General features: G+C 44.7%; 1 protein-coding gene across 1 annotated transcript; it reads left to right on the plus strand.

The window, feature by feature from the left end:
• Positions 1–21,967: 21,967 nt before the first annotated feature.
• LOC149452870 (phospholipase A2 inhibitor and Ly6/PLAUR domain-containing protein-like) lies at positions 21,968–47,142 on the plus strand (the record flags this gene model as incomplete). Its single annotated transcript, XM_089688879.1, has 4 exons — positions 21,968–22,121; positions 36,611–36,763; positions 45,316–45,462; positions 46,937–47,142. Coding segments are annotated over 4 exons (582 nt in total), but the record flags the coding sequence as incomplete, so codon positions are not given.
• Between the last annotated feature and the right edge of the window lie 3,849 nt (positions 47,143–50,991).

Raw genomic sequence — 50,991 nt, forward strand, 5'->3', positions numbered from 1 at the left:
GGCGCTTCCACTTTTGGGATGGACATGCACAGGGTTTTTATGTATGCCAATGGCTCTAGTTCACATCAGTGTAGTCTGTTCCAGTGCAGTCAACATAAGTAGAACCTGTTGCTTTTTCTTCTGTGTGGAACATAGCAAAACACATGTAAATGCACCTGAATGCACATTATCCTGAGATTTTTCATATTTCTAAATAAATTAAAAAAAAACAGAAAAAAGGCACTGGAACGCATTGAAAATGCATCAGAAACATGTGTAATATGCAAAAACACATCTGGAATGAAGAAGTTGTGGTGTGAACCAGCCCTAAGTACCAGTTCACACCAAAACTGCACAGGAGGAACAGTACTGGTTTACACAGGAATCCGGCCTGTGTTCCTGTGCAATTGCTGTGGGATTCAGTGCGTTGTGATTTTCATGCACCAGTAGGCTAGGCTTGCTTGGCATATAGGAACTAGTACTGCTATAGGTAATTCTACACTAGGATATATGCTCCCATCAATTGTACAGAGATGACCATTTGATACAATTGGTTGATTTGTGTGATAACACAAGATACAATGTCTGGTATATTATCAGTACAGACAGTAAAAAAAGTCTCACACATGGGATATTGTTTTGAGGTATAATTCTAACTATGCCCATGCTGCATGTGAGAGACATTTTAATAAGTTGATGACTTATGACTTCAAAAGACTCACCATGCCTCTTAGAAAGAAAATAACTTGGGGTGTTTTCTTTCCAAAATGTTGTTGTAATTTCTTGGGTGTTTCCACTGTGCTGGTGCTCCAGGGCCTTCAATAATGTGGCAGGTAGTCAGTAATTTAGATGCGTAATTTATCCCCCTAGAACACTGAAGGTGCTCCTTGGATTTTGGGCCCCTCTGTGTGTATAGGCTGTGAAAGTCTCACATATGGTATTGCCACACTCAAAGAGTAGCAGAATGTGTTTTGTGGTGTAATTCTAGGTATGCCTATTATGTATTTTAGAAATACCTATTAATTGACAGCTTTGCGTACAAAAACAAAAAAAAATATTCATTTTCTCTCTACATTTTCCATAAAATTTGTGGCAAAAAAATGAATTCTTCAAAAGACTCCCCGTGCTTCTTAGAAAATACCTATGGGGTGTTTGCTAAAATGTGGTCATTTTGTGAGTGCTTATCCTGTCCTGGCACTTCAGGGACTCAAGAAATATGATTCAAAAACTAAAACTAGATGTGTATGTACAGTGAGGAACAGAAGTATTTGAACACCCTGCGATTTTGTAAGTTCTCCCACTTAGAAATTATGCAGGGGTCTGAAATTCACATTGTAGGTGCATTCCCACTCTGAGAGACAGAATTAAAAAAAAATTCAGGAAATCACATTGTATGATTTTTAAAGAATTTATTTGTCTTGCACTGCTGAACATAAGTATTTGAACACCTGAAAAAATCAGTGTTAATATTTGGTACAGAAGCCTTTGTTTGCAATTAGAGATGAGCGAAGAAATGAAAAATTCGATTCGACTGATTCGGCGAATTCGTGGACAATATTCGATTCGAGTCGAATAAATTCGCTGTGAATTTAACTTAAAAAAGGGTGTTTCTAGGCTTCAGAGAGACTTAATATTAGTGCAGAACACTGTACCTTTAATTTAAATGCCCTTGGAGTCTGCTGGGGAAGAGAAATAATACTGTCAGTCAGTATGACATGCAGATGAGTGCCGTCGATCTTAGAATCACCGCACACTTCACTCATTTGGGCAGTCACGGGGCCAAAACCAGAGTGTGGAGCCACAGTGTGGCGGTGGAGGCAGCAGCAATGGGAGGCCATACAGCACCCTATGACAAAAATGGAAACCACCAGCAGTGTGAGGAGACCTGAAAGTGGCACATGGCAGAGTGTGGCGATAGAGACAGCAGCAATGGGAGGCCGTACAGGGACCCATGACACACTCTGGACCTGGCAGCAGCATGAGGAGGCGGTACAGGGGCCCATGACAGATTACGGGCCTGGCAGCAGCATGAGGAGTCGGTACAGGGGCCCATGGCAGATTACGGGCCTGGCAGCAGCAATGGGAGGCCGTACAGGGACCCATGACACACTCTGGACCTGGCAGCAGCATGGGGAGGCGGTACAGGGGCCCATGACAGATTACGGGCCTGGCAGCAGCATGAGGAGTCGGTACGGGGGCCCATGACACACTCTGGACCTGGCAGCAGCATGAGGAGGCGGTACAGGGGCGCATGACAGATTACGAGCCTGGCAGCAGCAACTTGGACAGGAGGACGTTCAGCTTCTGCACCGTCGGGTGCGTGCTCGCAAACTGTTGTCTCTTGGAAACGGATTCCAAGAAAGACTGCTGACGGAATCCGTGAAGAGGAGTAGCAGGAGAAGGAGCATCTGAACGAGCGGAATATGCCAACAAGCGACAACAGTGGCCCATGACAGATTACGGGCCTGGCAGCAGCATGAGGAGTCGGTACGGGGGCCCATGGCAGATTACGGGCCTGGCAGCAGCTATGGGAGGCCCGTAATCTGCCAGCACCCTATGACAAAAAATGGAACCCACCAGCAGTGTGAGGAGACCTGAAAGTGGCACATGGCAGAGTGTGGCGATGGAGACAGCAGCAATGGGAGGCCGTACAGGGACCCATGAGAGACTCTGGACCTGGCAGCAGCATGAGGAGGCGGTATAGGGGCCCATGGCAGATTAGGGGCCTGGCAGCAGCTATGGGAGGCCCGTAATCTGCCAGCACCCTATGACAAAAAATGGAACACACCAGCAGTGTGAGGAGACCTGAAAGTGGCACATGGCAGAGTGTGGCGATGGAGGCAGCAGCAATGGGAGGCCGTACAGGGACCCATGAGAGACTCTGGACTTGGCAGCAGCATGAGGAGGCGGTATAGGGGCCCATGGCAGATTAGGGGCCTGGCAGCAGCTATGGGAGGCCCGTAATCTGCCAGCACCCTATGACAAAAAATGGAACACACCAGCAGTGTGAGGAGACCTGAAAGTGGCACATGTTTGGGGCATGATTCATGGCGGATTTAGTCAGTTGTGTCAGGAACTGGTGGTTTGAAATCCAGACTAATCCACGCCTGATTCATTTTCACAAACGTGAGTCTCTCCACACTTTGGGTGGACAGTCGTGTCCTCCGCGGAGTTGCAATACCTCCTGCCGCACTAAACACGCGCTCCGATGCCACGCTACTGGCCGGGCATGACAGCCTTTCAAGGGCAAATTCAGCTAGTTGGGGCCAAAGGTCAAGTTTCGTTGCCCAGTAGTCAAGGGGATTGTCTACCTCGGTTGGCAGGGTGCTGTCCAAGTAGGCCTAAGCCTGTTGTTTGAGGTCCTGCTCCAGGTCCACCTGATGCTGCTGCTGCTGCTGCGGCTGGTTAGTAGTTTCCTCACTGCGCTGGTGAAGAAAGCTACTCATCATCGACTGCAGACTGAGGCAGCCGCTGCTGGTGGAGCTGCCACTGCTCCTACCACCCCACCCCTCCCCTGCTGCCATGGCAGCGGAACACGAGCGCACAGGGCCCACAGTGTCTGAGGATGGACGTTGGCGCAGACAGGCAGAGACCAGCTGACTACATAGGTGTTTTTTATAGTACGTTATTTTGGCCTCCCTCTCAGCAGGTGTGAAAAAGGCCACCATTTTTGAACGGTAGCGAGGGTCCAACAAGGTGGACAGCCAAAAGTCATCCCTCTGTCTGATGGTTATTATTCGGCTGTCGCTACGCAAGCAACCGAGCATGCTATGGGCCATTTGTGCCAAGGAATGCGAGGGACTCCCTGCCTCCATCTCCACAGCATACTGCCACGGTGCGTCTAGGTCCTCTGTCTCCTCTTCCTCCTCCTCTACCAGATGCTCCTGCTCCTCCACTCCTGTCCGCTGAGTGGAAAAACCACCCATTTCACTCAATAATTCCTGAGCACCAATGTCCTCCTCTACCTCCTCCTCTTCTTCCAGTCCTGCCCCCACAGGGACCATGTGGCGTTGAGATCTGTGCGCCACGTCTACCGCACCCTGACCAGCCATTGTTAACAGCATTTGTTCCAGGACGTGCAACAGAGGAATGACGTCGTTCATCCCATAGTCCTGCCGACTCACGAATAGCGTGGCCTCCTCAAAGGGCCTGAGCAAGCGCAGGTGTCACGCATGAGCTGCCAATGGCTGACATCTAAGTTACACAGGGAGTACCTTTATCTGCTTTTAACATCAGGAAATCTGTGATGGCCTTTTGCTGTTCGTAAAGGCGGTCTAACATATGTAGGGTTGAATTCCACCTTGTTGCAACGTCACAGCATGAGGAGTCGGTATAGGGGCCCATGGCAGATTAGGGGCCTGGCAGCAGTTATGGGAGGCCCATAATCTGCCAGCACCCTATGACAAAAAATGGAACACACCAGCAGTGTGAGGAGACCTGAAAGTGGCACATGGCAGAGTGTGGCGATGGAGACAGCAGCAATGGGAGGCCGTACAGGGACCCATGAGAGACTCTGGACCTGGCAGCAGCATGAGGAGGCGGTATATAGGGGCCTACGGCAGATTAGGGGCCTGGCAGCAGCTATAGGAGGCCCGTAATCTGCCAGCACCCTATGTCAAAAAATTCAACACACCAGCAGTGTGTGAGGAGACCTGAAAGTGGCACATGGCAGAGTGTGGCGATGGAGACAGCAGCAATGGGAGGCCGTACAGGGACCCATGACAGACTCTGGACTTGGCAGCAGCATGAGGAGGCGGTATATAGGGGCTTATGGCAGATTAGGGGCCTGGCAGCAGCTATAGGAGGCCCGTAATCTGCCAGCACCCTATGTCAAAAAATTCAACACACCAGCAGTGTGAGGAGACCTGAAAGTGGCACATGGCAGAGTGTGGCGATGGAGACAGCAGCAATGGGAGGCCGTACAGGGACCCATGACAGACTCTGAACTTGGCAGCAGCATGAGGAGGCGGTATATAGGGGCCCATGGCAGATTAGGGGCCTGGCAGCAGCTATAGGAGGCCCGTAATCTGCCAGCACCCTATGTCAAAAAATTCAACACACCAGCAGTGTGAGGAGACCTGAAAGTGGCACATGGCAGAGTGTGGCGATGGAGACAGCAGCAATGGGAGGCCGTACAGGGACCCATGACAGACTCTGGACTTGGCAGCAGCATGAGGAGGCGGTATATAGGGGCCCATGGCAGATTAGGGGCCTGGCAGCAGCTATGGGAGGCCCGTAATCTGCCTGCACCCTATGTCAAAAAATTTAACACACCAGCAGTGTGAAGAGACCTGAAAGTGGCACATGGCAGCAGAGTGTGGCGATGGAGACAGCAGCAATGGGAGGCCGTACAGGGACCATGACAGACTCTGGACTTGGCAGCAGCATGAGGAGGCGGTATATAGGGGCCCATGGCAGATTAGGGGCCTGGCAGCAGCTATGTGAGGCCCGTAATCTGCCTGCACCCTATGTCAAAAAATTTAACACACCAGCAGTGTGAAGAGACCTGAAAGTGGCACATGGCAGCAGAGTGTGGCGATGGAGACAGCAGCAATGGGAGGCCGTACAGGGACCATGACAGACTCTGGACTTGGCAGCAGCATGAGGAGGCGGTATATAGGGGCCCATGGCAGATTAGGGGCCTGGCAGCAGCTATGTGAGGCCCGTAATCTGCCTGCACCCTATGTCAAAAAATTTAACACACCAGCAGTGTGAAGAGACCTGAAAGTGGCACATGGCAGCAGAGTGTGGCGATGGAGACAGCAGCAATGGGAGGCCGTACAGGGACCCATGAGAGACTCTAGACTTGGCAGCAGCATGAGGAGGCGGTATATAGGGGCCCATGGCAGATTAGGGGCCTGGCAGCAGCTATGTGAGGCCCGTAATCTGCCTGCACCCTATGTCAAAAAATTAAACACACCAGCAGTGTGAAGAGACCTGAAAGTGGCACATGGCAGCAGAGTGTGGCGATGGAGACAGCAGCAATGGGAGGCCGTACAGGGACCCATGAGAGACTCTAGACTTGGCAGCAGCATGAGGAGGCGGTATATAGGGGCCCATGGCAGATTAGGGGCCTGGCAGCAGCTATGTGAGGCCCGTAATCTGCCTGCACCCTATGTCAAAAAATTAAACACACCAGCAGTGTGAAGAGACCTGAAAGTGGCACATGGCAGCAGAGTGTGGCGATGGAGACAGCAGCAATGGGAGGCCGTACAGGGACCATGACAGACTCTGGACTTGGCAGCAGCATGAGGAGGCGGTATATAGGGGCCCATGGCAGATTAGGGGCCTGGCAGCAGCTATGTGAGGCCCGTAATCTGCCTGCACCCTATGTCAAAAAATTTAACACACCAGCAGTGTGAAGAGACCTGAAAGTGGCACATGGCAGCAGAGTGTGGCGATGGAGACAGCAGCAATGGGAGGCCGTACAGGGACCATGACAGACTCTGGACTTGGCAGCAGCATGAGGAGGCGGTATATAGGGGCCCATGGCAGATTAGGGGCCTGGCAGCAGCTATGGGAGGCCCGTAATCTGCCTGCACCCTATGTCAAAAAATTTAACACACCAGCAGTGTGAAGAGACCTGAAAGTGGCACATGGCAGCAGAGTGTGGCGATGGAGACAGCAGCAATGGGAGGCCGTACAGGGACCATGACAGACTCTGGACTTGGCAGCAGCATGAGGAGGCGGTATATAGGGGCCCATGGCAGATTAGGGGCCTGGCAGCAGCTATGTGAGGCCCGTAATCTGCCTGCACCCTATGTCAAAAAATTTAACACACCAGCAGTGTGAAGAGACCTGAAAGTGGCACATGGCAGCAGAGTGTGGCGATGGAGACAGCAGCAATGGGAGGCCGTACAGGGACCCATGAGAGACTCTAGACTTGGCAGCAGCATGAGGAGGCGGTATATAGGGGCCCATGGCAGATTAGGGGCCTGGCAGCAGCTATGTGAGGCCCGTAATCTGCCTGCACCCTATGTCAAAAAATTAAACACACCAGCAGTGTGAAGAGACCTGAAAGTGGCACATGGCAGCAGAGTGTGGCGATGGAGACAGCAGCAATGGGAGGCCGTACAGGGACCCATGAGAGACTCTAGACTTGGCAGCAGCATGAGGAGGCGGTATATAGGGGCCCATGGCAGATTAGGGGCCTGGCAGCAGCTATGTGAGGCCCGTAATCTGCCTGCACCCTATGTCAAAAAATTAAACACACCAGCAGTGTGAAGAGACCTGAAAGTGGCACATGGCAGCAGAGTGTGGCGATGGAGACAGCAGCAATGGGAGGCCGTACAGGGACCCATGAGAGACTCTAGACTTGGCAGCAGCATGAGGAGGCGGTATATAGGGGCCCATGGCAGATTAGGGGCCTGGCAGCAGCTATGTGAGGCCCGTAATCTGCCTGCACCCTATGTCAAAAAATTAAACACACCAGCAGTGTGAAGAGACCTGAAAGTGGCACATGGCAGCAGAGTGTGGCGATGGAGACAGCAGCAATGGGAGGCCGTACAGGGACCATGACAGACTCTGGACTTGGCAGCAGCATGAGGAGGCGGTATATAGGGGCCCATGGCAGATTAGGGGCCTGGCAGCAGCTATGGGAGGCCCGTAATCTGCCAGCACCCTATGTCAAAAAATTCAACACACCAGCAGTGTGTGAGGAGACCTGAAAGTGGCACATGGCAGAGTGTGGCGATGGAGAAAGCAGCAATGGGAGGCCGTACAGGGACCCATGAGAGACTCTGGACCTGGCAGCAGCATGAGGAGGCGGTATATAGGGGCCCATGGCAGATTAGGGGCCTGGCAGCAGCTATGTGAGGCCCGTAATCTGCCTGCACCCTATGTCAAAAAATTAAACACACCAGCAGTGTGAAGAGACCTGAAAGTGGCACATGGCAGCAGAGTGTGGCGATGGAGACAGCAGCAATGGGAGGCCGTACAGGGACCCATGAGAGACTCTAGACTTGGCAGCAGCATGAGGAGGCGGTATATAGGGGCCCATGGCAGATTAGGGGCCTGGCAGCAGCTATGTGAGGCCCGTAATCTGCCTGCACCCTATGTCAAAAAATTAAACACACCAGCAGTGTGAAGAGACCTGAAAGTGGCACATGGCAGCAGAGTGTGGCGATGGAGACAGCAGCAATGGGAGGCCGTACAGGGACCATGACAGACTCTGGACTTGGCAGCAGCATGAGGAGGCGGTATATAGGGGCCCATGGCAGATTAGGGGCCTGGCAGCAGCTATGTGAGGCCCGTAATCTGCCTGCACCCTATGTCAAAAAATTTAACACACCAGCAGTGTGAAGAGACCTGAAAGTGGCACATGGCAGCAGAGTGTGGCGATGGAGACAGCAGCAATGGGAGGCCGTACAGGGACCATGACAGACTCTGGACTTGGCAGCAGCATGAGGAGGCGGTATATAGGGGCCCATGGCAGATTAGGGGCCTGGCAGCAGCTATGGGAGGCCCGTAATCTGCCTGCACCCTATGTCAAAAAATTTAACACACCAGCAGTGTGAAGAGACCTGAAAGTGGCACATGGCAGCAGAGTGTGGCGATGGAGACAGCAGCAATGGGAGGCCGTACAGGGACCATGACAGACTCTGGACTTGGCAGCAGCATGAGGAGGCGGTATATAGGGGCCCATGGCAGATTAGGGGCCTGGCAGCAGCTATGTGAGGCCCGTAATCTGCCTGCACCCTATGTCAAAAAATTTAACACACCAGCAGTGTGAAGAGACCTGAAAGTGGCACATGGCAGCAGAGTGTGGCGATGGAGACAGCAGCAATGGGAGGCCGTACAGGGACCCATGAGAGACTCTAGACTTGGCAGCAGCATGAGGAGGCGGTATATAGGGGCCCATGGCAGATTAGGGGCCTGGCAGCAGCTATGTGAGGCCCGTAATCTGCCTGCACCCTATGTCAAAAAATTAAACACACCAGCAGTGTGAAGAGACCTGAAAGTGGCACATGGCAGCAGAGTGTGGCGATGGAGACAGCAGCAATGGGAGGCCGTACAGGGACCCATGAGAGACTCTAGACTTGGCAGCAGCATGAGGAGGCGGTATATAGGGGCCCATGGCAGATTAGGGGCCTGGCAGCAGCTATGTGAGGCCCGTAATCTGCCTGCACCCTATGTCAAAAAATTAAACACACCAGCAGTGTGAAGAGACCTGAAAGTGGCACATGGCAGCAGAGTGTGGCGATGGAGACAGCAGCAATGGGAGGCCGTACAGGGACCCATGAGAGACTCTAGACTTGGCAGCAGCATGAGGAGGCGGTATATAGGGGCCCATGGCAGATTAGGGGCCTGGCAGCAGCTATGTGAGGCCCGTAATCTGCCTGCACCCTATGTCAAAAAATTAAACACACCAGCAGTGTGAAGAGACCTGAAAGTGGCACATGGCAGCAGAGTGTGGCGATGGAGACAGCAGCAATGGGAGGCCGTACAGGGACCATGACAGACTCTGGACTTGGCAGCAGCATGAGGAGGCGGTATATAGGGGCCCATGGCAGATTAGGGGCCTGGCAGCAGCTATGGGAGGCCCGTAATCTGCCAGCACCCTATGTCAAAAAATTCAACACACCAGCAGTGTGTGAGGAGACCTGAAAGTGGCACATGGCAGAGTGTGGCGATGGAGAAAGCAGCAATGGGAGGCCGTACAGGGACCCATGAGAGACTCTGGACCTGGCAGCAGCATGAGGAGGCGGTATATAGGGGCCCATGGCAGATTAGGGGCCTGGCAGCAGCTATGTGAGGCCCGTAATCTGCCTGCACCCTATGTCAAAAAATTAAACACACCAGCAGTGTGAAGAGACCTGAAAGTGGCACATGGCAGCAGAGTGTGGCGATGGAGACAGCAGCAATGGGAGGCCGTACAGGGACCCATGAGAGACTCTAGACTTGGCAGCAGCATGAGGAGGCGGTATATAGGGGCCCATGGCAGATTAGGGGCCTGGCAGCAGCTATGTGAGGCCCGTAATCTGCCTGCACCCTATGTCAAAAAATTAAACACACCAGCAGTGTGAAGAGACCTGAAAGTGGCACATGGCAGCAGAGTGTGGCGATGGAGACAGCAGCAATGGGAGGCCGTACAGGGACCATGACAGACTCTGGACTTGGCAGCAGCATGAGGAGGCGGTATATAGGGGCCCATGGCAGATTAGGGGCCTGGCAGCAGCTATGTGAGGCCCGTAATCTGCCTGCACCCTATGTCAAAAAATTTAACACACCAGCAGTGTGAAGAGACCTGAAAGTGGCACATGGCAGCAGAGTGTGGCGATGGAGACAGCAGCAATGGGAGGCCGTACAGGGACCCATGAGAGACTCTAGACTTGGCAGCAGCATGAGGAGGCGGTATATAGGGGCCCATGGCAGATTAGGGGCCTGGCAGCAGCTATGTGAGGCCCGTAATCTGCCAGCACCCTATGTCAAAAAATTTAACACACCAGCAGTGTGAAGAGACCTGAAAGTGGCACATGGCATGAGAGACTCTGGACCTGGCAGCAGCAGGAGGAGGCGGTATAGGGGCCCATGGCTGATTAGGGGCCTGGCAGCAGCTATGTGAGGCCCGTTATCTTGCAGCACCCTATGTCAAAAAATTTAACACACCAGCAGTGTGAAGAGACCTGAAAGTGGCACATGGCAGCAGAGTGTGGCGATGGAGACAGCAGCAATGGGAGGCCGTACAGGGACCCATGAGAGACTCTGGACCTGGCAGCAGCAGGAGGAGGTGGTATATAGGGGCCCATGGCAGATTAGGGGCCTGGCAGCAGCTATGTGAGGCCCGTAATCTGCCTGCACCCTATGTCAAAAAATTAAACACACCAGCAGTGTGAAGAGACCTGAAAGTGGCACATGGCAGCAGAGTGTGGCGATGGAGACAGCAGCAATGGGAGGCCGTACAGGGACCATGACAGACTCTGGACTTGGCAGCAGCATGAGGAGGCGGTATATAGGGGCCCATGGCAGATTAGGGGCCTGGCAGCAGCTATGGGAGGCCCGTAATCTGCCAGCACCCTATGTCAAAAAATTCAACACACCAGCAGTGTGTGAGGAGACCTGAAAGTGGCACATGGCAGAGTGTGGCGATGGAGAAAGCAGCAATGGGAGGCCGTACAGGGACCCATGAGAGACTCTGGACCTGGCAGCAGCATGAGGAGGCGGTATATAGGGGCCCATGGCAGATTAGGGGCCTGGCAGCAGCTATGTGAGGCCCGTAATCTGCCTGCACCCTATGTCAAAAAATTAAACACACCAGCAGTGTGAAGAGACCTGAAAGTGGCACATGGCAGCAGAGTGTGGCGATGGAGACAGCAGCAATGGGAGGCCGTACAGGGACCATGACAGACTCTGGACTTGGCAGCAGCATGAGGAGGCGGTATATAGGGGCCCATGGCAGATTAGGGGCCTGGCAGCAGCTATGTGAGGCCCGTAATCTGCCTGCACCCTATGTCAAAAAATTTAACACACCAGCAGTGTGAAGAGACCTGAAAGTGGCACATGGCAGCAGAGTGTGGCGATGGAGACAGCAGCAATGGGAGGCCGTACAGGGACCCATGAGAGACTCTAGACTTGGCAGCAGCATGAGGAGGCGGTATATAGGGGCCCATGGCAGATTAGGGGCCTGGCAGCAGCTATGTGAGGCCCGTAATCTGCCTGCACCCTATGTCAAAAAATTAAACACACCAGCAGTGTGAAGAGACCTGAAAGTGGCACATGGCAGCAGAGTGTGGCGATGGAGACAGCAGCAATGGGAGGCCGTACAGGGACCATGACAGACTCTGGACTTGGCAGCAGCATGAGGAGGCGGTATATAGGGGCCCATGGCAGATTAGGGGCCTGGCAGCAGCTATGGGAGGCCCGTAATCTGCCAGCACCCTATGTCAAAAAATTTAACACACCAGCAGTGTGAAGAGACCTGAAAGTGGCACATGGCATGAGAGACTCTGGACCTGGCAGCAGCAGGAGGAGGCGGTATAGGGGCCCATGGCTGATTAGGGGCCTGGCAGCAGCTATGTGAGGCCCGTTATCTTGCAGCACCCTATGTCAAAAAATTTAACACACCAGCAGTGTGAAGAGACCTGAAAGTGGCACATGGCAGCAGAGTGTGGCGATGGAGACAGCAGCAATGGGAGGCCGTACAGGGACCCATGAGAGACTCTGGACCTGGCAGCAGCAGGAGGAGGTGGTATATAGGGGCCCATGGCAGATTAGGGGCCTGGCAGCAGCTATGTGAGGCCCGTAATCTGCCTGCACCCTATGTCAAAAAATTTAACACACCAGCAGTGTGAAGAGACCTGAAAGTGGCACATGGCAGCAGAGTGTGGCGATGGAGACAGCAGCAATGGGAGGCCGTACAGGGACCCATGAGAGACTCTGGACCTGGCAGCAGCAGGAGGAGGTGGTATATAGGGGCCTATGGCAGATTAGGGGCCTGGCAGCAGCTATAGGAGGCCCGTAATCTGCCAGCACCCTATGTCAAAAAATTCAACACACCAGCAGTGTGAGGAGACCTGAAAGTGGCACATGTTTGAGGCATGATTCATGGCGGATTTAGTCAGTTGTGTCAGGAACTGGTGGTTTGAAATCCAGACTAATCCACGCCTGATTCATTTTCACAAACGTGAGTCTCTCCACACTTTGGGTGGACAGTCGTGTCCTCCGCGGAGTTACAATACCTCCTGCCGCACTAAACACGCGCTCCGATGCCACGCTACTGGCCGGGCATGACAGCCTTTCAAGGGCAAATTCAGCTAGTTGGGGCCAAAGGTCAAGTTTCGTTGCCCAGTAGTCAAGGGGATTGTCTACCTCGGTTGGCAGGGTGCTGTCCAAGTAGGCCCAAGCCTGTTGTTTGAGCTCCTGCTCCAGGTCCACCTGATGCTGCTGCTGCTGCTGCGGCTGGTTAGTAGTTTCCTCACTGCGCTGGTGAAGAAAGCTACTCATCATCGACTGCAGACTGAGGCAGCCGCTGCTGGTGGAGCTGCCACTGCTCCTACCACCCCACCCCTCCCCTGCTGCCATGCCAGCGGAACGCGAGCGCACAGGGCCCACAGTGTCTGAGGATGGACGATGGCGCACAAAGGCAGAGACCAACTGACTACATAGGTGGTTTTTATAGTACGTAATTTTGGCCTCCCTCTCAGCAGGTGTGAAAAAGGCCACCATTTTGGACCGGTAGCGAGGGTCCAACAAGGTGGACAGCCAAAAGTCATCCCTCTGTCTGATGGTTATTATTCGGCTGTCGCTACGCAAGCAACCGAGCATGCTATGGGCCATTTGTGCCAAGGAATGCGAGGGACTCCCTGCCTCCATCTCCACAGCATACTGCCACGGTGCGTCTGGGTCCTCTGTCTCCTCCTCCTCCTCCTCTACCAGATGCTCCTGCTCCTCCACTCCTGTCCGCTGAGTGGAAAAACCACCCATTTCACTCAATAATTCCTGAGCACAAATGTCCTCCTCTACCTCCTCCTCTTCTTCCTGTCCTGCCCCCACAGGGGTCATGTGGCGTTGAGATCTGTGCGCCACGTCTACCGCACCCTGACCAGCCATTGTTAACAGCATTTGTTCCAGGACGTGCAACAGAGGAATGACGTCGTTCATCCCATAGTCCTGCCGACTCACGAATAGCGTGGCCTCCTCAAAGGGCCTGAGCAAGCGGCAGGTGTCACGCATGAGCTGCCAATGGCTGACATCTAAGTTACACAGGGGAGTACCTTTATCCGCTTGTAACATCAGGAAATCGGTGATGGCCTTTCGCTGCTCGTAAAGGCGGTCTAACATGTGTAGGGTTGAATTCCACCTTGTTGCAACGTCGCAGATCAGGCGATGCTGTGGAATTCCGTTCTGCCGCTGCAGCTCAATGAGGGTGTTCTTTGCGGTGTAGGAATGGCTGAAATGCATGCACAGTTTACGTGACATTTTAAGGATGTCTTGCAGTGGGATGGTGGATTTTAGGAACCGCTTGACAACCAGATTGAACACGTGAGCCATGCATGGCGCATGGCACAACCTTCCTTGACGCAGAGCAGACACCATGTTCTTTCCGTTGTCAGTCAACATGGTTCCGATTTTTAGTTTGCGCGGAGACAGCCATCTGTCGATTTCTCTGTTCATTACACTCAGCAGTTCCTCCCCTGTGTGACTACGTTCGCCAAGGCATACCAGGTGCAGCACAGCGTGACACCGTTGCGCCCTGCACATGTGATATGCCGGTCGGGTAATGGGACTTGGCACGGGGGTGGCGGCTGAGGACACGGCGGAAAAAGAGGTGGTAGAGGCGGACATGCTTGCTGGACCAAGGACGTGCAAACGTGGAGGCAAAAGCGTCGTGACCTGTCCAAGTTGCTGGTGCGGCTGTGCCGGCACCACGTTCACCCAGTGGGCCGTAAATGACATGTACTGTCCCTGACCGTAGTTACAGCTCCACACGTCGGCGCTGCCGTGCACTTTGGCAGAGACCGACATGCTCAAAGACTGGCCCACCATCTCTTCTACATGTGAATGCAGGGCTGGCACTGCCTTTTGGGCAAAGAAATGACGGCTTGGCACTCTCCACCGCGGCGCGGCACAAGCCATCATTTCTCGGAAAGGTGCTGAGTCCACCAGTTGGAAAGGGAGGGACTGCAGCACCAGCAACTTGGACAGGAGGACGTTCAGCTTTTGCACCGTCGGGTGCGTGCTCGCAAACTGTTGTCTCTTGGATACGGATTCCAAGAAAGACTGTTGACGGAATCCGAGAAGAGGAGTAGCAGGAGAAGGAGCATCTGAACGAGCGGAAGATGCCAATGAGCGACAACTCCCCTCAGCAGAGGTGTTGGAGCCTTGACTGGCTGATAGAGGGCGATTGACGACGTCGGGTGACGGAGCAAGTAACGGAGCGGGTGATGGAGCGGGGGCTGGGGCAGGCAGAACCGCCGTATGTTTATCACGGTTTTCCCAGGCCACCGAATGGTGACGCTGCATATGCTGACGCAACGCTGTAGTCCCAACATGGGCCCCCTGGCCACGCTTGCATTTCTGGCCACATAGTCGACATACGGCTACGTTTACTTCCTCGGGCGGCTTGAGGAAAAATTGCCACACCACCGAGTAGGAAACTTTGCCCCCGCTACTCTTCACTGGCTGACTGCTACTTCCTCCGTGCGCACCGGCACCACTACTGGCCGTGGTGGTAGGCTGCAGTGGAGCTGGTGCTCTACTCCGTGGACGTTTGGCTCCACTGACACTGATGCGACCCTGCTGCTGTCTCCTGGGCAACCCACCGACTGTTTTGCTCGCTGCCAAGCTGCCACCCTCTTCTCCTGATGATGCGGAAGAAATTGCCTGATGACGACGAGGCTGCCAAGTGCGATCAACCTCCTCATCATCAAGTAGGGTCTCCGCCTCACTACTAGCCCCCTCGGCTGCGTCTGGGTCAGGAGACAGACCTGTCTCTAGACCGGCTACCGAGCCACTCTCCTCGCCAGTACTTGTTCGCTTGGCTGCTGAAAAGGCGGATGTCTCCCCCCGTTCCTGACCGCCCTCTGTTAGCTCTTCCTCACTGTACAGTGGGGCTGAGCCCACAGCATGCGATACTTCGCTTGGTGAGGGAACAGCAAAGGACAGGGGCAGGTAGAGGACACGTGATTTCAGTGGGCTTGGTCCCGGGCCATGCCAACTAACGGTTGTGTCTGACGTACCCACCGACCGTTGGCTGTAGGTGTCAGAGGTGACCTGGGAAGAGGAAGACGACCGAGCCAACCAATCAATGACGGCAGGGTTGTCGGTGGAGACACGACCGCTGGATGACACCGGGAGCACTGGCCTCTGGCTGCGAATACTGCTGCCTCGACCCCTTCCTCTGCTGCCACGTCTGCTCGCTCCTAAAACATTGCCTCCTCTGCCACTCCTCTGCATGTTGTCTGACATACTATTTAATTCAACGATTAGGTGTCCCTGAGTAACAATTCTCTGGCACTCAGTAACAATTCTGTCTGTCCCTGAGTATGAATTCTGTGGCCCTGAGTAACAATTCTGTGTCTGTGCGAGTAACAATTCTGTGTCTGTGCGAGTAACAATTCTGTGTCTGTGCAAGTAACAATTTTGTGTCTGTGCGAGTAACAATTCTCTGGCACTCAGTAACAATTCTGTCTGTCCCTGAGTAACAATTCTCTGGCACTCAGTAACAATTCTGTCTGTCCCTGAGTAACAATTCTCTGGCACTCAGTAACAATTCTGTCTGTCCCTGAGTAACAATTCTCTGGCACTCAGTAACAATTCTGTCTGTCCCTGAGTAACAATTCTCTGGCACTCAGTAACAATTCTGTCTGTCCCTGAGTAACAATTCTCTGGCACTCAGTAACAATTCTGTCTGTCCCTGAGTAACAATTCTCTGGCACTCAGTAACAATTCTGTCTGTCCCTGAGTATGAATTCTGTGGCCCTGAGTAACAATTCTGTGTCTGCGCGAGTAACAATTCTGTGTCTGTGCAAGTAACAATTTTGTGTCTGTGCGAGTAACAATTCTCTGGCACTCAGTAACAATTCTGTCTGTCCCTGAGTATGAATTCTGTGGCCCTGAGTAACAATTCTGTCTCTGTGCGAGTAACAATTCTGTGTCTGTGCAAGTAACAATTTTGTGTCTGTGAGAGTAACAATTCTCTGGCACTCAGTAACAATTCTGTCTGTCCCTGAGTAACAATTCTCTGGCACTCAGTAACAATTCTGTCTGTCCCTGAGTATGAATTCTGTGGCCCTGAGTAACAATTGTGTGTCTGTGCAAGTAACAATTCTGTGTCTGTGCAAGTAACAATTTTGTGTCTGTGAGAGTAACAATTCTCTGGCACTCAGTAACAATTCTGTCTGTCCCTGAGTAACAATTCTCTGGCACTCAGTAACAATTCTGTCTGTCCCTGAGTAACAATTCTGTCTGTCCCTGAGTATGAATTCTGTGGCCCTGAGTAAGAATTCTCTGGCACTCAGTAACAATTCTGTCTGTCCCTGAGTATGAATTCTGTGGCCCTGAGTAACAATTGTGTGTCTGTGCAAGTAACAATTCTGTGTCTGTGCAAGTAACAATTTTGTGTCTGTGAGAGTAACAATTCTCTGGCACTCAGTAACAATTCTGTCTGTCCCTGAGTAACAATTCTCTGGCACTCAGTAACAATTCTGTCTGTCCCTGAGTATGAATTCTGTGGCCCTGAGTAACAATTCTGTCTCTGTGCGAGTAACAATTCTGTGTCTGTGCAAGTAACAATTTTGTGTCTGTGAGAGTAACAATTCTCTTGCACTCAGTAACAATTCTGTCTGTCCCTGAGTAAGAATTCTCTGGCACTCAGTAACAATTCTGTCTGTCCCTGAGTAACAATTCTCTGGCACTCAGTAACAATTCTGTCTGTCCCTGAGTAACAATTCTGTCTGTCCCTGAGTATGAATTCTGTGGCCCTGAGTAAGAATTCTCTGGCACTCAGTAACAATTCTGTCTGTCCCTGAGTATGAATTCTGTGGCCCTGAGTAACAATTGTGTGTCTGTGCAAGTAACAATTCTGTGTCTGTGCAAGTAACAATTTTGTGTCTGTGAGAGTAACAATTCTCTGGCACTCAGTAACAATTCTGTCTGTCCCTGAGTAACAATTCTCTGGCACTCAGTAACAATTCTGTCTGTCCCTGAGTATGAATTCTGTGGCCCTGAGTAACAATTCTGTCTCTGTGCGAGTAACAATTCTGTGTCTGTGCAAGTAACAATTTTGTGTCTGTGAGAGTAACAATTCTCTGGCACTCAGTAACAATTCTGTCTGTCCCTGAGTAAGAATTCTCTGGCACTCAGTAACAATTCTGTCTGTCCCTGAGTAACAATTCTCTGGCACTCAGTAACAATTCTGTCTGTCCCTGAGTATGAATTCTGTGGCCCTGAGTAACAATTCTGTGTCTGTGCGAGTAACAATTCTGTGTCTGTGCAAGTAACAATTTTGTGTCTGTGCGAGTAACAATTCTCTGGCACTCAGTAACAATTCTGTCTGTCCCTGAGTAACAATTCTCTGGCACTCAGTAACAATTCTGTCTGTCCCTGAGTATGAATTCTGTGGCCCTGAGTAACAATTCTGTGTCTGTGCGAGTAACAATTCTGTGTCTGTGCAAGTAACAATTTTGTGTCTGTGCGAGTAACAATTCTCTGGCACTCAGTAACAATTCTGTCTGTCCCTGAGTAACAATTCTCTGGCACTCAGTAACAATTCTGTCTGTCCCTGAGTAACAATTCTCTGGCACTCAGTAACAATTCTGTCTGTCCCTGAGTAACAATTCTCTGGCGCTCAGTAACAATTCTGTCTGTCCCTGAGTATGAATTCTGTGGCCCTGAGTAACAATTCTGTGTCTGTGCGAGTAACAATTCTGTGTCTGTGCAAGTAACAATTTTGTGTCTGTGCGAGTAACAATTCTCTGGCACTCAGTAACAATTCTGTCTGTCCCTGAGTAACAATTCTCTGGCACTCAGTAACAATTCTGTCTGTCCCTGAGTAACAATTCTCTGGCACTCAGTAACAATTCTGTCTGTCCCTGAGTATGAATTCTGTGGCCCTGAGTAACAATTCTGTGTCTGCGCGAGTAACAATTCTGTGTCTGTGCAAGTAACAATTTTGTGTCTGTGCGAGTAACAATTCTCTGGCACTCAGTAACAATTCTGTCTGTCCCTGAGTAACAATTCTCTGGCACTCAGTAACAATTCTGTCTGTCCCTGAGTAACAATTCTCTGGCACTCAGTAACAATTCTGTCTGTCCCTGAGTAACAATTCTCTGGCACTCAGTAACAATTCTGTCTGTCCCTGAGTAACAATTCTCTGGCACTCAGTAACAATTCTGTCTGTCCCTGAGTAACAATTCTCTGGCACTCAGTAACAATTCTGTCTGTCCCTGAGTAACAATTCTCTGGCACTCAGTAACAATTCTGTCTGTCCCTGAGTAACAATTCTGTCTGTCCCTGAGAATGAATTCTGTGGCCCTGAGTAAGAATTCTCTGGCACTCAGTAACAATTCTGTCTGTCCCTGAGTAACAATTCTCTGGCACTCAGTAACAATTCTGTCTGTCCCTGAGTAAAAATTCTGTGGCCCTAATAACGTTTCTGTGGCCCTAAGTAACAATTCTCTGGCACTGAGTAACAATTCTGTCTGTCCCTGAGTATGAATTCTGTGGCCCTAACTAGCGTTTCTTTGTCCCTAAATAACGATTCTGTGGCCCTCATTAACAAGTCTGTGTCCCTGAGTAATGGTTCTCTGTCCCTAAGTAACTTCTCTCTGTCCCCAATTCTCGTTTCTGTGGCCCTAACTCTGTCCCTGTCCCTAGTACAGAGCGGTCTGCCTCTGTTCAATGACTGCAGGCAAATGAAGATTTCCAAAATGGCCGCTATATATACCTCGACCATTACACAGTGCTGGCTGGCTGGCTGCTGATTGGCTGATGCGATCACATGTCGTTGAGGAATGCATTATGGGGCAGCGCGCCTTGTCTGCGCGCCTTCCCCGACATCCCCGCTCCGTCGCCGCACATGTCAGCCGCCATTTTCTGAAAAATTTCGATTCGCGCGTCCGAATTAGGCTGTTTTTCGGATTCGGCACGAATCGAAATTTTTCCGATATTCGACTCGAATTCCACTTCGGATACTTCGATTCGCTCATCTCTATTTGCAATTACAGAGGTCAAACGCTTCCTGTAGTTCTTGACCAGGTGTGTACACACTGCAACAGGGATTTTGGCCCACTCCTCCACACAGATCTCCTCTAGATCTGTCAGGTTTCGAGGCTGTCGCTGAGCAACACGGAGTTTCAGCTCCTTCCAAAGATGTTCTATTGGATTTAGGTCTGGAGACTGCCTAGGCCACTCCAGAACCTTGATATGCTTCTTACGGAGCCACTCCTTGGTTATCTTGGCTGTGTGCTTCAGGTCGTTGTCATGTTGGAAGACACAGCCACGACCCATCTTCAATGCTCTGACTGAGGGAAGGAGGTTGTTGCTCAAAATCTCACAATAAATGGCCCCATTCATCCTCTCCTTAATACAGTGCAGTCGTACTGTCCCCTTCACAGAAAAGCACCCCCAAAGCATGATGTTACCACCCCCATGCTTCACAGTAGGGATGGTGTTCTTGGGATGCAACTCATCCTTCTTTTTCCTACAAACACGACGAGTGAAGTTTAGACCAAAAAGTTCTACTTTGGTCTCATCTGACCACATGACTTTCTCCCATGACTCCTCTGGATCATCCAGATGGTCATTGGCAATCTTTAGATGGGCCTGGACATGTGGTGACTTGAGCAGGGGAACCTTCCGTGCAATGCATGATTTGAAACCATGACGGCGTAGTGTTCTACCGACAGTGACCTGTGAAACTGTGGTCCCAGCTCTCTTCATGTCATTGACCAGCTCCTCTCTTGTAGTTCTGGGCTGATTCCTCACCTTTCTTATCAACAGTGATACTCCACGAGGTGAGATCTTGTATGGAGCCCCAGTCCGAGGGAGACTAACAGTCGTCTTTAGCCTCTTCCATTTTCTAACAATTGCTCCAACAGTTGATCTATTTTCACCAAGCTGCTTGGCAATAGCCCCGTAGCCCTTTCCAGCCTTGTGGAGGTCCACAATTTTGTATCTGGTGTCTTTTGACAGCTCTTTGGTCTTGCCCATGGTAGTAGTTGGCATCTGACTGACTGTGGGGTGGACAGGTGTCTTTAAAGAGCTCAGACAGGTGCTACTAAGTTAGATTAATGAATGGAGTAGAGGTGGACTTTTTAAAGGCACAGTAACAGGTCTTTGAGAGACAGAATTCTTGCTGTTTCTTTGGTGTTCAAACACTTATGTTCAGCAGTGCAAGACAAATAAATTCTTTAAAAATCATACAACGTGATTTCCTGATTTTTTTTTTTTTTTTTTTTTTTAAATTCTGTCTCTGAGTGGGAATGCACCCACAATGTGAATTGCAGACCCCTCTATGATTTCTAAGTGGGAGAACTTGCAAAATTGCAGGGTGTTCAAATACTTCTGTTCGTGTGTGTGTGTATGTGTGTGTGTGTATATGTGTGTATATGTGTGTGTATGTGTGTATATATATATATATGAAAAAGTCTCACACTTGCTATCTCCATACCCAGGAGACATAGCAGAATATGTTTTGGGGTGTGATTGTAAGTATGATTATGCTATGTGTGAGAAATAACTTGTTAAAATGACAACTTTGTGAGAATAAAAATTATTTAATTTCTTCATTTTCCAAAAACTTGGGACAAAAAAAATTACAACCAAATGCTCATCAAGCCTCTTACTAAATACCTTGGAATGTCTACTTTCCAAAAATGGGTCATTTGGGGGTACCTGTACTGCACTGGTAGTTTAGGGTCCCAATTTACAAATATATGTCCCGTAGTTTGTACAGTCTGTAACTTTCACACAAATAATATACACTGATTTGTGTTATTTGTACCAAAGAAATGTAGCAGAATATATTTTGGCCTAAATTTTAGGAAGAAAAATTATTTATTTGCAAAATTTTATAAAAACTAAAAAACAAAAAACCTTTTCCCCCAAAATGTTGTCTTTTTTTCCATTTATGTAGCAAAAAGAAAACAAAAAACCTCAGTGAATACCACCAAAAGAAAGCTATGTTTGTCTCAAAAATGATATCAAATTAATTTGGGCACAGTGTTGCATAACTTAGTAATTGCCATTCAAAGTGTGATAACGCTGAAAAATGGTCTGGGAAGGAAGGGGGTGAAATAGTGTGGTCTTGAAGTGGTTAAAGATACAATATAACAGATATGGAGGACGGCAGAGTAGGTTATAGTTTGTAAGAAGGAAGCTAATGCTTTGTTATCAAATTTACATGCTCCATGTTCATTTTGTGTTTATCTCTTTTCCATTTCTTCCAAAGCCCCTGTATAATCCTTAATCACTTGTGATATTGATATTATTTGTCACATTATAAAGTACTAACATTTTTGAAATGTCTTTCCAGCTCCTTTATTTCTAGAAATTATTAATACACAGTCTTCTTTATATTACAGAGGCACTTGTCTGCCGTTTCTGTGAGAATTTCTCAGGACCAAACTGTATCGCCTTAAAAAGTGAGACCTGCCCCACGAATGTCACAAGATGTGTTTCTAACCTTATGATGGCGAAAATTGGTAACCTAAATAATATCTCTTTCTTAAAGTGAAACTAAACTCAGGTTAAGTGCCTTGAAAAAGTATTCATACCCCTTGACATTTTCCACATTTTGTCATGTTACAACTAAAAATGTAAATTTATGTAATTGGGATTTTATGTGATAGACCAACACAAAGTGGCACATAATTGTGAAGTGGAACGAAAATGATAAATGTTTTTCAAAATTTTTTACAAATAAATATCTGAAAAGTGTGGCATGCATTTGTATTCAGCCCCCTTTACTCTGATACGTTTAACTAAAATCTAATGGAACCAATTGCCTTAAGAAGTCACCTAATTAGTAAATAGAGTCCACCTCTGTGCAATTTAATCTCAGTATAAATACAGCTGTTCTGTGAAGCCATCAGAGGTTTTTTAGAGAACATTAGTAAACAAACAGCATCATGAAGGCCAAGGAACACACCAGACAGGTCAGGGATAAAGTTGTGGAGAAGTTTAAAGCAGGGTCGGGTTATTTAAAAAATCCCAAGATTTGAACATCTCACGGAGCACTGTTCAATCCATCATCTGAAAACAGAAAAAGTATGGCACAACTGCAAACCTACCAAGACATGGCCATCCACCTAAACTGAAAGGCCAGACAAGGAGAACATTAATCAGAGAAGCAGCCATGGGGCCCATGGTAACTCTGGAGAAGCTGCAGAGATCCACAACTCAGGTGGGAGAATCTGTCCACAGGACAACTATTAGTCGTGCACTCCACAAATCTGGCCTTTATGGAAGTGTGGCAAGAAGAAAGCCATTGCTGAAAGAAAGCAATAACAAGCCCCGTTTGCAGTTTGCGAGAAGCCATGTGGGGGACACAGCAAACATGTGGAAGAAGGTGCTCTGGTCAGATGAGACAAAAATTACATGTTTTGGCCTGAAAGCAAAATGTGATGTGTGGCTGAAAACTAACACTGCACATCACCTTAAACACATCATCCCCACTGTGAAACATGGTGGTGGCAGCATCATGTTGTGGAGATGCTTTTCTTCAGCAGGGATAGGGAAGCTGGTCAGAGTTGGTGGGAAGATGAATGGAGCCATATACAAGGCAATCTTAGAAGAAAACCTGTTAAAGTCTGCAAAAGACTTGAGACTTGGGCGGAGGGTCACCTTCCAGCAGGACAATGACCCTAAACATACAACCAGAGAAACAATGGAATAGTTTAGATCAAAGCATATTCATGTGTTAGAATGGCCAGACCTAAATCCAATTGAGAATCTGTGGCAAGACTTGAAAATTGCTGTTCACAGACGCTCTCCATCCAATCTGACAGAGCTTGATCTATTCTGCAAAGAAGAATGGGCAGAAATGTCCCTCTCTAGATGTGCAAAGCCGTGAGAGACATCCACAAAAAGACTTGCAGCTGTAATTGCAGCAAAAGGGGGTTCTACAAAGTATTGACTCAGGGGGACTGAATACAAATGAACACCACACTTTTCACAGATTTATTTGTAAAAAATTTTGAAAACTATTTATTCATTTTCCTTCCACTTCACAATTATGTGCCACTTTGTGTTGGTCTATCACATAAAATCCCAATAAAATACATTTATATTTTGGGTTGTAACATGACAAAATGTGGAAAATTTCAAGGGGTATGAATACTTTTTCAAGGCACTGTAACTAGGCCATTTTTTGCTATATGGCACTGTGCTACTTTAACTGGTAATTGTGTGGTCATGCAACACTGTACCCAAACAAAATTTACATAATTGTTATCACACAAATAGAGCTTTCTTTTGGTGGTGTTTGATAACCACTTGGTCTTTTATTTGTTGTGATATAAATGGAAAAAGACTGAAAATTTAAAAAAAAAAACTAATATTTTTTACTTTCTGTTTATAAAAGATACCCAATAAAAAAAATAAAAAATCTAATTTCTCCATGAATTGTGGACAAAATGTATTCTGCTGCATGTCTTTGATAAAAAATAGAATCCCAATAAGCGTATTGGTTTGCAAGCCAGTTATATCACCTACAAACTATGGTGTATATATACTGGAGTTTTTATTATTTCATTTTTTTTATACTACTAATTTATGGTGATCAACGACTTAAAATGGGACTGCAATAGTGCGTCAGGCAATCTGAAACTAACTGATGATGGGGGAACGGACTAGCTGCCACTGACATCACCAGTGACAGTAATGCAGTGATAATACTACACATTGTCATTGTATTAATGACACTGGCTGGGAAGGGGTTAACATATAGGGCAATCAAGGGGTTAAATGTGTGCCTAAATATGTGTATTATGTGTAAAGTGTGCTGATTATTACTAATGGTTTCTAAGTTTTTCATCCCTGCTTTTCAGAGATGAGAAACAGAGATCATTCCCTCTGTACAGAGCTCTGTGTTGATTGTCAAAACAGAGCTCTTGGCTGTGATTGTACACAACCAATCAGTAAGTCCCGGCCATGAATCATTGGATCCTGCTGTGTACAATCACAGTGGGTGCCGGATGATGTGAGGTGCACATATACACACCCGGAGGTAGGCAGCAATGTATGGTTACGTTGGTTTGCCTGCAGCATTTGCCCATCTGCAGTACATTGCAGACTGGTGGGCGATCATTAAGTGGTTAAAAATATATATATTCTATTCAAGTATGTATTCTTAACTCACAAAAAAGTCCCTTCTATTGCTCTCAGCCGCCTCTAAATCTCCAAATTCCTTGTTTTCATGCTGCTATAATCTGACTTCCTATTAGTTGGTGGCTACGTTTGTTCTTCATTATCTCACTGTATGTAGGAATGTAACCATCCTATCATGCACTGACAGACAGCTTAACTCTTCATTGAGACACAGAAGTCAATTGCTTCCCGACCACCCTATAGCAGACGTAATGCTACAGGACGGCAGGGATGTGCAAAATCACGTATACATACGTGATTTTGTATTTCCATGTAAGAAATACTCCCTACCCATGCCGCTATTGGCTCCTCAGCATATCAATCACTGGGTCCCGGACGCTGATTTTCGGCCGGTACTCGGTGATCTCAGTGGAGCTGACAGGGGAAAGGTCTGTGTGTAAAACAACACATGCCTCTCCCCTGTCAGCACGAACAGGCTGCTTTGTATTGCTCTGCATAGCAGAACAATACAAAGCAGCTTGTCTACACAGTAAAACACACACAGCACACATTTAACCCTTTGATCGCCACTCATGTTAACTCCTTCCTGCCCAGTGTCATTAGTACAGTGTCAGTGCTTTTTATTAGGACTGATCACTGTATTGGAGTCACTGGGGATGTCAGTGGCAGTTAGTTCCCCCCTAAATGTCAGAATGCTCACCGCAGTCCCGCAATAAGTCGCTGATCGCCGTCATTACTAGTAATAAATAAAAATTCCAGTATATATACCGCCATTTGTACACGCAATAGCTTTAACGTAAACCAATTAATTTAGACGTATTTTTTTTTTTTAGCAAAGACATGTTGCAGAATACATTTTGGCCTAACTTTATTTCGAAATTTGATTTTTTATGTTTTTTTATTGGACAAGTTCAATAGCAAAAAGTCAAAAATATTGTCTTTTTGTTTTCAGAATTGTTGGTCTTTTTTTGTTTACAGCACAAAACATAAAACACCTCAGAGGCAATCAAAAACCACCAAAAGAAAGCTCTATTAGTGGGAAAAAAGGACATATATTTCATTTATGTAAAGCGTTGCATGACCGCGAAATTGTCAGTTAAAGTAATGCAGCGTCATATCACAAAAAAATGGCCTGGTCAGGAAGGGAGGGGTAAATCCTCTGAAAGGCAAATGGTTAAAATGCAACACAATTTTACTTTAGCTAATTGCAATACTGCAGATGTTGTTCAAGTCTTTTGTAGTGTAAGAAGACAGTCTTTCCTAACCCCTGTCTCTGCAAATGACACTGACTGTGGGAACATAAAATTTGTGAGGAGGGTCTATCTAGGACTAAACCAACTTGCATTAAACAGGAGGGGAGGGCAGAGAAAGATGCTAAAATCACATTATTAAACAAGCTGCAGTGGCGCAAAACTGCCAGTAGATGTCAGCATACTACAAAAGGATAGCAAAGTAATGCAGTTCAATACAACACAGCATTTTGGGAGCTCATAGAGAATGTAACAAAGAGGCAGAAAACTTTCATAATCACATTTAAAAAAAAATCCTTAGATCTTCTTTCCATCTTTTACAATAAATCAATACCTTCACCTGGAATAATAATTGTCTGCACTACTGCTGTCGGTAATTATCTAAGTCAATCACCAATCAATTGATCCTCCATGTTTTTTAATACATCTGTATAATTGGCGTCTACTTGTAAAAAAAACTGCATAGCCATTTGTCCAGTGAAAGTGCACATACATACATTCTAATGGAGTAAAACATTTAATGTTGAATATAAATTGCAAATTATATTTATTATGATTTAGAACTTCATGTATCTTCCTTTGTCAGCTGTTTTGGTTTTGAATTAGCAGTCTTTTATGATTTTCTGTTCTAAAATAATTCATGTTATTAGGCTATTTCCTGTGATGATTGAATGTTTTTCATTAAAGAAAAAATAAAAAAATACTCCATTGGTCACTGGATGGTGCTAAGCATCATATAGGAAATTTCTCTGCTACTTTGTGCTATCTGTTGGCCAGATGCCATATTTTCTATTTTAAATAGAAAAACATTTATTTAGCACTGGAAATAACCTAATAACATTCACATAGACTGAATGTACATACACTTTCACTGAACAAATTGCTATTCACATTTTTTTATAACTAGACCCCTTGGAGTTTGTTGTAGCTGCTGAGGAAAACCCACTGTACTGAGCATGTACATGTGTATCCCAATAAATTAGAATATCATCAAAAAGTTCATTTATTTCAGTAATTCAATTAAAAAAGTGAAACTCGTATACTGTAGATTCATTGCACACGGAGTGACATATTTCAAGCATTTCTTTCTTTTAATTTTGATGATTATAGCTTACAACTAGTGACCACCCAAAATTCAGTAACTCAAAAAATTAGACTATTACATAGGACCAATAAAAAAGGATTTTTAATACAGAAATGTTGTCTTACTAAAAAGTATGTCCATGTACAGTATAGTATGCACTCAATACTTGGTTGGGGCTCCTTTGACATTAATTACTGCATTAATGCGGCATGGCATGGAGGAGATCAGCCTGTGGTCCTGCTGAAGTGTTATGGAGGCCCAGGCTGCTTTGATAGAGGCCTTTAGCTTGTCTGCATTGTTGGGTCTGATGTCTCTCATCTTCCTCTTGTCGATACCCCACAGATTCTTTACGGGGTTTAGGTCAGGCGAGTTTGCTGGCAAATCAAGCACGATCATTAAACCAGGTATTGGTACTTTTGGCAGTGTGGACAGGTGTCAAGTCCTGCTGGAAAATGAAATCGGCATGTCCATAAAGCTGGTCAGCAAAGGGAAGCATGAAATGCTCTAGAATCTCCTGGTAGAGGGCTGCACTGACTTTGGACTTGATAAAACACAGTGGACCAACACCAGCAGATGACATGGCTCCCCAAATCATCACTGACTGGAAAATTCAGAGTGGACCTCATGCAACTTGGATTTTGTGCCTCTCCACTCTTCCTCCATGCTCTGGGACCTTGATTTCCAAATGAAATGCAAAATGTTGGATGAAAGAGGACTTTGGACCACTGAGCAATAGTCCAGTCCTTTTTCTCCTTAGCCCAGGTAAGATGCTTCTGAATGTTGTGTCTGGTTCAGGAGTGGCTTGACACAAGGAATGCGATCGTTGTAGTTTCTTAGATCTAGTCCATAGGGTTCTACGGAAAATCAACTGGGTAAAAAAGAACCCAGACAATTTAACTAAGAATGAGAGAATAGCCCTAGATGAATTACGTCATGCTAAAGAAATAGTAATCAAAAGAAGTGATAAGGGAGGCAATGTAGTACTTATGGATAGTGATGATTATTAAAAGGCAATTGAATGATTTAAGTACCTATCATAAACTATCTGAAAATCAATTCCCTAAAATAGTAAATATCCTTAATCGTTAAATTATTTGGGCATATGAAGCAAATCTGTTGACTAAACAGGAATATGATATGCTCAAAATTGACACCTACAATATCCCTAAATTTTTTGTGATTCCGAAGCTCCATAAGAATCCACTTAAGCCACCTGGTCCTCCTATCGTGTCAGCCATAAATGGACCTCTGGAAAAGGTAAGTCAATTTATAGATGATTTAATTAAGGATTTAGTTGCTTAACAATCTTATGTTAAAGACGCAAGATATGTCCTATTTAAAATAGAAAATATCAAAATCCCAGAAGGTGCACTTCTGGTAGGTATTGATGTAGTATCTTTGTATACCTCTATTCCACATAAATGGGGACTTAGGAGGGTAGCTTATTTCCTGGAGTTACATTATCCAGAAATGGGAGCCCAAAATGAATTGATTCTTGATCTTCTGGAATTCATACTTACACATAATTGTTTTCAATTTTTGCGTAAATTTTTTCAACAAATATGTGGAACATCTATGGAAGCCTGTCAAGGTCCTACGTTTCCTCAGACCTTGTGCTGCTCCATGTGCTGGCATCCATCTTAGGTGTCTGCAAAGCACTGTGGGATCCTTTATGCTTTCAGCCCTCTGTGGCTCCTCCCCCAGGAGGTGGCGGCTTATCACATATAAGTCTGCTGTTCGTGGCTGTCCATTGCATTCGTGTCCTGTCTGTTGCACAACAGCAAGCTCCTGTTTAGCTACTCATTGCTTTCCTGGATACCGACTCGGCTTTGGCTAAGACTCCTCCTGGCTCCTGATCCCGGCTCTGGTGACGATTCTTCCTGGCTCCTGATCCTGGCTCTGGCAACGATTCTTCCTGGCTCTTGACCCCGGCTTTGGCTACGATTTCCGCTGTTGGACTTGCATAGACTCTTGTCTTATTTTTATATTAATAAACCTACCTTTTAATTACACCTCCTTGTGTGTCTGGCTCCTCTCTCCCTGACAGAGCCCCTTGGTCCCCAGCCTATGCGTGCCTCCATTTGGGACTTTGGGAAGTGGACGTAGTTTATACTTCACCAATGTATGGGAGCCATGTGGCTCAATGGCTCAGATACATTGATGATATATTTATGATTTGGGAAGGAGATGTTGATCAATTACAGGAATTTCTAACTATTCTAAATCAAAATGATAGGAATATCAAACTAACATATAATTGTAAGGAAATTTCTTTTTTAGATCTATCTATCTCAATTCAAGATAACACACTGATTACTAGAACATATAGGACAGAGACTGCAGCAAATACTCTTTTACATGTGAGTAGTCATCACCCCGAAACATTAAAACAAGGTATACCGGTTGGCCAATTTCTTAGAATAAGGAAAAATTGTACAAATTAAACTAAATTTAAAATAGAGACGGCACAGTTATATCAGAGATTTAGAGAAAGAGGCTACTCGCATAGAACTCTGAGGAGAGCTAAATTTAAGGCTTCATGTAAAACCAGAGGGGAATTACTTGGAAAAAGTAATAATAAAATAAATAAGAAACAAAATGAACCATGTATCCATGCGGTCAATGTCAGATCTGCCCCTATGTACAAAAAACTCAAAAATTTCATAATGTAGATAATTCAAAAACCTATGAAATAAAATACTTCATAAATTGCTCTAGTAGTAGAGTAATCTATATGTTAGAATGCCCATGTAAAAAATTCTATATAGGAAAGACAAAAGGATCCCTAAGAATATGCATAAATGAACATATACGCGATATTAAAAATGAGCATAAAAGTAAAAATGATAAAGAAAGGGAAAATCCCCTAGCCCAACATTTTAGGGAAATACAGTTGCAAGAAAAAGTATGTGAACCCCTTGGGATTATGTGGAGTTTTGCATGAATTGGGCATAAAATGTGCTCTGAACGTCATCTAAGTCACAACAATAGAAGAACACAGTCTGCTGAACATAATACTACACAAACATTAGATGTTGCCATGGTTTAATTGCAGATAACATGTAAACATTCACAGTGCAGGGAGGAAACAGTATGTGAACCTTTGGACTTAATAACTGGTTGACCCTCCTTTGGCAGCAATAACCTCAACCAAACGTTTCCTGTAGTTGCAGATCAGACCTGCACAACAATCTGGAGTAATTTTGGACCACTCCTCTTCACAAAACTGTTTCAGTGTAGCAATATTCTTGGGATGTCTGGTGTGAATCGCTCTCTTAAGGTCATGCCACAGCATTTCAATCAGGTTGAGGTCAGGACTCTGACTGGGCCACTCCAGAAGGTGTATTCTGTGCTGTTGCAGCCATTGTTTTGTTGAATTACTTGTATGCTTTGGGTCATTGTCCTGTTGCATCACCCATCCTCTGCGGAGCTTCAGTTGGCGGACAGATGGTCGTACGTTTTCCTGCAAAATGTCTTGATAAACTCTGGAATTCATTTTCCCATCAATAACAACAATCCGTCCAGGCCCTGAGGCAGCAAAGCAGCCCCAAACCACGATGCTCCCTCCGCCATGTTTCACAGTGGGGATGAGGTTTTGATGTTGGTGTGCTGTGCCTTTTTTTCTCCACACATAGTGTTGTGTGTTCTTCCCAAACAACTCAATCTTGGTTTCATCTGTCCACAGTATATTTTGCCAGTAGTGCTGTGGAACATCCAGGTGCTCTTTTGCAAACTTCAAACATGCTGCAATATTCTTTTTGGACAGCAATGGCTTCCTCCGTGGTGTCCTCCCATGTACTCCATTCTTGTTTAATGTTTTCCTTATTGTAGATGTGTCAACAAAAATGTTAGCATGTGCCAGAGATTTCTGTAGGTCTTTAGCTGACACTCTGGGATTCTTCTTTACCTCATGCAGCATTCTGCGCTGTGCTCTTGGAGTCATTTTTACAGGACGACCACGCCTAGGGAGAGTAGCAACAGTGCTAAATTTTCTCCATCTGTAGACAGTCTGTCTTACCGTGGACACATGAACATCAAGGCTTTTGGAGATACTTTTGTAACCCTTTCCAGCTTCATGCAAGTCAACAATTCTTGATAGTAGGTCTTCTGAGAGCTCTTTTCTGCGAGGCATGGTTCACATCAGACAGTGCTTCTTGAAACCAGTAAACCCAAAACAGGCGTGTGTTTTTTAAGGGCAGGACAGCTGTCAGCAACACATCCAATATCATCACACTGATTGGAGTCAAGGTTGGCTCACTCCTGGCTCCAATTAGCTCTGGGAGAAGTCATTAAGCTAGGGCCTCACATACTTTTTCCTCCCTGCACTGTGAATTTTTACATGTTATGTGCAAATAAACCATGGCAACATCTAATGTTTGTGTAGTATTATGTTCAGCAGACTGTGTTCTTCTATTGTTGTGACTTAGATGACGTTCAGAGCACATTTTATGCCCAATTCATGCAAAACTCCACGTAACCCCAAGGGGTTCACATACTTTTTCTTGCAACTGTACATCAGGGTAAAATAGATGGCCTAAAACCTCTAGAAGAGGGGATTTTGACAAGGTTCTTTTGCAAAAAATTATCCTTAAATAAATATGTTGTTTTTTTTTTTTAATATTTTGTTGATGGTTTGGTACTATTTGCATTAAGCAATGGTACTTGATATTTGAAAAGGGAAAAACTTTTGATGATATGCCATTCTACTGTCATCTGCTGAATGACATTTGATAGATATAACACTTGATAAATTACCTGTCTCATGGCCACCCTTCAATGATCTATATATGTCAGTCATTTATGTTTTAGAATTCAACTTAGATTTGGAAACAATGTAGTGATGACATTTCAGCACAAGAGGGCGACAAAAGAACGTGATGATGCAAATACTGCACTATATAAGGAATGAAAAGCTGTCCCCTCCTAGTTCTGACGAAGTCTGCGATGATTGGCGGACGAAATGCGTCAACGTAATGACATCATCACGTTCTGCGTAACACCATGCTGCAATGTCCATGAGGTGAAAGAGGTATGCCGTACGCCATATGCCTCCATCTTGGATATATACTGGGCAAGGCGGAAAACGCCAGTATCTAGTTGACTCCCGGGAGTTCAGTCAGCTTTACATGGTGATACACCACTTCCACTGGTCGCAAGTAATTTTTGAACAGTAATGACTTGCACTTTGTTACATTAATGGGAAATGTATGTTCTTAGCCTTACAGAGGAACTCTATTACTGTTATTTAGAAGAGACATTTTTGGGCCTTACATAGGTGACAACTTTATGTGTTATGCGTTAAGCATTGATAAGAGAAAATGGGTCTTTGTGTCCAGAACCTTTCTTAAGGAACCGCCTTGCTCTTACTTAGAAGAGGAATTTTTGAGGCCTACAGTAGGCTATTTACATATACGTCCATCGCAGTATTGCGACTCAAGCTATACCTAAAACTCCATAATGCAAATTTTTGGCTCATAGGAGGATTATTACCTCCCATCTTTTGTCAACGGGTTATAAGATCCATATTTTTTTCAAGTGAAAACAATGGTGACCTCCCCTAGGGTAATCATCATTTTCATTGATACTGCCAACAGTAATGTATGATTTTCTATACAGTGATATTCATGGTATTCATCTCAGATTTACCCTAAGTGTTATAAATTGAGATCATCTTGTTTAAGGAATATCGGCCGATTGAGGTTGGCCATACACAATGCAATTTCTTTTATCAGCTAATATGATGATGAGACACAAGGAAGGTAATAATGTTTATTATGACATTTTCCTCTTCAGAGCTATTAGGAATGATTGGATTTAAGCTTGTTGCTATAGATGCAGATACATGTATATGGTGACTCTTCCCAGATTCTTTATTCATTGCACATACAGTATTTATCCTCTAGGAGTTTTACTACTTATTACCGTATCATTCACCATTGATGAATATATGAGGGAAGTGCAAAGACATTTCCAAGATTGGAGAACAACAGGAACTCAAAACTGTGAAGATTCAACCATTCTGAATACTTCTATCACGGACTCCCCATACACCATAAAAAAAGATTTTTTTCTGTCCAGTACTAACAACGGTTTTTCCAGCCACTTAAATTGATGCAGCTAAGTGAATGCGCAAACTGTTCTTTTTTGTTTTTATATTCACTGATTTTATTTTTGTGATTGACTGTGTGCACACCATGTTCATAACACCTAACCTTCCCACAATCTTTATGATCTAAATAAAGTTAATAATTTGCATCCACTATTGATGGTGATCATTTACTCCGCATAGGATTCATAATATACCGTCTTGTTTTGACAGTTCTGCTCTAGTCAGCTGCTAACCTTTTTCTTATAAGTTATACTTGGTTTAGAATCCACACCCAATATTAGGGTGAGTCAGAGAAATTCTTTTGATGGGTGGCTACACCCTTAATAATGGCACTTTCTCTTTTTGTGTACATGTCCTGGATACGTCTGTGTGCGGTGACTCGTGAAGCACTGACACCAGCCATAGTCCACTCCTTGTGAATCTCCCCCAAATTCTTGAATGACCTTTGCTTCACAATCCTCTCAAGGCTGCAGTTATTCCTGTTGCTTGTGCACCAGGGGCGGACTGACAACTCATGGGGCCCCGGGCAATAGGGGATCATGGGGCCCCTGTGTCCTCGTCCACACTCAAATAACACCCAAAAAAGCCTATGAAAGGTACCAGGGACATCTCATGGGGCCCCCTACTGACCCCGGGCCCTTGGACAGTGCCCGAGTTCCCCAATGGTCAGTCCACCCTGTTGTGCACCTTTTTTTCTACCACACTTTCTCCTTCCACTCAACTTTCCATTAATATGCTTGGATACAGCACTCTGTGATCAGCCAGCTTCTTTAGCAATGACCTTTTGTGACTTACTTGTGGACTGTCTCCTGGACAACTGTCAAGTCAGCAGTCTTCCCCATGATTGTGTATCCTATTGAACCAGACTGAGAGACCATTTATAGGCTCAGGAAACCTTTACAGGTGTCTCAAGGCTGATTATAGTGTGACACCACGAGTCTACAATATGGAACTTTTTCACAATATTCTAATTTTCTGAGATACTGAATTTTGGGTTTTCAATAGCTGTATTACTATTATTATTATTATTATTATACAGTACTTATAAAGCGCCAATAGTTCGCTCAGCGCTGTACATTACAATGGGGGACAGAACAATAACAATACAATATAATGCAAAACATGAGGGGATTGAGGGCCCTGCTCTTTGGAGCTTACAATCTAGGAGGGAGGGGATGGTGGCACAGGAGGAGAAAGCTGTGGGGGATGGAGTGGTAGGAGGTGTGGGGGAGATCGGCAGTTAGCAGGGGGTGGGGTAGGCTTCCCTGAAGAGGTGCGCCTAAAGGAGAGGAGAGTAGGTGATAATCTGATGGGTTGGGGCAGGGAGTTCCAGAGGATGGGTGACACCCTGGAGAAGTCCTGGAGGCGGGCATGGGAGGAGGAGACCAGGGAACTAGAGAGAAGGAGGTCTTGTGAGGAGCGGAGTGTGCGAGTTGGGCGGTACTTGGATATTAGGTCAGTGATGTAGTTCAGGGCAGTATGGTGGACGGCTTTGTACGTCAGTGTTAGGATTTTGAATTTGATCCGTTGCGCAATCGGAAGCCAGTGGAGGGATTGGCACAGGGGGGTGGCTGAGATGGAGCGGTTGGAAAGGTGAATGAGTCTGGCAGCCGTATTCAGGATGGACTGAAGCGGGGATAGCCAGCAGCGAGGCAGGCCAGTGAGGAGGGAGTTGCAGTAGTCGAGTCGTGATATGATGAGGGAGTGGATGAGCTGTTTAGTGGTTTCTGGGGTTAGGAACGTGCGGATTTTAGCAATGTTGCGGAGGTGGAGTCTGCACGAGCCATAATCATCAAAATTAAAAGGAAAAAATGCTTGAAATATATCACTCTGTGTCTAATGAATCTATATAATATATAACTTTTTGAATTAAATTACTGAAATAAATTAACTTTTTGATGATACTCTAATTAATTGAGTTGTACCTGTATGCAACTGCATTCAGCTCTTTTATATGATTGCTTTATAATATGAAATCATAAATTATATTTGCGTGTCCAGGTATTAGCAATGTGCTCATTTCCTGCTGTCTGTGTGCTTTTCTTTTTTGGTTTTGGTTTGAGTATTTGTGGTTGCTGGAGCACCCACCTAATTAGGGTGAGTCAGTATTTGTTCCTAATAACAATAAGGCTCTGTTCACACCTATGCAGTTTGCTTTTTGTCCATTTTGCACTGCTTTTTGCAGTTCATTTTGCGTGTTACTACATGCGTTTTTGGTGCAATTTTGACGAGTTTTTACCACTTTTTGTTCAGCTATTTTTTTTTTTTTTTAAGTGGAATTTTTTTTTTTTTGCTGGGCAGAATGAAAATGCAAGATGCAAAATGCAGCTAAAAAGCAGCAAAAATGCCCTACCATGCATTTCAGCAGATTCTCCATTGAACTCTCTTGTAGCAAAAACACTGCTTTTTGCTTTTAAATAAGTCCCTGACCCTTTCCAAAAACGCAGCAGCTCAAAAAAGCATAGATGTGAACATGTTGCATAGGATACCATTTTAAATGGACTGTAGTGTGTTTCTGCAAAAAGCACTAAGGGTTCATGTACACTGCAGCTCCTAAACTGACGTTTAGGAGCTTTTTTGCGTTTTTTTTCAGCAGCCCCTAAACTATCCCTAATGTTTTCTTATGTGTCCATGTACACATCGTCATTTACAGGCAGTTGAGTTTACAGTCGTTTTTTTTTTAATGCATCAAACTTGCGTTCAGGAGTAGATTTTACCGATGTTTCAAAAGCCAAATGCTTGTAAACGCATGTAAATGCTGTTAACTGTGTTTATAAGCGTTTGCGATTAGAAGCGTTTTTAACTGTTCTATGTCCAGATGCTGTCCAGAGCCTTTTTTCATCATCAGAAATGCATGCAAAGTGTTTTCCATGTATTCAAATGGACCCGGTACACCAGCACAGTCAGTTCCAGGTTTCGCATGAAGGAAAAAACGGTAGAACGAGCTGCATTATGCTCATGATGGGATCCATAGTGAATACAACCAGAAAAGACAGATCATCTCAACACACCACTCTCTCTGCTTCTGCTCTCTCTATTCCTCTCAAAATTACTGAAATAGTTAATTTTTTTACTGTTTTTCAGTGCATTCTCAGCATTTTGGAAGGTCTCCTGAGGTTATCTTTTAAAAACGCTTCTAAGCGCAAACGCACATAAACACGCATAAACTCGGTTAAACTGACGTTTATTAACCTACGTTTTCCAGCAGTCAGTTTCCATCAGTCAGAAGAGTTTTCCAAACTCCTCGTGTACATGAGCCCTAAAAACGCATTGGTGTGAATGGAGCCTAAATAAGGATTCATGGTATATTTAATAGTTTAATAAAAAATTTATATTAGCAAGCAAAATCAAAAGCAAATCTTCACATTTTCTACCACAACACTGACTTACTCTGTACATCTTACTTTCTTGCTTACCTAGGACTTACCGTTACTTTGTACCAGAGCTCAAGAGGATGTCAGAAGGGCAACGATATGTGCGCTACTACTTTTAACATGACCATGGGGGACAAGGAGGTGCACAGCCTAACTAAGTGCTGTGAGGGGGACAACTGCAATAATGACCAGCTGCAAAGTAAGTAGGAAAACCATGGGGAAGAAATAAGTACATAGAAGGGTGCAGCCAATGAAAAATGGGAATCATTTTAATGGGGATCAAAATCATACAACTAGAGTTTCATTTTCTTATATGTTGTCTTGTATTGGTCCCTCCTGTCTACCCTCATCAACATGCTAATTACATTTTCAAAAATCAAAAAGTTCCCTCTTTGTTACATACGAGGTGGTATCAAAAGGTTTTGAGACTAGTTTTGTAACACACTAACAGATGGCAGCACAAGGCTGCAAGCACAGTCACAGTGAGAATCAACCTTCATAAGTCAGTGTGCCAAAAGACATTGTCCTATGTACATCGGGAGCTGTGCAACTGGTGCTATTCTGACCATGTGTGTGACCACGTCTGATATTTCATCATGGACAGCAAGTTAAAACAAAGAGCAAATGTGAAATTCTGCATGAAACCTGTGCACCCACGTTTCTTCACTGGTTATGATGCTCGAGATAAAGGACTTCCAGGGCACGCTGACGGAGTTCTGGGCAGACTTTGTTCCTTCTGTTCCTGAGTCAGCCTCCTGGGGACTGGGGACCTGGCCACTCAAAACACCTCGAAAAACTCATTGCAGCATTGCCATAAACTTGCCAAATCATGTTAAATGTCTGTGGCTGATTTGCATAGTTTCTCGCAGAATTTCACATTTGCTCTTTGTTATAACTTGCTGTCTTTGGTGAAATAGCAGATGTGGTAACGCACGTGGTCAGAATAGCACCAGTTGCACAGCATCCGATGGACACAGGACAATGTCTTTTGGCACACTGACTTATGAAGGTTGGTGCTCCCTGTGATTGTGCATGCAGGCTTGTGTTGCCATCTGTTGGCATGTTACAAAACTAGTCTCAAAACTTTTTGATACCACCTCGTACCTTATTTTAGACCCAGTGACATCACCGGGACAATTCAGGCAGCTCATAACTGACTCAAAATATGGTTAAAGCCATATTTAGTCAATGATGCCACCATTATCTCCACCCCTTCTCTTATTTACCTGATGACAGCCTGGAGTGCTGACACTCAGCGGGTGTACCATGCTGGGTCACAGGAAATAAATCCTCCTACATAAGCTGTACCAATTTATCGGCAGTATTCTTTTCTCTACAGTCGTTCAAAGTGCTGAATTTATAAGCTTGTCTGAGAGTTCAGAAAAAAAGGGGTGGAGAGCTGAAGTTACACTCTGAAGAGCTCATTGAGGTGAGCTCTGCGAGCTGATTGGAGGAAAGAGACACGCCCCATTCCACACACTTCACAGGAACAGAGCTAAGGCTTTCACTCTGCTGGATGTGCTTCCTTTGTCACCATTTTTCTCTTGGTGTCAGGAAAACTCGTCAGAAGTGATTCATACTGATAGCAGAAGAAGGAAGCATCAGGAAGAAAAGACACTTAGTGCTTATAACTGAGACAAGTACACACTATAGAAGGATACGCTCTGTTCATATTTCATATCTGAGGTTTACAACCACTTGTTTTGTCTTTAGGTACATTTGAACTGTCTGTTGTACCAGGAATTCATTAAAAGGAATAATGGCTGTGCTGAGATTGGTGCACAAAGAGCAGAGCTGCTGCAGACCATATGACCCAATGTCAGTATTGGGTCTATTTGTTACAGCAGAGGGTGAACTCCTAGTGATGGTGATTCAAAATGTTGGCCTCCCATTAAAAAAAAAAAAACTTTTTTGCTACAGCACTTTATGCTAAATCCATCCGCAGTTTTCTCCCCCCGCACACCCCCACCACAAATATATGTTGATCATGCCACTGAATGCAGCTAACTTTGATGGGGGGTGGGAGACTGCTTTCTGGATTGAGAGCCTTCTGAAACCCTCCCACTGTGAGCTGCAGTGTCTGGGAGGGGGAGTATGTGAGACACAAATGAAGGCGGATTTTATTCAGTTGGGGAAGGTAAAGGACATTTGCTGGTCACTTTGGAGATATGATCAACATGCTATTCACCCTGAGGTCAACACAGAGGACAAGCGGGCACGCTACGTCTGGAGGAAAAGAAATGTAATCTCCAAACACGGAAAGGTTTCTCCACAGTGAGAGCTGTGAAAATGTGGAATAGACTCCATCAAGAGTTGGTTCTGGTCAGCTCAGTGGATTTCTTTAAAAAAGTCCTGGATTCTTTCTTAGATACACAGAATATAACTAGATACTAACATTTATAGGTAAAGTTGATCCAGGGAACATTTGATTGCCTCTCGGGGGATCAGGAAGGAATTTTTTTCCCAGCAGGAGCAAATTGGATCATGCTTTGCTGGGTTTTTTGCCTTCCTCTGGATCAACTGTGGGTGTAGGATTATAACTTTTTTTTTTTAACTGGATGGACTTTTGTCTTTTTTTTTCAGCCAGACTAACTATGTAACTGTATGTCTGTATATGCAGTAAAGCATGTTACTTATACTCACCATGGAACTTAAGGGGTTAATCCTCTGCATTGTGTAAAAAGGCTGTTTGATCCTGTCTTCTCTGCCCCTCCTCTTGTTGAAATGACCACCTGATACAAACTGAATCCATAGTCACATTCACATGCTCAGTTTGGTGTGTATTGCTAGAGAAGTGTTTTTTTTTTCTTGGGAGAGTGCATGTGATCAGCACAAGGCCCCATGTGGGAAATCTTGGGGCCCTCTGAAAAAAATGAAGGCTTTTCAGTTAGGGCTTTCCCCAGCTGGGGATCACCAAAAACATCTCCCCCCCCACTCGTGGGCTCAGTCAGGGAGATAGGAGATGTGAACCACCCCAGAAGCAAGTCAAGAGAGGAGAGGATACCAGAATCATGTGATGAAACTAGACATGTGCAGTTCATTTTGTTCCAAATTGAAATTCAGACAATTTTTTTTATTTGCAAATTCAGATGTATTCGAGCTTCTGAATTACAATAGCAATGAATAATAAACGAATCAAAAATAACTAAACAAAATTTCAGAAAATGTAATTCAAAAACAAATTTGAAATATAAACATATTCGTGATTTCCTTCAAAGACTGTGTTTATTAGTGTTAAAATATAGATATCTTCCGAAATTTTAATTTTGAAAAGAATAAAATAAAACAGAATAGAATACAACAGAAAAGAATAGACTAGAAAGGAATAGAAAAGAAAACAATAGAATGTAGCCATCTTCCGAAATTCTAATTTTGAAAAGAATAGAATAAAAAAGAGTAGAGTAAAACATAATAAAATAGAAAAGAATGGAATAAAATATAAAATAAAATAATAGAACATAATAGAAAAGAATAGCATAAAACAGATCAAATAGAAAATAAAAGAATAGAATAGAATATAATATAAAATACTACAAAATAATAGAAAAGAAAATAATAGAGTAAAATAGCGTAGAAAATAAAAGAATATAATAAAACAGAATAGAGAATAAGGAAAGAATACAAAACAATAGAATAGACTAAAACAGAATAAATTAGGATAGAAACGATTAGAGTATAATAAAATAGAAAATGAAAGAATAGAATAAAACAGAATATAAAATAAAGTTATAGAATATAAAATAATGGATTAGATCGGAAAAGAATAGAATAGATTGTAATAGAATAGAAAAAAATAGAACAGAATAAAAAAATAGAATAGATATAACCGTCTTTCAAAATCAAAATTAAAATTTCAAATATAATAAATTCAAATTTGAATGCCTGTTTAATACTTTTTGATTCGGTTGAATTCAAATTTGAATTAGAAACTGAATAAATGAAACAAAACTAAACACATTCCAAAAACGAGCTAAACAAATTACACAAATCTAGCTAAACAACTAATTAACCACTTGCCTACCGGGCACTTATACCCCCTTCCTTACCAGGCCAATTTTCAGCTTTCAGCGCTGCCGCACTTTGATTGACAATTGCGCGGTCATGCAACATTGTACCCATATGAAATTTTGATCATTTTTTTCTCACAAATAGAGCTTTCTTTTGGTGGTATTTAATCGCCACTGGGCGCTTTACTTTTTGCGCTATAAATTAAAAAAAGTGCAAAAAATTTGAAAAAAAAAAAAAAGTTTATTTGTTTCTTTTATAAAATTTTTCAAACAGGTATTTTTTCTCCTTCACTGATTTGCGTTGATGAGGCGGCACTGATGGGCACTGATAGGCGGCACTGATGGGCACTGATAGGCAGCACTAAAGGGCACTGATAGGCAGTACTAATGAGGTGGCATGGATAGGCGGCACTGATAGACAGCACTAATTAGGGGTCACGGATAGGCGGCACTGATATGCAGCACTGATAGGCGGCACTGATAGGTGACACTGATGATGGGTACTGATAGACGGCACTGACTGGCATCACTTCTGGGCACTGACTGGCGGCACTGACTGGCACAACCCCTGGGCACTGACTGGTGGCACTGACTGGCAGCACTGGTGGGTGGCACTGGTGGGTGGCACTGGTGGACAGCACTGGTGGGTGGGCACATGTGGGTGGCACTGGTGGGCACAGGTGGGTGGCACTGGTGGGCACAGGTGGGTGGGCACAGGTGGGTGGCACTTCTGGGCACATGTAGGTGGCACTTCTGGGCACAGGTAGGTGGCACTGCAGAGTGGCACAGGTGGGGGCACTGCTGGGCACAGGTGGGGGCACTGCTGGGCACAGGTGGGGGCACTGCTGGGAATGGGTGGGCGGGGCTAGTGAGCGCACTGCTGACCGGAAATGCGGGGGTCACTGCTGGGCACCGATCATCAGGGCACTGATCATCAGTGCCCTGATGATCGGTGCCGATCCCCGCTGTGACAACTGCCGGTTCTCGGCAGTACTTTCCTCACGATCTGACAGCGTGAGGAAAGTGCAGCCGAGAACCGGCACTTGCATTTTCCTGTGATCAGCGTGTCATTGGACACCGCTGATCACGTGGTAAAAGGCCGGTGGGCTCGGCCTTTCACCACATCTCCTGATCAGCTGTGTCCGTAGGACACAGCGATCACGGAGATCGCCGGGTGCGCGCCCCCTGGGGCGCGCAGGAGAGCGCGTTCTGGGAGGACGTCATATGACGTCCACTCAGAACTGGCCGGCCGCGGTGCAGCCGTCATTCGGCTATGCGCGGTCGGCTAGTGGTTAAATAACAAATTGAAACAAAACTAATGTTTCCATCCTGCACACGTCTACTTGGGACATGCTGGCTGACAGTGATTTTTGTTGAAGTTGTTGTGTTATTTACATTGTAGATGTTTGATTCCCTTTGTCATTAAGTAAAGACTATAAGTCTCGGTTCACACTACTATGACCTGAAAGTCGCACGACTTACAGTACGCCTTTGCCAGGCAACTTGAGTACCATTTTTGAAGCAACTTTCAGGGAATGCCTGGGTAATCTTTCTGTAATGTGGGATCCAAATCACATCAATATAGAGGAGGTGACGGCTTAGAGGCAACTTCCATTAACCTCCCTGGAGGTATGATTATTTCAGATTTTTGGTGCTGAAAGTGGTACCATTTTTTTGCATGGAAATATGTATTTTTTTATTGTAGGCTGTAATTTTTAGGAAAAACTCACTGAAATCTGTCCGAACAAGAGTCTAGTAAACATCCCAGGTATGATAAAATTTGAAACACAAAATCATAAATTATAATTTAATAAATAATCATAAAAATAATATAAAAATAATAAAAAATTTAATTCAATAATATAATCAAACCAAAAACACTGAAATGTGAAATAGAGCGCCAAGTTCGCACATTGCTGAGCTCAGTCGCAAAATCGTTTTCAGTGTCTGATGACGAATTTCCCCCACGAATTATTATCACTCAATTCTGCAAGTGGTTCTGATTTACTATCGCTGTTCTCTAGCTGATCTAAACCGCTTTTGACCTAAAGGGACACTTTTTGGACGCCATGGACATTTCTCAGTTTCCAGGCAGAAAGAACAGACAAAATGCAGGCAGGGCACAGGACAAAGCACTAGGGACAATATGTATGTGAAATTGGTTGAGACAGCAATGTTTTACTATGTAAAATGTAAAAAAAAAAAAATGACATTTTTTAAAATTTTTAAATTTCCCGCCGCCGGCGGCGCCCGTACGTCCCGACGTCACAGGGACAGGACACAGAAGCCGGATGCCGGCATCGGCCGGAGGAGATGGCCGGGGACGCTGCAGGGGACACATCGCGGGAGCGCAGGGTAAAGTAAGTGAAGAACACATGCTGGAGCAGTGCCGCAGGGTAAGCCCGAGTGTAGCTCGGGGTTACCGCTTTTGGTACTAAAATGTTACCCCGAGCTACACTCGGGAATACCGCCAAGGAGGTTAAAGTCTATGGGCACAAATCGGATAGAATCGCCTTGAATTAGTACAGGAACCTTTTCTAAAGTCAGAGCGACTTCAGTAGGGCTAATTAAGACAGCTCTCATTGACTAACATGGGATTTCACGCGTCATGTGACTTGGGGTCTCACAAGTCGGATCCCCAGTGGCGGCAGTGTGAACAGAGCCTAAGAAAGACCTTGTGGACTGGACTCACTTTATTCTTATTGTGGTGGCCAATATGTGGGGAACAGTAAGTAGTAGACCTTTATATCCTCCAGAGGAAGGGTGGAAGATGTATGTGCTTTTACTCTGCCGATTGGTGTGTTATAAGACTTTGGATACAGCAACCCCCTCCAGGAGTGTGGGCTTACATTTGTGCAAGTTGGGCCTTCAAATGACTACTTATGGTGTCCAGAAAGCTAAACGTTGTGCCAATGTTCACTGCGTCCCAACACTGTCATACAAGAGCCTTTACTATTACCTTAGGATTCAAGCGAGTTGGGACAATGATAAATCCTGGACTTGGAGGGCACTTGTTTCAGATCCAGTAATAATGCTGACCAGTAGTCATAGCTTTATCTCCAGCAATATTTCAAAACAGCTAGTTCATCTTCTCTTGTATTAGATGAGGTATACACTTCAGAGAGAGATATCATATTACCCCTGTACAAATCATTAGTAAGACCTCATCTGGAATATGCAGTTCAGTTATGGGCACCAATTCATAAAAAGAACATTGGGGAACTGGAGAAAGTACAGAGAAAGGCAACTAAACTGATAAGAGGCATGGAGGAGCTCAGCTATGAGGAAAGATTAGAGGAACTGAATGTATTCTTTCTTGAGAAGAGGAGATTAAGGGGGGATATGATCAACATGTATAATACATAAGGGGGGATATGATCTCCATGTATAATACATAAGGGGGATATGATCTCCATGTATAATATATAAGGGGGGATATGATCTCCATGTATAATACATAAGGGGGATATGATCTCCATGTATAATACATAAGGGGGGATATGATCACCATGTATAATACATAAGGGGGGATATGATCTCCATGTATAATACATAAGGGGGGATATGATCACCATGTATAATACATAAGGGGGGATATAATCTCCATGTATAATACATAAGGGGGGATATGATCACCATGTATAATACATAAGGGGGGATATGATCTCCATGTATAATACATAAGGGAGGGTATGATCTCCATGTATAATACATAAGGGGGATATGATCACCATGTATAATACATAAGGGGGGGATATGATCTCCATGTATAATACATAAGTGGGGATATGATCTCCATGTATAATACATAAGGGGGGGATATGATCTCCATGTATAATACATAAGGGGGATATGATCTCCATGTATAATACATAAGGGGGGATATGATCTCCATGTATAATACATAAGGGGGATATGATCACCACGTATAATACATAAGGGGGATATGATCTCCATGTATAAATACATCAGTGGTTCATATAGTGAACTCGGTGTAGAGCTATTCACCGTGAGGTCATCACAGAGGACAAGGGGGCACTCTACATCTGGAGGAAAAGAAATTGAATCTCCTAGTACGGAAAGGTTTCTTCACAGTAAGAGCTGTGAACATATGGAATAGACTCCCTCAAGAGTTGGTTCTGGCCAGCTCAGTGGATTGCTTTAAAAAAGGCCTGAATTCTTTCTTAGATACACAGAATATAACTGGATACTAACATTTATAGGTGAAGTCGATCCAGGGAATATCCGATTGCCTCTCGGTTGATCAGGAAGGAATTTTTTTCCCCTGCAGGAGCAAATTGCTTCATGCTTTGGTCTTTTTTTGCCTTCCTCTGGATCAACTGTGGGTGTAAGATTATACCTTTTTTTTTTTCCCGTTGGACTGGATGGAATTTTGTCCTTTTTTCAGCCAGACTAACTATATAACTATGTTATCCTCCAAGGCTACAAGAAATAAAAAATAATCTTTGCCCATATATTTGCTTCCATTAAAATTAATTTGTATCACTAGCCAAAATGTTTTCTGTTTTAAATAATTTAAACAAATCCTGAAAATGTTCCTGACCATTCCCTATTCTATTTAAAAGAAGAAATTAGTGCTTTTGAATTTCTTAAGAGCAATGTGATATTATCTGAGATTTGCTGGAAATATTTTGTTTGCCCTTAATAGTATTTATGTAAATGATATTTGCTGTAAAAAAAAGAGTGCAGATTTTATGGTACACCAAATTTTCTGTTCTCATAGTTGTAATTCCGGATGACTTGAAGGAGAATGGGGTGGAGTGTCCAACGTGTGTTGAGAAGGGAAAGAACTGCACATCAGAGGTGATCTACAAATGCAAAGGGACTCAGGATCGATGCTTTCATTTCACTGGTGGACTCTATAGTGGAAGTAAGAAGTGACCTTCAATTATTAATTAGCTGGTATTAATATTTCCAATGGATGAGCAAAATTTAGAGCTTTTTTATTTTCCCAAAATATGGATGAAAATTGTGTGATTTTGTCTTATCCACTTAAGCACCAGAAGGTTTTACCACCTTCATGACTGGGCCATTTTTAATATTCAGCACTGCGCTACTTTAACTGGTACTGTCATGCAACACTGTATGCAAATGAAATGTATATACTTTTTTCACAAAAATAGAGCTTACTTTTGGTGGTATATGGTCACCACTGGGTTTTTTTATTTTTTTTATTATATAAACAAAAAAAGACAGAACAGAAAAATTAATTAAATTTTCTACTCTGTTAGAAAATATATCCAATAAAAAAAAATTCTTAATGGATTATGGATTTAGGCCAAAATGTATTCTGCTGTTTTTGGTAAAAAAAAAAAAAGAAAACCCAATAAGTGTTTATTAAAGATCACCATGTTACATGTTCCCAATGCTGCAGCCGCAGCCCACAGCCCCCCCCCCCCTTGCCCTGACAGAAGTACACGGAGAAGTTCTCCCTACTAGGTGTCAAATTTGAAAACAACGCAGCTCTGTGCTGTGATTTGGTAAGGCGATCAGCAGGTCCCATCCATAAATCATTGGCTGGGACCTGCTGACCAACTTTTGCTGTACCGAATCGCAGCACAGATCAGGTGGGGGGCGTGTGCACGCCCTATACCCGGAAATGCTGGATCAGGTACGTGTACGTTAACTGGCGCATCAGGGCCACCGTCTGCAGTATAAACACAGTGGATGGTCCTAAAGTGATTAATTTCATTATTTTGGTGAAATGTATTGTTGCCTAAGGGGAAGGTGAAATTGAAGGGAGATGTGGTGCTTTTTATGGGTGCAATGGGCTTTAAATGGCTCCTCTGGGTTAAAAAACCTCCTTTCAGATATCCTGCCAGAAAGGACGCCCCAAGCAAGCTACATTTCCCATGTTAAGGCATGGCCTTGTAAATTCTTTCTCCTTTCCTGGCCTGTCCAGCTGCATGTTCTGGGAATAGTTTGGCATGATTTAAAAAACAAGAAAAAAAGCACGTGGTTCCCCCAAAAGGATTTGAAAAGTCTGATATTAAATTTGGGTCTTTTTTTGTATTTTTTTTTTGTGTTGTGCCCCTTGACATCTATACCAGACCTGAAGGTTCTGGTGTGAATTTTGGGTGGGTGTGGGGGGTTACACATTATTCCCACCTCTTGTTTACATTTCATTGTCAGCTGGGAATCCCAGACTGAGAGTGAATGGGCCAGGTGGAGATAGCTTACTTGTTGTGAGGATGCTGATGGCTGCCCTGAGCTGAGCTGTCATATTTAATAGCCAAAGAAAATAACTTACTTCCCGCTTAAGTCGCAGGTTCGGCTAAACACCCATTTGGGTTCAAACCAAACTGACAGCTCATCCCTAATAATATATATAATCTTGTTTACAGTTGGATTTGATGATTGGACACTCAAGGGATGTACCATCAAAGACGTCTGCGACTATTATGAGATCCATGGTGAATATGACGTACATTTTCTCAAGAAAGGCTCCAAGATACAATGTTCTAAAAAATAAGCGCCAAAGGTCACATACAGGGGATGTGCTAAAATTATGTCTTTAAAAAAGAATTCTGAATAAAATACAATTGTCTTACCTCTACTTGTCTCTGTTTGTAGAATTATAAGAGGGTGATATTGTTCTATTATGTGTATAAGGAAAAACAATAGAAGACTATGGAATCCTATAGAATAAACTATGTTTGACTGCTTATTTAACCACTTCAAGTCCAGGCACTTTCACCCCCTTCCTGTCCAGGCCAATTTTCAGCTTTTAGCACTGTCACAATTTGAAGGACAATTGTGTGGTCATGCAACACTGTACCCATATGAATTTTATAGCATTTTTTTTTAGACAGATAAAACTTTTTATTTTAGTGGTAATTATTCACCACTGGGATTTTTATTTTTCTGCTAAATGAAAAAGTCCAAACATTTTGAAAAAAAAAGTGTTTTTCTTATACAAATTTGCAAATAAATAATCTTTCTTCATAAATTTTTGCCAAAATGTTTTCAGCTATCTTTTTAGTAAAACAAAACAAAAAAAAACTTAATATAAAAAAAATAAATTTAAATTTTTTTGGAAAAATAATAATTTTTGGTTATAAACTATTTGTTTTTTAACATACTGTCACCCTAGCAGTACAGTGTCACCATGGTGACACTGTACTACTTGTGGTGGGTGATTTTTTTTTTTGTTTTTTTACACTGATTGCTTTTATACCCATAAAGGCTATAAAAGCAATCATTTCTCCTATTCTCTGGCTGCATTCTTGCAGCCATTGAGAAATACTGTTAGAGCTGTGATTGGTCACAGCTTGTCACATGGTACAAGTCTGTTGTGAATAGCCTTGTACCATGTGACCTCTGTGATCATTCACAGATTTCACTAGTAGTAAGTAATGATGTCAGAAGTGACATCTTGCTTACTACTATTCATGTGATCACTGATTGGCCAATCAGTGATCACATGATCGGGACCTCACACAGAGGTCAAGTATAGCGATCGGGCACTGGATCGCAGTGCCGTGCGCTCCCAGCGAGTGTGCACAGGCAGGGAATCGGGAGGATGTGCCACCCGCTCTTGCACTGCTCCTGTCTGGCCGTTTATGTACATGGGTCTGACGGAAAGTGGTTACAATGCAAAATAAATATGTAGAAGAGTTTATATGTGCGTGCTGGTAAAAATAAAATGCAAGTTTAATTACGGGGTACATGGGGTTAAAGGAAAAGTATAGCCAAAGTTTTTTTTGGCCATACTTCTCTTATGTGTCATAGGAGTGAAGCAGTAAAGCCCACTGACGGCTGACCTCACAGAGCCGGTTCACGCACTGAAAAGATCCCAACTATATGGTGGGGGAACCACCCAGATGCCTAGATCGGCAGATGGCTCATACTCTCAAGCAAGCTGCTGAGAGCCTAAGCTAACTACTCCTGCTCCCTCCAGCAGCTTCTCCGCCAATCACATCCTTCTGCCCAGGGAGAAGTTGCTGAGCTGTGAGAAAGTCCTCCCAATGACAAGGTCCATGTGGGGCACTAATGAGGAAGAATAATGGAGACACATTACACCGGAGGGAGGCAAAGCTGTGCTGTACATTATGTATTTCATATTGTAGCACTGTAGTCACTGTTAATGGAGGGATAAGTGAGGGGAAAAAAGTTCCCAGACCCAAAGCTTTATTGAAAGGACAAGGACACAAAAGTGAGAGTCCATAAGGTTATAGTTTCTAAACAGACTATAGACCAGTCTGGTCTGTGACAGTCCTCAATGGACATCCTCTCCCTCTGGTGGATGAGACACTTTCTGGTGCACCACAAAGTATCAACACATCATCCACAAGGTAACATCAATGTTGTCTTGAGTAAATGTCTCACAGATAGTCCGTTCAGCTCACCAAAGTGTGTGATGACTACCTGTGGCACAAAGTCTTTGAGTCCTGGTTCCAAGGCCCTGGTCTTGTGCAAAGGAGCACTCCCAGAAAACATGCAGAGCAGTTTCTTTGTGGATGATACAGAAGGTGCCTGTATTTGCACAGGTTTCTGGCATGTGTAGTGGCAACCCACCTTTGATTGCATTCCATGCCAGATCTTTGTGGCTGTTGGTGATTCTCATGAAGAAACATTCTTCTATAACACCTTGCAGGTGGATAGAGAGGCCTGGAACAGTCTGCAGTGTCCTTGGCTTTAATCAACTTGAAGATAGGCTTCCACAAGTTGGTCTTGGCTCCATGTAGCCCCCTGCTTCTTGATAAATGTAGTTTCCAAATAATACCAAGGAGTGGGGAAAGAACAAAGAGAGGGCGCACAGACCTAGTGCATTACCATAAAAAATGTTTAATAAAGAATAAAGTAGGTGTTGTACTCACAAACGACAATATAGTCAAGGCACATCATAAAAGAACAGCTGGATCAACACCGCGCTGAGTAACAGTCCGCAATAGGGAGTTTAGACATCCAAAAGACTGACGCGTTTCGAGGACTTGCCTCTTCCTCAGAGCCAACTGACCAAATGTCTGCTCCCTTTTTTATATGCTCACTACTAGTTAAACCAAAGGAGTGTCCCAGTTGTAGGTGATAGAACTGTCCCATTTGTACCATCCGAGTGAAAGTGCTGCCCCATGGAATACATAATACCTTCTGTATGCTACATTCTTCCCAATACTGCACTCACTACCTTTCTGGATGCCCTATAGAACATTTGGCTTGTGCTCTGAAGCTGATGTTAGCCCATAAAAGCTACCATGTCCAACTCTCCAGTGTGCAAAGATAACACTCACACAGGAGGTAGAGAGGGAGGTCCAGGGCAGTATACAAATTGTCATTACCAGCAACATAGAACGGGCACATTTTCAGCAAGCAGCTTAGTGATCCTTTTGCTCGCATTCGGGGACAAAGCTCGATACACAACAGAGCAAATTAACTCAAAAATGGGACTGTCCCGGCAAATCTGAGACTGTTGGCAAGTATGCACATGTACTGCAAAACATATTTCATGTACAGTATGTGGATTTTAATCTTCTTAATAAATCTGGTAGTATGGTTTCACACAATGTGGCTCTTCTCTCCTTGCTTTTGAGAAGCATTTAACTTCCTATTGAGGGCGCTGTGACCTGTCTGGGAGTCTTTTTCTTACTTTACTGTTTATCTTTACCAGTGAAAGTAAAAAAAAATCCCAAATTTTGGGTTGTCCCCAGAAAAGTAATGGAGGGGAAATCTTCCGATGGGGACACTAGTTCTGGTGACCTGGGGGTCCCCAAAGGAGTTTCTTATTTTTAAGGAATTTCCTTTATTAAAAAGCATAAAGAGTACATACAAAAGTGATGACAGTGTTATAAGTAACCCAGGAACCAAAAGTCTGCCAAATGATGGAACTCTTCTGGTTCAAATTTATGTCATCGCACCATCTGATGCGTTTTGGGGGGCATGTGCTGGCAGTTATTACCTGAGGGACTCTGTTCAGCTTCTCTGGGATTTCTTAGCGATACGGTGTGAAGTTATATAATTTTACGCGAACATTGGGAAACCTTGTTTGACTGCATTTGCATATATGCCTGCGGGTGGTGGGACTGTACCTACTCAAATTTTTCTGGGTTTTTTGCCTGCAATCTTTTAAACTGGTGACAGGGTCACTTCAGGCAATAGAGGAATTAAAAATGGCTCCTTAAAGGGTGTTTCCTAATGTCCTGTGGACTGCCAACAGGTATTTTCAAATAATTTCATATAAATTGGTATTTTTTTCATGCTGGCCAGCTATGTTCCTCCTTCTACCTTTTGTGGATCGGTAAACATCAGCCCCATCCACATCTGCTTCCAGATACCTTCTTTTTTTCCTGTGAATAACTTTATTGCACTCATTACATAGTGGCAACACCATTGCCTACTGTTCATGGATTCAGTATTGCAAACAACTAGATCAGGGATTCTCAGCCAGGGTTCTATGGAACAT

This window comes from Staurois parvus, unplaced genomic scaffold, assembly GCF_062004578.1.
Source record: "Staurois parvus isolate SC_StPar_1 unplaced genomic scaffold, SC_StPar_1.0 ptg000457l, whole genome shotgun sequence".
Classification (NCBI taxonomy): Eukaryota; Metazoa; Chordata; class Amphibia; order Anura; family Ranidae; genus Staurois; species Staurois parvus.